The sequence below is a fragment of the Ascaphus truei genome, chromosome 4, assembly GCF_040206685.1.
Source record: "Ascaphus truei isolate aAscTru1 chromosome 4, aAscTru1.hap1, whole genome shotgun sequence".
In the NCBI taxonomy this organism is placed as follows: Eukaryota; Metazoa; Chordata; class Amphibia; order Anura; family Ascaphidae; genus Ascaphus; species Ascaphus truei.
Window position 1 is genome coordinate 351,395,439 of NC_134486.1, and position 72,089 is coordinate 351,467,527.

General features: G+C 44.5%; 2 long non-coding RNA genes across 2 annotated transcripts; both read right to left on the reverse strand.

The window, feature by feature from the left end:
• Positions 1–26,779: 26,779 nt before the first annotated feature.
• LOC142492149 (uncharacterized) lies at positions 26,780–33,051 on the reverse strand. The gene is made up of 4 exons (XR_012800778.1): positions 32,974–33,051; positions 30,499–30,551; positions 28,804–28,871; positions 26,780–27,095 (listed from the first exon to the last, which is right to left on the reverse strand). It is a non-coding gene; the product is annotated as an uncharacterized LOC142492149 (long non-coding RNA).
• Positions 33,052–39,081: 6,030 nt separating this feature from the next.
• On the reverse strand, positions 39,082–58,946 carry LOC142492150 (uncharacterized). Its single transcript, XR_012800779.1, has 4 exons — positions 58,876–58,946; positions 53,349–53,376; positions 45,053–45,327; positions 39,082–39,173 (listed from the first exon to the last, which is right to left on the reverse strand). It is a non-coding gene; the product is annotated as an uncharacterized LOC142492150 (long non-coding RNA).
• Positions 58,947–72,089: the final 13,143 nt, after the last annotated feature.

The following is a 72,089-nucleotide window of genomic DNA, read 5'->3' on the forward strand; positions in this document are numbered from 1 at the left end:
GATCAAAGAAAGATGGGGAATAGAGCCAAGAATAGGTTGCCAAACAATTCACCAATGTTTATTTCTCAATTCAATAGACAAAGTAATAGTGTCAAATCGATTATAAAGAAACATTGGGGGATTCTAGAGATGGACCCAATTTTAAGTAAACATATTGAATATAGTCCACAGTTTGTCTTTAGACGGGCAAAAACAATTGGCTCATATGTATCTCCCAGTGACATTACTATTCCTGACATTAGACATGAGTCCTTTATTACTAAGGGTTCTTTTCGATGCGGAGCCTGCACCACTTGCAGATATATGAGACCTTCTACATTTTTTCTCCCAAGTTTACATCAGATTGGTAATAACAATAATAATAAAAAATATCAAATCAATAGTTTTATAAATTGTAATAGCCATTATGTATTGTATTTGATAACTTGCAGATGTCATAAAAGGTATGTAGGGAGAACGACTAGGGCACTTAAGATTAGAATTCAGGAGCACCTTAGACTTATCAGAAAAAAAAGATTTTAATCACCCAGTGTCTAGACACTTTACAGAATGTGGCAAAAGATTTCCCAAAACAAACTGTTTTTAAACACTGACAGGACTGTAACAATGGTATTTGGGACCAAGACTAACTTTTTAAAGCTTCCAGTGACTGAGCTCCAGATCAGAACCAACGCTAACACCACCCTAACTCCTGTTACTAGTTTTAAATACCTGGGCATATGGTTTGACTCCCACTTAAAATTCGGAATGCACATTGATACCCTGACATCCAAAACCTATGCCAAACTAGGTGTACTTTACAGGAACAAATCCTCCCTAAGCCTGCTGGCCAGAAAGCGTATTGCACAGCAGATGCTAATGCCAATTATCGACTATGGAGACATAGTATATGGCTCGGCACCCCAAACCCACCTTGGCAAACTTGACACCCTCTACAATTCAATTTGTCGTTTCGTTCTCCAATGCAACTACAACACACATCACTGCGAAATGCTCAAAGAACTAGATTGGTCATCATTCGAGTCTAGGCGCAAAGTTCACCTTTCCTGTCTTGCCTTCAAATACTTTCTGGGCAAGCTACCCACCAATCTGAACAAGCTCCTCACCCCTACCACATGCAGCACTTATCATCTGAGATCTGACTCCAAAAGACTGTTCATGGTCCCAAGGCTCAACAAAGTATCCGGCCGCTCCTCCTTCTCTTACCGTGCACCCCAAAACTGGAACAACCTACCAGAGACTTTCACATCCACCACCAGTTTAAGTTCTTTCAAAACTAAGGCTGTCTCACATTTTAATCTAGTCTGTAACTGTTACATAAACCTATAATATACATCTTCTCTAACTGTGCATGCAATGTATTGTATATAATGTATACCCTGTTCATTTATGTAACTGTATTTGTAACCATTATTATTTGTCATATTAACTATGCCCTGGACATACTTAAAAACGAGGGGTAACTCTCAATGTATTACTTTCTGGTAAAACATTTTATAAATAAATAAAATAAATAAAGGTGGAGCTTGGAATTTTTCTTTTTTGGGAATTGAATTAGTACATCAACATAAAAGAGGAGGTGATCATGTGAATCTGCTGGACCGGAGGGAAGCGTATTGGATCTTCATGCTCCAAACGCGCTTCCTTCTAGTTATTAATGTAGATTGGAGCTTGAGTCATTTTTTGAAAAAGAAATATGTATATACACATTGAATGAAATATCTTTCTTTCTCTTTTGTATTTTATATTTGATTCCCTTACAGATATTCCTATACAGTCTTTCATGATATTTCTTACAGCTTTTCATGATTTGCTTGAAGTCTCCTTTCATTATTGTTTTGGAGCCCAAGGAACTGTGTATGTAATGTTGTTAGGTTCTGTTTGTCTTTAGTATTTTGATAGATTTCCTGTAACCAGGGTCACGAATGATGTATGCATAGTTCCAGTAAGCTTAACTCATGCCTTCCCTCTTCCAAGCACAACAAGTCCTTTTGTCTTTCTTAATTTTATTGAGGAAAAATCACAGGAAGAAAGGTACTTGTAGATGTAGTGTGGGTAGAGAGTGCTTCTCTGTCTGAAGTGCAATGTATCAAGGATGAGGCAGTGTAAAACAAAAAGGCCTTGCTGGGGTAAATAGTAGGCAGTTACTCACGCAGAGTCCAGGGTGAAAAGGAAGTGAGGAGCAAGGGTCACACTAGAAGGGAAGTGAGACTATACTAACTGTCAGCAAGGACAGGGGGGTAGGAATAGCCCACTCTCAGCTAGGAGAATAGGAGATGAAGGCAACCAACACAGGCTGTGTAAACAACATGTAACAATAATGTTGCCTTTTCACATGCAGCTAGCTGCTGGGACAGGGAAAATAACAGGCAGCTGAACTAGGGAGAATGAATCCCATGAGCTGCAAAGGGAGACAGAGAATATGGAATCTGGTTCCAGGACACTCCCCGTCTGGTATCTGGAGATACCACTATATACCTGGAATATGTGGAACATATGTGCAGTACAACAAACATAACAATGCAAAGTTCGTGTCAACATAGCGATGTGACACCGGCCGGTATCACTGGTTTCAAAGTCCCTTGGCCAAGGTTCTTTAGCAAAGGATGTCAAGCGGATGCACCGGTCCAGGTTAGCAGGGTGCACCACAATGTCTTTTGCAAAAGTCTCTGGTCCTGTTTCTTTTCAAACTTATGGAAGAACAGTCCTTTTGTCTCTGTAGTTTCACATACAGAGTGCATCCCCTTGTAGGTATGCCAGTCGTGGTAGCCTGTCGCTCTATCACCTTGCGGAAATGGATCAACACTTCTGGAAGACTGGTTGTCAAGTCTGGTCAAGTGAAGAGGGCGTCGTTCAGGGAGACTCCCTGGTGCTGAGCGCTGGAGCTGAACACTACCCGGATTTGATCGGGTTCCTGATGGTGGTAGACCCCAGATGATTGGAGGTACCAGCATTCTTCACCTTCCTTCAGTGGAGGTGCTGGCTTTGCGTGGCCGCTAAGGAATGTCTTCTGGATGAAGGCCACAAAATTATGTTTGGTCTCCGGTTTCCTTTGTAGGTCGCAGCAGAGCGAAGTGAGCCTAGAGGTGGCATGTTCTTTGTTGTTTGGAAGGCGTCTTCTTGGTGAATGGAATGGTAGCGGGGTCACCCAACTGCCCGATCTGTCCTTGAAGAGCTCCTTATCCATTAACTTCCGGAATTCTCCATCTTCCATCGACGGTACTGGTTTGCTACCGTCCCTTGTTGTCTGGAACGCTGTGTACCCTAAGTCATCGGTGCATTCCTCTTGCACGAGAACGTCTCCACGTATTTTGGTGATACGCCTTTGTGTCTCTTTGTTAACTGCCGTCAGGAGGCTGTTTTCTCCCTGGACATGACGAGGAACAGTCTCTTTTGTCCTTGTAAATCCCTTTGTGAAATATCTCTGCGACTGTCTCTTTTTTGACGTGTGAGAGGACAGCCTTTTTGTTATTGTGACTTCACCTGCAGGGCACAACCTTTTGCGGCTATGCTAGCCGTGGCAGCTAGCTACTTTGCCACTTGGTATTCTGCGGAGAGGAACAACTGAACGTCTTAGCCGTGCCATTACTCGTGGGAGGACCGTCTGATCGTTTATTGTCTTTTGGACGATCCCTTTGTTGGTCACCTTTGGGAGGTTACTTTCTTCCTTCAGTGGAGTTGACTCGTCATCCCTGGTTGTCTGAACCACTAAACATCCTAGGCCATTGTCACATCCCCCTGATGTGAGGATGTTTTTGTTGATCTCAGGGGTATGACCTTGTCTCTTCTCTTCACTTGGCCCTCTTGTTACTTGGAGATGGCCAAGACATGGTTCAGAGAGGGATGTGTGTCCACATTCTGTTATCACCGTTCTGCGGGCGTCAACATATTCTGGTCCGTGCCCTTTGTCGGTGCACACGTTGCCCACTATCACCCATCCTAGGTCAAGTCCTTGGGCATATGGTGCGTTGTGGGGTCCGTTACGCTGTTAACAGACTTTGTGCACCCTCAAGATGTCCCTAATGAGCAGCAGCAAGATCTTGGTACCTTGTTCTACCAGCGGGATGTAGCCACGATGTGCCCCATCTGGTGTGGGAATCTCGGCCCTGTTTGCAGCCATGTGGTTGCACTCGATGAGTGTGGGGAGAGCTATCTTCACTCTGTTATCCACTGAACGTATGACGTAGCCGCTTGCTCTTCTCACTGTTGTCTCTGTTGACGCTGCACAGGTTCTGAGGTTGTAGGGTGAGGCATTGTCTTGTGAGTTGAATAAGTTGAAGAATTCCGTCTTTGCCAATGATCTGTTACTTTGATTGTCGAGGATTGCATACATCCGGATAGCCTTCTCAGGTTGTCCCTGGGGGTGCACTGCGACAAGGCATATTTTGGAGCAGGATATTTTGTCACTTCCTTTTCTGCAAACCTCAGTGCACTGAGACATGACAGATATTGGCTCTCCTTCTCCTTCCTCCCCGCCATGCTCCGCTACGGAGGAAGGGTTGTTGAGTTGGTGGAGTGTCATTGCCTCTGGATGTATCTTGTCACTTTTGCACACTACACACTTGATGTCTTCTTTACAGTCTCTGGCTAGGTGAGTCGTGGAACTGCAGCACCTGAAGCAAACACCGAATTCTCTGAGTAACTTCTTGCATTCCTCTAGGGACTTCATCCTGAACCCAAAGCACCTGTTAAGTGGGTGTGGCTTCTTGTGTATGGGACATTTCCTGTTTGGGTCCCTTGGTTCCTCGTCTCCGGCGACTGACTGATTGGGAGTAGTTTGGGTCGTGGGGGACACGTCCGTCCTGTGGACCGAGATGGGTGTTTGAGTGTTACCGTATCTCGCCACTGGTCTCTCATTCCTCAGGCTGCTTGCACTGTGTGTGGTTTGCGCACCCAAGATGAAACTGGGATCGTTCCTTGTCCTTGCCGCTTCACGGATGAAGCTCAAGAAGAATGAGAATGGGGGGAAGGCGACTTGCTTCTCCCTTTTGTATTTGGAGCCTTGTGAAATCCATCTTTCTTGGAGGTTGTAAGGTAGCTTCTCCAAGATGGGTCTCACTCCGCGAGCCGAGTCTAGGACGTTGCGACCTGTCAAGGAATGGTCTGTTCTCGCAGACTGCAGCTCCTGTAGCAGGTCCCAGAGTTCTAGTAACTTCGAGTAGTCTTTAGCTGTGATCTTGGGAAAGCTGTCGACTCTTTTGAAGAGTGTATTTTCGATTGCTTCGGGGCTGCCGTAACACTCTTCTAGCCTTTCCCATACTAGGTCAAGACCTACCTGGGGGGGTTCGCATTTGCTGCCCCGAGTCTCTTCGCGTGTTCCATGGATTCTATTCCCAGCCATTTGGCTAGAAGTCTGAGTTCTTCCCTTTCTGAGACGCCCAGGCTCTTGATTGCGTCCTTGAACACGAACTTCCACATACGGTAGTTCTCGGGACGGTCGTCAAAGTTGGTAAGTCCTGTTTGCATCAGGTCGCGCCGGATCATGTACTTGGCCATGTCTGTCAGGCCTGAGACATCGGCGTGTTGGTCACGTTCTGAGGTAGTTGCTGGGAGGGTCCATGCGGTTGCCTCTTTCTTGGCGTGGACATGTGATGACTGCTGGTCAGTGTGAGGGGCTGTGTTTTCCCGTGTGGGTGTACCTGGATTGCGAGCCTGTTGTAGTGCATCCGTGTGCGCGCTGGTGTGTGGATCACTGTTGCGGCTGTGGCGGTCCCAGATAGCGTGTGCCCTTAAAGGAACAGCGTCTTCTCCACGTGGACCTAGCAAGTCTTCGGTGTCTGTGAAGTCACTCCCTTCGTGTTGAGATGGTGCTCAGGTGTTTACACTGAAGAGGCTCCTTACGTAGTCTTCAGTGCGTTGGATTGGATCCTCTGAAGCTATCCGTCTATACGGTTGCTCCCCGCCGTCCTGTCTCGCAGCTTCTTCTAAGACTTCGGCTTGGGCTATGGCGGCAGCAGCTTCCATTTCTTGATTTAGGGCCTCTAGGTTAACGTCCACCTCTGTCTTTTTCCGTGCAGTGGTGGCAGTGGCTGCAGCGGCAGCTGTCTGCTCCTCCTCTTCTATGCGGGCCCTTTCTAGTTGCCTCTTTCTGAGCATGCGCTGCTCTGGCACGTGCGACCTCTGCGGTGGCTTGCGCCTTGGTAGCGCTGGCGCTTTCGCTGGACACGATAGATTGCGCTGATCTTGCTGACCTTGATGAATGCCTGGATGTGCTGGAGCGCTGTGATGCAGTTTCCAGCAAAAGGTCTTTTCTCTGGTCTTCGGCCTCAGTGATAGAGGTCTGCATGAAGCCGTCGCGCTCCAGGTCAGTTGCCTCCTGCTGGTCACGTTCGCTGAGGCTTTCTTCCTTGTTGATTCTTTACAGGTAGGCGAGATATGTTTGTGACAGCATTTTGTACTGTTTGTGACTTGATCTCAATTGTGCTATCGCTTGCCTAATCTGTTTCTCCTGATCGCTAGTACTTGCAATGTTACATATTTCACGACCAGTGTCCTCCCAGGCCTTCTCTAACTTTTTGCGGTGTGTGTCAATGTCAGCCTCATATTTTTCGCGGGCCTTTTGTGTCAGTGTGACTGTCCGTTTAGGCCTTGCGTCTGCCTGTGCCTGTTGCAGTTGCGCAGCGGTCTCTGTGTCTGACTGGTCACTGTCCTGCGTGATGTCTGGTGACGCTCTGAGTACTGCCATGCTGTAAGTGTGTGTAGGCCTTTAGCCAGTACATGTGGCGTGCGGTCTGTTACCTGCGTCAGTGATGGCCGATTGTCTCAGATGATGCCGAGCGGTGTCCTGCAGCGTTCAGCGTAGGGGTAGCTGTACTCACAGGTGTCCGGTGGCTCTGACCCGTGTCCTGGCGGGTGTCCGGTGGCGTGGCCCTTGGTGGCGCTAGCCATGGGGACGTGCACAGGGGTAGGTGAGATGGTAGCTCCTCGCTATGGAGCTGTGCAGAGGTGAACTCAAACAGAAAAGGGCGATCAAAGTTCTGTGTAAGATGCACTGTCTGACTGCAGCGCTGCTGCTTTGTGTGAAGTTGCAGGCTCTGTGAGCAGTGTAAATCTGCTTGCTTGTTTGTAAGACTGCAGGCTGTGTGCAGTTTGCTGTATAAAGCCTGCTGCCCTTTCTGGCAGTGTAAAGCTGCTTGCTTGTGTAACGGGTTTCCCCCCCCCAATCTCACATTGGCCCGGGTAGTCTAACCAACCCCCATTACGTGTTCGTGTTTGGTGGTGCACCTGTAGGCAACAGGGCTCCTGAGTCTCCCGCTTGATGGTATTAGGGGATGTCATCCAGACAGGCAGCTGAGGTAGTGTGTGCGAGTCCTACCTATATCCAGTGCAGCGCCTCCACCTCATCAGGATCTGTGCTTCCGCAGGGAGATGGTCCTGGTGAGGAACTCCTTCTTGGTGGTGCCATCCACTGCTGAGTAACTTCACACTCACACAGTGGAGGTATATTCGAACAGGGCATCTTTATTGATGGTGGTATGGGCAAGCTGCCCCTCACAGCTAACAGCTCAGCCACTCATCTCCTTGTAGCACTCCCTTAGGAAGGTCCCTTCTCTAATAGAGCTGCTTTCCACCTATCCTCTCAGAGAGATTCCCCAGCTTATCTGGCTGCTGTAAGCTCCTCTCTTGAGCTGCTTTGTCTCTCTCAGCTCCTCTAACTCTGCTCCGTCTGCTCACTGACTCACAGCTAGCAGGAGAGACTGCAACATTGTTGCAGACCTTCACGTGCCTCTCAGTGAATAGAGGCAGCCCAACAACAGGAAACTGAACTCCTAACTTTAGGCAGTGCTGTGTCTTATATCACCCCCCAGAGAACAAACATGCTCTGTATCACTAAGTGGGAACACACTGCATGTTGTCACTTCCTTTGGGGACATATGACACCTCACCAGGGTGTGAGGGCAAACCTCATTGATTGTTGCTGGCAATCCTGCATACTTACCAGGTTTACTGCCAGCATGAGAAAGAGATATGTACACCAATCTTAGACTTGGCTACATTCTCCCCCTGGTGGAATCCCAACGCCCTCGCTTGGGACCTAAATTTGCGGAACCTTCCTTCAGGTAGCACTGCAAAACATAACAACACATTATTACAGTACATATCTTTTCTTATAACCATAATAACAGACACATCCTAACGTAGATGTGTAACAACCAGAATTACCTCCTGCTGTAGTATCCATTACTGGTACCCCTATATCCTCTTAAGGTGGCTTACGTACAGCATGGTCCACTGGGCTTAGAGCATCAATGCTGTAACACTCTAGGTGACATACTGGACACCCACAATCAGCCCAAAATTCTGGCATGGATGCTAATGGACCGAAAGGATCATGCCCATACATCTCCCTAAGGCATCTCCTGGAGATGTAGCATATCCCCTCTTGACTACACCACGTCTCATCTAACCCGCCAGGATCCCAATTTTCTGCATCAAGGGAACCCATCTCGAATGTAAGTTCGCCCTCCCAGGAATGGTGAAAATTACGTACCCAATTTTGGCGATCCCTAATAACTTTCTGACAGTGAGGGCACATAGGCTGCTCCCCGGGCAATAGGCAACATATGAGCAACATTACCCAAATCCCCAGATGAAACTCCCAAAGTTCCTGGAGACCCAAAATTTGACCCAATGCTCTTAGAATCACATCCCACCCTAACAGTATGATTGTCATCATTAGGGCTGTATAACATTCTTGGCATAGCCATTTCCCTCCCCGATCCCTCATCGGAATCAATACAGTCACCCCAGTCCAGATTTCCCCCAGTCCATTCTTCAGAAGTGGCTCGGGACTCCCCAGACAACCCTTGGCTAGAATGGGACCCATAGGAAAAAGTGACAGGGGCAGGGGTTTTAACTATGGCCGGGGGTTGGGCATAGAGAAACACTGCTGGCATACGCAGGGCTACGACCCGCAACTTCTCGCTACCTTGCCCGGTACCATCGGACTGGCACTCCGGTTCACTCGCCTCCTTACTCCCAGGCGTCCGCAGGGCCTGCTGGCTCTTCTCGGACCCAGGCAACCTGGTACAGCTGCTTGGCCGAGAGGACACGGCCATCTCGCTGGACTCGCCGCCATCTTGCGTTGGGTTCCCAACCGGAACCTCTTCCTCCAGAACGACATCCGCCACCGGAAGTGATGGTTCTGCTCTCCGCTCCGTTTGGGCCCGGACTAGGCCTTTCTCCGCCGTTGCCACCGCCGGAGCCTGTGGAGGGTACGGATGTATCTCACCGCTCCGTCGGCTCGGGATGGGTTCCTCTCCACCGTCTGTTCCGCCAGTCACCACGGCCGTGGGACTCCGCCTCTCAGGTTGTTTCTGCACCGGCGACACGAGACTCCACTCCGCCGCTACACAGGTAAGTGCCGGTTCTTTTCCAACACCGCTGTAGTGGTCTGGCGGCAGGCGCATCACCACCGATGGGACTTTAACCTCTGCCTCGGAGGATATCACGATCGGATCCTCCGCAAGGTAGTCACCGGGTTCTTCTGTGATACAACCAGTGGATATAGGTACGAAGCTGGCGTGCACCGATACCTCCACTACGGTTGCGCTCTTCTCCTCCGATGGTTCGCTTGGTTCCATAGATAGCGGGGCAGGTGATTTCTGCTCGGGACCGGGGCTAAAATGTTCACTTGGGCACACGGGCCCTCCACAACCTCCACAGCTGAGGTAGGTGATTCTTTATCTCCAGCTTCACTGGTGTGGTCCGCCGGCTGGGGCATTACCACAGCTGGGTGTTGGGCCCGGGAGGCACTAGGTAACTTCCCCCTGAAGACAGCCTGAACTTCAGCAAAGCTCATAGTGATATAGAGTCCCGACTCCTCCTCCTGGTGAACAGAAATGGCTGATGACTGCTCAAAACTCTCGCTCCCCCTGGTGGAATTTAAAGAAGGGGCGGCACACTCTTTCACGTTATGGCCCCTAATTGGCTCTGAGTCCGTCACAGTCTCTGAGGGCGCGGCTACAGCTTTCGCGCCATACCTCCCCGCAGGGTGTGGTTTTCCTTGTGGCGCCAATCCCGGCCAACTTTCTGCAATTTTAGCATTTGCAGAATTTTCGGCAACTGGCCCACGCGGTCTCCCAGGGAGGCGGGAACCGCCATTTTGGATCGATCTGCCACCCCTATTAGCAGCAGGGGTAACTTCATATTTCTGTATCTCATCCCTTAGCTTCGCCCAGGAAAGGGGTTCACCCCGCATCCAGGAGCACCTCATCCTGACTACAATAGGATGGTCAGGTATCGCTCCTCTCAGAAATTGATAACAACAGCACACATTCATCTCGGTGTCCGTAATACAATCCCTTTTCCGCATCAACCATAAGACTCCTCTAATGCGCAGGAGAAAATCAGATAGCTCCTCTCCGTCTTTCTGACGAAGACTGTAGTACCACTTCACCAATTGTCCTATGTCCTCTTCACACGCAACGGACGGAGTGAGCATTACTACTGACTCCAACGCCGTCGCCATTTTGGTTGCGGTGTTTGTTCTGATTGTATATGGAGCTCCTCTCTGCGGGGCAGACGCCATACCGATACAACAAACATGCCTGGTGCACCACCTTGTGTACCTAATGTAGATCTGACTCGTGTTTGCACTACCTTAGGCTAGGCTCACTCTTGCTGTGTCTGCTGTATCTCCTTCCTCCCAGTCTGTGCTCCCTTCGGTAAGTGGTATGGAATGGGCTAGAGTACTCTGGGGCTTCCATGCAGTACTTGGGCGTCTTCCTCTCTTGGTCAGCCTAGCGCAGACCCTCTCCAGGATTCCTGACCACGTTAACAGGCTATCCCTTCAGGCATCCTACCCCTAGCGCTACCTCAAGGTGACTCGGACAGCTATAGCCGCTCTCCAGAACCACTAACTCCTCTCAGGTTCCCAGGTCTTCCCTGCGGTTCCATCCCAACACAGCACAAAGTGGCAGCATACACTTTCCCTGTTTCCTAGCGTGTGCCTAGCAAAAGCCTGTCCTGTTGACTGGTCTATCTCAGCAGCGCCTCCAATTGTAACGGGTTTCCCCCCCAATCTCACATTGGCCCGGGTAGTCTAACCAACCCCCATTACGTGTTCGTGTTTGGTGGTGCACCTGTAGGCAACAGGGCTCCTGAGTCTCCCGCTTGATGGTATTAGGGGATGTCACCCAGACAGGCAGCTGAGGTAGTGTGTGCGAGTCCTACCTATATCCAGTGCAGCGCCTCCACCTCATCAGGATCTGTGCTTCCGCAGGGAGATGGTCCTGGTGAGGAACTCCTTCTTGGTGCTGCCATCCACTGCTGAGTAACTTCACACTCACACAGTGGAGGTATATTCGAACAGGGCATCTTTATTGATGGTAGTATGGGCAAGCTGCCCCTCACAGCTAACAGCTCAGCCACTCATCTCTTTGTAGCACTCCCTTAGGAAGGTCCCTTCTCTAATAGAGCTGCTTTCCACCTATCCTCTCTGAAAAATTCCCCAGCTTCTCTGGCTGCTGTAAGCTCCTCTCTTGAGCTGCTTTGTCTCTCTCAGCTCCTCTAACTCTGATCTGTCTGCTCACTGACTCACAGCTAGCAGGAGAGACTGCAACATTGTTGTAGACCTTCACGTGCTTCTCAGTGAACAGAGGCAGCCCAACAACAGGAAACTGAACTCCTAACTTTAGGCAGTGCTGTGTCTTATATCACCCCCAAAGAACAAACATGCTCTGTATCACTAAGTGGGAACACACTTCATGTTGTCACTTCCTTTGGGGACATATGACACCTCACCAGGGTGTGAGGGCAAACCTCATTGATTGTTGCTGGCAATCCTGCATACTTACCAGGTTACTGCCAGCATGAGAAAGAGATATGTACACCAATCTTAGACATGGCTACATTTGTCCTGGGGTGCAGAGACTATTCTGTATTAGCATAAAGTCTTTGAGTAGCAGCTCCTGCGTGTGTTTTCCCCAACACAGTCTTTGTTTTACTTTCCTGGAACCAGGGTCACGAATGATGTATGAATAGTTCCAGTAAGCTTAACTCATGCATTCCCTCTTCCAAGCACAACAAGTCCTTTTGTCTTTCTTAATTTTATTGAGGAAAAATCACAGGAAGAAAGGTACTTGTAGATGTAGTGTGGGTAGAGAGTGCTTCTCTATCTGAAGTGCAGTGTATCAAGGATGAGGCAGTGTAAAACAAAAAGGCCTTGCTGGGGTAAATAGTAGGCAGTTACTCACTCAGAGTCCAGGGTGAAAAGGAGTGAGGAGCAAGGGTCACACTAGAAGGGAAGTAAGACTATTCTAACTGTCAGCAAGGACAGGGGGGTAGGAATAGCCCACTCTCAGCTAGGAGAATAGGAGATGAAGGCAACCAACACAGGCTGTGTAAACAACATGTAACAATAATGTTGCCTTTTCACATGCAGCTAGCTGCTGGGACAGGGAAAATAACAGGCAGCTGAACTAGGGAGAATGAATCCCATGAGCTGCAAAGGGAGACAGAGAATATGGAATCTGGTTCCAGGACAATAGATCTGTCATGTTTCTGGTGAATTAACTCACCCAAGAGTCTTTTCAAGTTGCTTTTGAATGACTTTGGTAATTTTTTTGTATATGCATAATTATTATTATTTTTGTTTATTCATTTATATTTATAATTATCATGATTTTATTGTATTTTCATTATGAAAGTGAATCACCAATATCAGCATACGGTTTTATTTTAACTACACATTTTCTATGATATTATTCTCTTTATTGTAATGTTTGTGCATATTTTTGTTTTTAATCACATCTCATTCATTACCCTTATGGGTTAATGTGTTATTTGCAGATACACTCTTTTTGTCTCTTTATTATGATTGACTAATGTTTAGTCAGTTTTTTTTTTTCACTTGGGATACATTATTTCGAGCACTAGACTTGCTGATCCCAGATGATGCCTCTTATTAATTTATTCTGCCTATTTTGCAGATAGGGGTGTTTCAATACATTATCGGGGACTATGCAAGGTATGTGTCTCTTTTAACTTTTGCTCCTTTTTGTCCCATATAGCGATCCATAGCCGCTTCGCCCAGGGATCTGCAGTGACTCTGAGTATACCTCTACATGATGCGCTTGCGCCGGGAGGTTGCACGATGACGTCACAACGTAATCTGGCGCGAAACGGAGGCGGATCAGCTGAGTATTTAAAATAGTGTATCTGCATTAGTTTTTCACTTTTTGATAAAGAACAACACGTTCGAAACGCATAGGAGGTTTTTCCCTGTGCTGTTTTTACTCCATTAAAGATTTTTTGGTTACTTGGATCCTCTCCTGACTCCAGTTTCTGACGGTGCTCTACTCTTCTCACATCTACCTTGGACTTACCAGCAGAAGCACGTCATCCACCTTTAAGACCCACCTTAAGACACATCTGCTTAAAGAAGCATATGAGTAGCACTGGATAATCATGGACACATGACACAAAGCTTGGCCCCCTGCAGACGCACTTACTAGTATTCCCTCCTACTGTCTCTGTACGTTCTCCCTACCTATCAATTAGATTGTAAGCTCCTCGGAGCAGGGACTCCTTCCTTAATGTTACTTTTACAGTATGTCTGAAGCACTTATTCCCATGATCTGTTATTTATATTTGTTATTTATATGACATGTATTACTACTGTGAAGCGCTATGTACATTTTATGGCGCTATACAAATAAAGACATACATACATACATACATACAAGGAGGTGTCCGTAAGTCTATTGCTCTTATGCTTTATTATTGCCCCCAACGAAATTAATTGTGGTGAGTTTTCTCATACACTTTCGGTTTTCAGGGATCTATGGCTTTATTTTGCATCATGGACTACTGTAACTCACATTCATGCTATACACCTACCTGTGTTTTGGGACTGATTATTCAATCTACAGCTGGGTATTTGAGCATTCTGTCAACTCTCTCCATTCAAAGCATCAGCCTAGAAGGACTGGATATCCCAGTTTGCTATGTAAGTAGACTGGGTCCGGACCCCTTTGGTATATCAGCAGTGAACTTCCCTGGTTCTCACTCCTCCTTGTTCCATATTTTAGCATTTTTAGAATTTGTGTGCCTATTGTAATTTTACTTACCCCTCGGGGTTATTAAATATTGTGTCTCTCCGTGCGCAATTCTGCCTGTTGTTCTTTCTTGTCTGTGAGCTCCCTTCCAGGAGCCCACGTTTCCAGGGGGTGTGGAGACCCCATAGGCAGACGGCAGCAAGAGAGCCCCGACCCCCCTCCCCCAGTATCTTTCCAGACAGCACCAGCGCGGAGTGACTATCTTGCCTTCTTCATATATATATATATATATATATATATATATATATATATTTATATACCTTCCTTGACAAATGCGGTCGCCTGGTTGCCCGGGGTGACCACATTTTACCCCCTGGCGAGTTGTTTTGGCGGGGCGGCATTTTGGCATTCTCCTCCAACTGCACTTAAAATGGCCACGCGGCTAAAGCAGCACGCCACATGAGCAGTGTTAGCCCCCCCCCCTTAGCATCGTCCTATAGGAGCGTGGGAGGGGCAGGGCACCGTCAGACAGCAGCCACCAGGAGTGTTGCGGGGCCTGGGGGGAAATTGCTCCTGATGCCAACATGGCAGAGGCAGCAATGGACATGAGGCGGAGGCTCACCCTCTCTTTCTCTCTCTGTCGCTCACCCTCTCTTTCTCTCTCTCTGTCGCAGCATAAACGAAGTCCAAAGCCAAAGGTCAAAATCCAGGGAGGTCAGCAGTATATCCAGGGACAGGAACAGGAACTGAAAGAGAGAAGGGGCCAGGCAACAGCAGACAGCACCAAGGTACAGAAGCTATGCAGAGCAAGGAGGAAATGGTGAGGGGAGATTAAATAGGGGTCGGGGACCTATCAGAGGAAGGGGAGGGATGGAGGAGCGGCCCGAGGGAGGACCTGATAGGGGAGAAGTGCCTGGGAAGCTGTGGCCTGTCAGAGCAAGGGGAGGAGCAGTGGAGCAGCCCGGGGAAGGATCTGATAGGGGAGAAGGGCCTGGAGGGCGGACCTGATGGAGCAGGGGCAGGGAAGCGCGAGATGCGTGCGCCGCGTCAGAGGAGGCGGAGTCAGGTGCCAGGCGCCAGCAAATGGAGGCCTGGGTCCGCGCACCCGTAAGGGTGACGCGCGTGACCCGGAAGTGCGGGGGCAGCCGCGGAGGGGGACGGAAGGAGCGAGGGATGCCGCCGGGGAGCCCGGGCGGCACGGGGCAAAGGTAAGGAGGCGCTGGAAGTAGGTGAACCTGCAGCGCGAATCCTTACACCTCTCTCTCTCTCTGTCTATCACCCACACTCTCTCTCACACACTCTGGATCTGAAATACAAGAGAGAAGGGGGAGCACAGGTTGAGGGATGAATCGGGGTAACAAATTTAAAATAATTAGGTTCAGATGTGTTAATCCTTGATTCAATTAATGTGGGGATAGTGAAGTGTATAATAACATAAACACTTACACGCCTTGTGCAAATGCTGTCGCATCAAGGTTTCTTTTGGTCTTCTTTGTTCTTCTGATATTGTGTTCCTTCTCTCCTGGTCCGTGTTGTTCCACTTGTAGCTCTTTATTGCGGTATCCAGCTCGGAATAAATGAATGTTAGGGGGTCATTGGAGGTGCAGGGGGGGTCATTGGAGGTGCAGGGGAGGGTGATTGGAGGTGCAGGGGAGGGTGATTGGAGGTGCAGGGGAGGGTGATTGGAGGTGCAGGGGAGGGTGATTGTAGGTGCAGGGGAGGGTGATTGGAGGTGCAGGGGAGGCTGATTGAAGGTGCAGAGGGGGTGATTGAAGGTTCAGAGGGGGTGATTGGAGGTGCAGGGGAGGCTGATTGAAGGTGCAGAGGGGGTGATTGAAGGTTCAGAGGAGGTGATTGGAGGTGCAGGGGAGGGTCATTGGAGGTGCAGGGGGGGTGATTGGAGGTGCAGGGGAGGGTGATTGGAGGTGCATGGGAGAGAGATGTGTGATGCAAGGGGGGAGAGATGTGAGGTGCAGTGGGGGAGAATGATGTGAGGTGCAGGGGGGAGAATGATGTGAGGTGCAGGGGGGGAGAGTGATGTGAGGTGCAGGGGGGGAGAGTGATGTGAGGTGCAGGGGGGAGAGTGATGGTAGGTGCAGGAGGGAGAGTGATGGGAGGTGCAGGGGGAGAGGGATGTGAGGTGCAGGGGGAGAATTATGTGAGGTGCAGGGGGGGAGAATGATGTGAGGTGCAGAGGGGAGAAGGATGTGAGGTGCAGGGGGGGTTGGATGTGTGTAGTGTGCAGGGGGGTGTTGTGTGTTTGATGTGGAAGGGGAGTATTATGTGTGTGGGTGAGAGGGAGAGATGGGGGTATGAGAGATAGGTGGGGAGTTACTCAAATGTTGATAGTGAGGGGTTCTGGGGGAGATATGAGGAGGATGATGATGATGAAGGGTGCTGGGGGAGATATGAGGATGATGATGAGGGGTGCTGGGGGAGATATATGAGGATGATGATGATGATGATGAGAGTGCTGGAGGAGAGATGATGATGATGATGATGATGATGATGATGATGATGATGATGATGATGATGATGATGATGATGATGATGATGATGATGATGATGATGATGATGATGATGATGATGATGATGATGATGATGATGATGATGGTGATGATGATGGTGATTTTACCCGTGCGGCCCAAATCTTTTTTCCTTGGAGCAGTTCGGCCCTTCTCACTTTACGAGTTGTGCAGGCCTGGGGTATTGGGTCAAGTAAGGAAGACACACCAGGATTCCCATAGGAGCCCAGAGTAATTGAATCACGAAAAACTCCCACTGACTTCAATGGAAGTTCCTGTGTTATACAGCAGCGGCAGCTTTTATTCGAGTAAAAGCCGCCGGCTGCATGTGTCTGGGAAGCGGGGAGCCGCGGCGCGTGGCGGCGCACTGTGACGTCACAGTCACATGCGCGCCCGGCTTCCCCGTCTTCCCCGACACCCCTGGAGATCAAATTAAGGTAAGCGGGGGTGCGGGGAAGCAGAGGGGCAGAGCAGAAGCCGGGTTCGGGTTCCGGAAGGGGGGGTAAATTGCGCGCGAAGTGGAGGGGGGGTGCGTGGGGGAAACGCGGCGGCGCGCGGTTATTACTGGCGGCAGCTGGGGTAGATCCCGGCATGCCGCCGGCATTTAGTGCAATAAAAGATATCGCTACTGTAGGATACTGATTGGCACTATTGCAGTTTAATTAATAGCCCTATAAATCAATGAAGAGATAATGGGCCATATTTACATTACTAAGCAGTCGTAGACACCTTACCGTTCATTTATTTAAATGACTTAAATACACATTTATGAGTACAAAACTGTTGCAATTTTCATCCACAATTACAGTATGTTGTAATATTTTGCATGAAGGAGAACAAAAACGAGGACAACCAATTACTGTAAGTCACACACCTGCAAGGCTATTAATATCTGTATTTTAAGCAAAAGCACATTCTATGCTACTGTGTTAACACAGGGATGTGATAGTTGCTACTTAAAATCTTTTACTGTATATGTGAAATTGCATTTTCCTTTTAGAACATAATAAGAGCAATCTGCCCTAGCATTCTATAATCTGTCAATTTGCTATGTCTAGCAATGTAATTGCATAATTTGTTTACATTTTTTAGCATGCAGTTTATCCTGATATATTCCTATCTGTGCTTATTGCCAGTATTTTTCTTCTATAGTGTTTTAGAAAAGGCATTTTTGTCAGATCCAGTCATTTTCACAATAGTGCATGTTGTTTTTAAATTCGATTTGTTTCATTTTACCACTTAATCTGTCAAATTTTATCTTTAAATGTGAACTTGAAGTCATTCATATTATCCCTCATCTTCATGTAAGTGTAAAAAAGTGACTAAAAAATATGCTATAAAATATGAACGGGACTGCTTTAACCAGTTGAGTGCACATATGACAATCACTGAGCACCAAAAAAGCTGTCACTCTTGAGGCCCTTTTGACATTCAGTGAGTGTGATGCATCTTTTACTTATTTTCTAGAGGTGATCATGTTCATGAGTACTGTAAGTTGTGCTCTCAATTGTACTTTGTGAAACAAGCTTATCTGGGTTTTTTCCAACCTGCAGGTGCCCAGGCTAATCAACAGTGTACACTGGTCTCTTCCTCCATTGCCACTCTTGGTTGATTAGTCCTGCAGTATGCCAAAGCAGCATTCCTGTGGAGAAATGGTCTCGACTGGGTGACGTCAGTATCGGTCAGAGAATTGGCCTACTAGAGCAAGAGTGGCCAACCCCCTGCTTCAGCACAGGTGGCTCAATCAGTGACTGAGTAAATTACTGAACCAAGGATTGAACCACCTCTGCTGAGGCATGGATATTTTTAAATCTGACCTGTTGGTGGCCCTTGAGGACTGGAGGTGGCCACCCCTGCACTAGAGCTTCTACTGCCCTAGGCATTTCACAAGACCATCTAGTTTCCTCAGGGGTGCCCAGCAAGTAGCAGGATAATAACCTTCATAACTGCAGTAGTGAAGAAAGGAGTGCTGTTCGAGATGAAAAAGCTGGCAGCATTGCATAATCAGTGGTGACATTAAAAGTGCAAGACTAATGTACACTAATCTACAATAAAAACCTTTACAGTAGTAAAATAACTTTCTTTTACTTTTTTATGCACATTAGTACAAATGTATAAAAATTAAATGATTAAAAGAAGCATTCTGCTACTTTTTCTGTTTACATCTGTTCTATACTGAAGTAAAAGCAAGTTCACTAGAATGTGTGTGTGTGTGTGTGGATATATATGTAACGGGTATTCCACCCCACCCAATCGCAGATATAGTGTGGGTGCGGAGAACATACAGTGTTACCAGGTGTGGTGCGTTACCTGTTGGCTCACAGGAGGGCTGAGCTTCCGCCACGGGGAACCTGGGGCAATTATAGTATGAATAACCCTATACTCGGTGCAGCACCTCCACCTGCGATGGTTCCTAGCAGAGCAGGAATAGTTCCTCGCAGGACACATTCAAATAATCACACACCATAGGTATGATAACTAATACCTTTACTTGGGAACATAACTCAAAATTACCATCAACATAGAATAACGGGTGTCCCTCTCTAGAGGCGACATTGACTACGGCATCACGCAGGACGCTTCCCCAACACCGGGTGATCCCACCCCGTGTCCATATGATCCCCACCCAATGTCCTGCACTCTTGCAGAGAGAGGATATGGGTGACTGCGCAGTCACTATTAAGCTAATGGGCCCGTTGGTGCACTTGTAGATTTAGAGTACCTGCCCGAGCACTCCCGTGCTCGGATCTGCAACTGGCTTCGCAAAGGATCCGGCAAACGAAGAACACTGGAACCACCTCCAGGACGATCCCACCCGGAAAACTGCTGCAGCCGCAACGAAGAACTGCGCCCACCTCGCGGCACGGAGGCGCCGCGTCCGCTGAGTCCCTTACTGACTCTTTTGAACTACGGGGACACTCACTGTACTATAGGCCATCCCTACAGCACAGCAACCTTGATGGCTTGAGGGAAAAACTCCTAGGGGCCTACAGGGTTAAAGGCCTGCTCCAATCCCCTAGCCCTTCCCAGTCTTGACTCTAACTAATCAGTACTCCCAGCGCCTGCAGCAACACACTGCAACCAGCTGGGTGCGTACAGCAAACGTGCTGCACAACACTGTGCCTTCTTGTCAGACCTCACAGCACTGACAGCCATGACTCTGACAAGACAGCACCACACTATCACTAAGGGCAGCGTCCCTAACCTAGGGCCGTCCCTTATCAGTTACCCACTAACCTGGTGGGGAGTTGGGGCCTACCTGGGATATGGGGGACCTTACGCGGTGCAGGAGCTTCACTCGCTCCCTGCACCCTTCCTTCCCCTTCAGCTCCCCAGCTCCAACTGCCGTTCTGCAGCGCGCGAAATGTATCCAGTAAGCCTCTCTGCAGGGAGATCCTAAGCCCTATTGGCTCCCCGGCGTCACGTGGGGTGTGCAGAGGCTTATGGGACTCGTAGTCCCTGCTCAGAGCCTTCCCTGGTAGGCTAGGGTTTCGCGGGCTCCTGTCTGCGCATGCGCGAGCTGTTTGGGGTTTTACCTTCGCCTGGCTCTTACTGCGCATGCGCGAGCTGTTGCTCAATGGCGGCGCCCTGTACTGCGAGCCGCCGGGACCTCGGCAACGCGATCGCAGCCCTAACAACGGGCCATTCGTGTCCCCGGCAACCGGCCGCATCAGGGAACAGCGCGCGGCTCTCAGCTCCGGCCCCCACCCTTGGAAACAGCCGTCGGGCCCGGCGCTGGCTCCGGCGGCACCCGCGACCGTGCTGCTCCAAAGGAGGGGGGTGTCTGGGAGCTGCTGGAGACCAGGCCTACATATATATACAGTATATATATTGTAGCTCTGATTATTTTTTGGGCTACAGGTCTGCTCTCCTCCTGGCCTAGTAAGGGTAGATTGCCAGGAGAAATCATGGGTTTTCCCCACTCATAGCAGTGCATTGAGTTAGGGAAGGTAGAGTAATCAGGCCTTGTGTCCAATCAGAGGCACAGGGGTGGTTCCTACTGGACTTGTACTTAAGGCACTGCACTTCCTGTATTTAGCAGTCTGCCTCTACCGTGATAGAGGCTGGTTTACCCAAACCAAGTTGTCAGGGCAGTTTGAGGCCCTCCCTTAGGGGAGTGGAGGGAAACCGTTTCTTCTTATCCCACCAGGGGATAAGGGAAAATCTGGGACCGCTCCTGGTGCCTTTGGCTGGGAGTGAGTCCAGGACATCCTGAGGGTGGACACCCTCCAAACTACTATCAACTAGGCTGGGAGCTAACAGGCAGCCGGTGCTGGGACACGAACAGGATAGGATTTATGTGCAGGGGTCTGTGACTCTCTGCACTAGGCCAGATACCCCAAGGTCCCAGCTAGACTCCAACTCATACCATAAGATGGTGGCTGCTACAGGGACAGGCCCTTAGGTAGAGACCCTGCCCCATTAGCTACTTTCTAGTTAGGGACACAGCTGCAAGCTGCACGGCCCTGACTATAGGGATCTGGGACGAGATTACTTCGCAAGGATTAAAGACTGTCTTCGTGTGGGACACTCCAGCGGGATACCACCCCACGCGGAGGCGGACTCAGCGCGGATGACATCGCTGGATCGGCAGATCCTCTCTGTCACCAAATCTGTGCACCTGGGTGCTGGAGCACCCGGAAGGTACCCATATCTTTAAAGTGCACCAGCCATGTACACACACCATAGTGGCAGCGCTGACCACATATAAGGGGTGGGGTTGCATACTTGTGGATACCACGGGTGGTTGGGTGCCTGAGGGCCCCTTCAGGTACTGTGGACACGGTGTGGGTTACACGGTGGTGGGATAAGGCTCTGCGTGGTGAAGGTATAGCTGTAACCAGTAGCGTTAGTTTTTTCATTATTTGCTGCATATCCATATATTCATAGTAAAGGTTATCGTTATATGCTGTGTATTATAATTGTGTGTTCCTGTGCGGGGCTATCCCATCTAGGTAGGATCCTGCGCAGGTGGAAGCTCTGACACCTAGTGAACCAGGTACGCCCCAGGCTCCCATCGGCGGAGGCTCAGGCCTCCTCTGAGCCATAGATAGAGCACCACCTACAACGTAGACACCTTATCTCCCAGTAGGTGGGGGAAAAGAGGGATATATATATACATATATAGTCAGATAAGGCAGTTGGCACTCCAATAGGTGCTGGTAAGCCACAGGTGCACGTCCCATATAGAGAATGTAGTTATACGTTACCGTTCCAAGGATTGGTAAACAAGAGACAGCACTCAAAGTTGAAAATCAAAGTGTATTAGTGAAAGCAAAAATACATCCAGAAACCCAACGTTTCGGTCCTACAGAATGGGACCTTCCTCAGGGGGAAGGTCCCATTCTGTAGGACCGAAACGTTGGGTTTCTGGATGTATTTTTGCTTTCACTAATACACTTTGATTTTCAACTTTGAGTGCTGTCTCTTGTTTACCAATCCTTGGAACGGTAACGTATAACTATATACATATATATATATATATATACAGTGTTCGACAAATCACCCAAAAATCTACTCGCCGCACAAAAAATCTACTCGCCACCTAGCCCCGCCCCCAGTCCCGCCCCCAGACCCGCCCCCTGAACACTCTCCATCCATTTGGCATTAATCAGGAGTGGGAACTTAACCACTTCCTGGTTGGTTAACCTTTTTGTGTGGGGTGTGTTCAGGGTGTGTAATATCTAATGGTTACATTACAGTATTAATGTTTGCCATATGTCATTATGTGTTATATTTTGTATATTCTTTTATATACAATAACTTTTCATTTCTATTATTTGATATAGATTTTTTGCTTTTGGTTTATATACCAACTCATTTTTAATATATTGTCTACTATGTTATTATTTCTTCAGATGGTTCATTACTCCTTACCTATTAATTATTATTTGTAATTATATATAATTTTTGTTTAATTATTTGTGTTTATTTATTTTTTCCACATCTATTACATCACCATTTTTAGTTTATTATTTATGTGAATATTCAGCTATTCTTTGTTTTTAACCCCTATGTTTTTACTCCCTTTTCTTTTTTCTTTTCTTCTTATATATAATATGTTCATGTATTGTTATTATGGGTTTGTGCATGTACCGTTCCCTATGTAAATTTGGTGACATGGAATAGTCAAGAATTAACTAATAGCTCGCAGATAAGGGGGGAGGTCCATCCCTGTGATATTCTAATTAATTGAACCACATCATCACCTATATAGGGATCGCTATAATGCAGGGGTGATCACTCTTTGATAAAGTCCGCCATTGGATGAAACGCGTCAGAGTGAATTGCTGCTGATGTTCACTGTTTGAATTCAATAAAGTTTTTTACTTTTTCAATGCGTTGGCTGGTTCGAGGAGCTGTGATCGCTGTTACCTGTTTCTTCTTCCCTTGTCGTCATTTCCGGCTGGAGCACGCCGACACCACGAGCAGCCGGGACAGAGGCTGCTCACACATCAGCGCTACAGGCAGACCACTACATTTTCTGTGAGTACTGACCAGCTGAATTGTGACATCGTTGGACACAGGGTGGAGGTGAGGCCGACGGACACCGGACACATTGACTTACCTTTAGGCACCTCCCTGGAGGTGCCTTTCTGTACTTCTACCGGAGTATACTTCCCAGCCCACCACCCTGAATTAGTCCGGATACTTATGAAGCTTATATAGCTCTAATAACATTATCCTAAGAAGAGTGGTGTCTTCCTCCCTGATTTATGGACTGGTATAATTATAGCCTGGGTAGTAGCCTCGGTATACCTTGGGGGTCATTCCCCATATTCTCTATTGACACAGGGAGAGGGTGACACAGGGAAAGGGTGACACAGGGAGAGGGTGACACAGGGAGAGGGCAACAGTGAAAGGGTGAGGGTGACACAGGGAGAGGGTGACACAGGGAGAGGGTGAGGGTGACACAGGGAGAGGGTGAGGGTGACACAGGGAGAGGGTGAGGGTGACACAGGGAGAAGGTGAGGGTGACACAGGGAGAGGGAGAGGGTGACACGGAGAGGGAGAGGGTGACACAGGGAGAAGGTGACACAGGGAGAGGGTGACACAGGGAGAGGGTGGTACAGGGAATACCCGGGCGCTACCCCACACTTCAATAAATAGGGAAAATATGTATTTGTTCTATATTGGAACAACACAACCTTAAGAATCCTATACGGTTCTCGTCTTCTTCTCGGTCTCTTCCTTTGGCTCTAAAACCCCCAAAAGGATCTATCCAGGATCCTTAAAAATACGGAGAGAAAGGAGAAAAAAGGGGGAGCACAGGTAGAGGCACACTAATTGACAGATATTAACAACTCTGGGATGTAGCTCCCCAAAATTCCTAAATGGGCTGATAATGAAGTGTATAATATCAAAAACACTTACACGGCCTTGTGTAAGTGCTAACACATCGAGGTTTCTTTTCTTTATCTTCTACCTTCTATATCTTCTGTAAACCAGGTTTCTTTACTTCTTCTTTAGTCTTGATGGTGGGGTCTTCAGGGATCCGGCTGCCGTTACAAGCGAAGGTCCCCTCAGAATGAATTGATAACACAAAATGTTTAAGAGACAATACAATTTCAGAGTTAATTCAAAGGGATAACTGGGATATAAATATGCAGAAATAAAATACTGCAAACACTCACACGGGCAAATGTGAGTGCAGTCTTGAGGAGGGTATCTCTATCCTCTCAACATCCAAAAGAAATGCAGGGGATATTCCTATAAAAATATAGGAGATAGGGGTTAAGGGAATGGAAAAATAAAAATAATATCCTACTCACATGGCCACGTGTGAGCCCCCACGTGGAATGGTATCTTTTCTTTCTGTCCCAATGCTGCAGTGTAGCAAATCCTCCAGGTGAAAGAAAGACTTTAAAACAAAGTCCAAGTAGCAGGTAAACTTTATTAAAACGTATAAAACTAATAAAAACAGGAAAAAAAGCCCTTAGGTCTAACACCAAGGGGGCTGAAATTAAAACGCCAACCAGTCCTCAGGAGGTTGGTTTCCAAGGCGCGTGGTGCGCAGATACACTCAACCCGCGTCCGGGTATGGTCCTTTGCTCCTCTGCCCTGCTCCAAGACGGTGGCCTCACTAGTCCAAAATAGCTCAGAGGTTTGAAGAACGCGTTTTGCCCTATCTTGGGCATGCTCAGGTTCCGTAGCTACACTTCATTATCAGCCCATTTAGGAACTTTGGGGAGCTACATCCCAGAGTTGTTAATATCTGTCAATTAGTGTGCCTCTACCTGTGCTCCCCCTTTTTTCTCCTTTCTCACAGGGAGAGGGTGGCACAGGGAGAAGATGACAAAGGGAGAGGGTGACACAGGGAGAGGGAGAGGGTGACACAGGGATAGGGTGACACAGGGAGAGGGTGACACAAGGAGAGGGTGACACAGGGAGAGTGTGACACAGGCAGAGGGAGAGGGTGACACAGGGAGAGGGTGACACAGGGAGAGTGTGACACAGGGAGAGGGAGAGGGTGACATAGGGAGAGGGAGAGGGTGACACAGGGAGAGGGGGAGGGTGACACAGAGAGAGGGAGAGGGTGTCACAGGGAGAGGGAGAGGGTGACACAGTGAGAGGGAGAGAGGGTGACACACTCACAGACACACACACTCACTCACAGACACACACACCTCACACACACTCACAGACACACACACAGACACACTCACACTCACAGACACACACACACTCACAGACAGACAGACAGACACACACAGTCACTCAGTCTGTCACTCACACACACACACTCACCCACAAGGCAGGGGGTCGCATATGGCAGCAGTGGGGCCTCCGCACGGCAGTGAGCCCTCCACACGGCAGGAGGGCCTCTGCAATGGGCCGCCCCCCCTCCAGAGGCAGACACCGACGCCGCAGCACGCCCCTCCCGAAGCGGAAGCGCACCCCCTTCAAGGGCGGACACCCCTGGGCAGCAAGCGGGGATCCGGGGCAGGGGGGGGAGGAGATCAGGGGCAGGAGGGGGAGATCAGGGGCAGGAGGGGGAGGGGATCGGGGGAAGGGGCTAACCTGTGTGTGTGTGTGTGTGTGTGTGTGTGTGTGTGTGTGTGTGTGTGTGTGTGTGTGTCTGTGTGTGTGTCTGTGTGTGTGTCTGTGTGTGTGTCTGTGTGTGTCATTTCCCAGAATCCCTTGCTGCAGTGGAAGTGCCGTGTGCTCGGTGATAATGGTGAAAGGCGGGGTTGCAGACCTGCCTAAGATATATATATATATATATATATATATATATATATATATATATATATATATATACTGCTGCGGCCGAGTTTATTTGAGCATTTGCCTGTTCTCGGCCGCAGCAGTAACCTGGCGCGCGCCGGAGGGTGCCGGGCGCGCGCCGAAGCCGCGGAGGAACACCCTCCGATCGGGGCTTTCTCCCTCCCGCTGCCGGGTCCGCCGGGTCCCCTGGAACCCCCTTCCGCCGTCCCCCACATCGCGGGACACCAGGGCTCCCTCGGGGAGCCCTGGACACGCGTGCAGGGGGCGCAGGCCCCCGATGACGCGTGACCGCGCGTCGATGACGCGCGGCACGCCGAGGGAGTGCGGCTAGCATGCCGGGGCATCCCCCGGCTTGCGGAGCTAGCCGCACTCAAATAAAATGTGCCGCCTCTATATATACATACATACATACATACATACATACATACATACATACATATATATATATATATATATATATATATATATACCAGCACTCCTGGATCATTGTACAAAAATGAAAAATAGTTTATTAATCAGAAATCAGATCAATGTCTAAGTTATCTCGGGGACTTTTTCAAGATAAAGGTCTCTGAGAGGTCTGAAACATTGATCTGATTTTTATTAATAAACTATTTTTCACTTTGGAACAGACATAGCAGTGCTGTATCATATACTGTTGGGAAATTGTTCGCTGCAGCCCCCAGGCAATTATTTTCGTTTACGTGAGTGTTCTCTTCCACAAAACTATTTGTGTGTGTGTGTATATATATATATATAAAACGAATTGGAATAGAAAATCAGCGCTCGTGCTACAGATGTCTTTTGCTGGAGGCACTGATCCCTTTGCAGCATTGATGTGGAGCGTCTCCCCAACTTACTCCTAAAACAAGGTGACCCCTATACAGGGGACACCTTGAGAAACAACAAGAAAAAATGAACACAATGCGTACCAGGGATTAGATGTAATACACAGAATATTTATTAAAACAAGGGTAATTACCCAAAAATAAAAGAAGGCATAAACCGAGAGGATCCAACCCCACCTCAGTACATATGCACTCACTAAGGGGTTTAACAGCAATGACTAGGCCAGAGAACCCCATAGGCCTGAGATAGGCACTGAGCCACCCTAGCTGAGTACTGTAGGGATGACCATACATCAGGGACATTCCTGGTAGCATATTATCAGCGGAGCAGGATGAATCACGAGGAGGATTCCCCAGGCTGCCTTCACATAAATTTGCGGTTGCCTTGCTGGACACCTTGCTCTGCTGAGGTGTCTAAGGGAATGGGTATTTGAGTATAGCATGGTCTGTGTATACTGTTCCTATTGTTTTGCTGTATGTGTATCAGGAGGAACCTGTTGGTAAAAAGAAAGATAACGTAATCTTTTTTCACATTAAAAAAATAATTTGGTTTATTGGACATTATAGGCTAAAGCAGTAAAATTCCGGGCATTACTGAAATCCCTGCCCTCTGATTGGATAAAGTACTCTGTGTACGAAACGCGTAAGTGCGTTCATCTAGTCCGTTTTCACTGTATGTCTAGCTTGCAATATATTACCCCTTTGTTAGCTTTGGAGTGGCCTGGCCTTTTTTCCTTCTCTGGATACCGGAAGCAGGATGTCCTCGGCTGTGCTCTATCTACACCTACTATCTCACCTCTCTCTTAACCCTCACCTCTCTCCCTCCCCCCCACTACTTATCTCTTCCCCCCCCCCCTTCACCTCTCTCCCACCCCCCTCCTTCACCTCTCTCCCCCTTACACCTCTCTTTCCCCCCTAAACCTATCTCTCCGGCCCCTCAGCCTTCTCATCTTCTACTTTACTTCTTTTTCCTACACATGTATATACACTGATAAAAATCAATGTCTACAAAAATTTATCTTTTTTATGAAAATTTAAAAAAAGCTTACATTTAGCCTATAATAGTAATAATCCCCTCAGAACAGGGCATTACTGGCCAATAATGCCCTGGCTAGGTTAAAGTGCCTCGGCTTCACCTCGGGCCTTCAACTCTTCCAGCCAGGGCATTATTGGCCAGTAATGCCCTGTTCTGAGGGGATTAATACTTAATTAAAGTTGAAAATTTTAAATTATATATATCTACAAATGTTCAGAAATGTAAAAGTTCATAGATTCTCATTTTATGAATGTACTCCTTACTCCATTACTTACTGGACCACGGCTCACTTTTTTCTGATTTCTGGGTGCTCTCCCCAGCAGTCGCTGAAGCTGCTATAATAACCAGTGTACTGTATATTGGATGCAGCATACCAGGTTTAGATTTGAATAAAACAGTTTGTTTATACAAAGTTGTGAAAGAACACAAACACATTGGGGGCTATTCAATAAGCTCCGTTAAGTCACTTTTAGACCGCAAAGTGCTCTTCGAACGTGATTTTTTGCTCAACCCAATGCACTAAGCAACGCAAACAGGCACTTTGCGATCTAAAAATGACTTTTTTCAGGAATTTTTTCTATGTCCAACTTTGGTCAATTGCAACCCTGTTTGCATTAAATTCTGCCCTTAAGCGGGATGCACTAAGCAACGCAACGTTAGCAAACGCAAAAGTTGCGTTGATCAGAACACGCCAGGTCAGAGTAGACACAAAGAAATCTGGACTTAGAAAAAATTCTTGCTTTTTATTTTTGCATGCGCAAAACCCATACAAGCAGCCCGGCGGGTGTCACCGACTGACCCCGCGGGGGTCCCCGAGGGAGCCGAGGGGTCGCATGGGTGTCCCCGGCTGACCCCGCGGGTGTCCGGGGGTGTCCGGCTCACCAAGCGGGGGTCCCCGTGGGAGTGCGGGGTTCCCTGCGGGAGTCCGGGGGTCCCCGCGGCCATCCCGGGGTCCCCGCGGGAGTCCCGGGGTACCCGTGGGCCTGCGGTACCAATGTTGCACCTCCAAAAATAATAAACAAGAATTATAACTAAATACACCACCCTAACACATACAATACAGTAATGGCCAAAATTACTATTATCCAAATATGGATAATAATGCATTTGGCCATTTTAAATACATATAACATACAATAAATACAGTCAAAACATACTACACTTACCTTTTACAGGGACCCACGATGAAGGCCGTCTTCATCCTCATCTTCATTCTGCCCATGCCCCTCTGGTGCTGCAAAACATGCACAACAATCACAATAGCCAATGTAATGTCCCCTAACCCCTTAATCACCATAGTGGTTATTAACCGCTACAGTCATTAAGGGGTTAACCCACATTCACCCACCACTCGGGAGGCCTACATACCCTCCCCCACTAACCCCCCACCCCGTGAGGCCTAACCACACTCACCCACTACCCACAAGGGAGGCCTACCCACATACCCTTTGGGCCAATACCCCCTCCCCCCACCCCCAGTACCCACAATAAAAACAACACACTGCCCCACAATAAACATCATTCTATTTATTAAATACATAACCCACCCCCAGTGCCCCCCCCCCATAAATAGATGATTTATCCTTTTACATACAGGGTTCATACTCCAGCCCCACGCAAGTCCCCGGCGGGCCTGGAAGGTCACCGTGACCTTGTTTCACACAGGTTCTGGAGGCCTGTTGGTGGGTCCCGCCAAGCGCCATGGCCCCCAGGTGGTCTCCTTGGTCACCGTGGGCCACAATTGGGTCCCCACGGTAGGCCCGCGGATGTCTAGGAGCCCCGGGTCAGACCCACAGGTGTCTGCGGGGCCTCGGGTGGTTCTCACCGGGGTCTGGGGACTCACGAGTGCTCACTACGGATCCGCGGTACCCCCACGGATGTGGGACCACTGGTTCTTCCCCGCACACTACGGGTCCACGGTGCCCCCACGGATGTGAGGCCATCGGTTCTTCCCCGCAGGTGTCAGCCGTGGAACCACCAGCCTGATACCCGTGAGATACCCGAGGATACCGCAGGTGGTCTCCAGAGGTCTCACGCAGAACCAAGGAACCAACCCTGAATGTAAAATAAATAAACCAGACCTATACATTCAATACATACATCCCCCCCAACACCTACAGTACAATAATGTGCCAAATAACTATTATCCAGATATGGATAATAGATTATTTGCCCATTATTAAACACATAAAACATGCATAAATCAAAACATGCATTTTTAATCTTAAAATCACCACATTGCATGTTAAAATAAATCCAGCAGCCATTGTAAATATAAAAAAAAAACTGTAGCTACACAAATGTCTATGAATTGTCACACAATTGCATTGAGTGTGTACATGATGCAACTAATCTGTGCATCATGTAACACTATGCAAAATATATGTAACAATAAAATACAATATGAACAATGTTCCCTAACCACCAATGCCATCATGAAAATCAATTATAAACTAAGCAACACGCTCTGATTGGCTTCCGTACCATGTGAGACCGGCCATGTTTCTTTTAATGATGTCATCTTAAAGGCAATTGAAGCAAAGCCATTCTGATTGGCTGTGCTTTCATTGCCTTTAAATGACGTCATCATTTTTTTTTTGCTCGGCTAAATCACATGTTTTTCACGGCCCAATCAGGACCGTGTGAAACATTTGACCAAAATGTGATGTCATAGGCCTATAAAAGCCTATGTCGCCTCATTTTGAAGCTAGTCGCCGAGGAGGGAACATCTCCCCTCCTAAGAAGAGAAGAAGGGCGTGGCGTGAGAAGACGGAAGAAGACGGAAGAAGAACCCAGAAGAACCCAAAGAAGAAAGAATTCACAGACGTGGATTTATTATGTTTTTTTATTTTATGGTTTACCTGTGGATTGGTTCCTGTGCTTCCGGGTCGCTTGGATTTCGTTGAGTGGACATCTAATGGTGAGTAAACAAAAGAAAAGTATATTATTTTTACTTTTACAGGTTTTTATGATTTTTGATTCATGTCTTTTATTTTTTCAGTCTCATTTAATGCCTATGAATGTATCTATTTATATACATACATTCACAGACACTGAATGGGTGTATTGTATGTGAATTTTGTATGTAAATGCTTTGTATTTCATGCTCTATTATTGCCCATGTATGTTATGTTTATCTATCTGTATGGATAGACATACAGGGATAATTATTGATTGTTTGGCTCATGTTTAGGTTCTTTTCATGTATGGATAATGTATTTAGCATCTTTATTTTGTCATTGTTGTGAATAATGTAATTTGTATTTAGGTAATGGCTTCTTTATGGTAGTTAGATTAGTATGATGGTGGTTACATTAAAATAGAATTGTTTTGGCAATGGTTTGGCTTTAGTAATTGAATAGGGAATTGTATAATTGGTTTGTATTGTATTTTAATTGTTTGAGGAAATGGATTAATTGATTGATGCTAATTGTATTGATGTTGGTTAGTTTCTAATTGATTTTCATGATGGCATTGGTGATTAAGGGACATTGTTCATAGTGTATTTGATTGTTACATATATTTTGCATAGTGTTACATGATGCACAGATTAATTGCATCATGTACACACTCAATGCAAGTGTGTGACATTTCATATACATTTGTAGAGCTGCTGATTTGTTGGCTTATATTTGCAATAGATGCTGGATTTATTGTAACATGCAATGTGGTGATTTTAAGATTAAAAATTCATGTTTTGATTTATGCATGTTTTATGTGTTTAATAATGGGCAAATAATATATTATCCATATCTGGATAATAGTTATTTTGCACATTTTTGTACTGTATGTGTTGGGTGGGGGGAGGTGTATTGGCCCCAAGGGTATGTGGGTAAACCTCCCTTGTGGGTAGTGAGTGAGGGTGGTTAGGCCTCACGGGTGGGGGGTTAGTGTGGGAGGGTATGTAGGCCTCCCGAGTGGTGGGTGAGGGTGGGTTAACCCCTTAATGACTGTAGCGGTTAATAACCGCTATGGTGATTAAGGGATTAGGGGACATTACATTGGCTATTGTGATTGTTGTGCATGTTTTGCAGCACCAGAGGGGCATGGGCAGAATGAAGATGAGGATGAAGATGGCCTTCATCGTGGGTGCCTGTAAAACGTAAGTGTAAAATGTTTTGTCTGTATTTATTGTAATTTATATGTATTTAAAATGGGCAAATGCATTATTATCCATATGTGGATAATAGTAATTTTGCAAATTACAGTACTGTATGTGTTAGGGGGCGGGGGGGATGTGTGTTGTTTATTGGGGGCAATTGTCCCCAATAAACATGCTAATGTGCCTTAACCCCTTCATTGCCTTAGCGGCTATCCGCTAAGGTAATGAAGCTGCATTCATGTATTTTTATTAATAGTGTGCGGGAGCAGGGGGTCGCATCTTGGACGCTATAAAGATGGCGGTGGCACTGGCACCCGATGCCCCATACCGGTGCCTGTAACTCGGGAAGCAGGGGGTCTCTGAGGCAGAAATCAATGCGGTTCAGCTCAGGGGACCCCCTGCTCCCGCACACTATTATTAAAAATACATTAATGCTGCTTCATTACCATAGCGTATAGCCGCTACGGTATTGAATTATTGTTTATTGTTATGTGTGTTTTAATACTAGTATAGATGTGCAGGGGGTCTCCTGAGCTGAACCGCATTGGTTTTAGGTCCGAGGACCCCCTACTTCAGGAAATATAGGGTACCGGTATCCCCTGCAGAATGTAAATAACCCGGTCACGTGACGCGGGAGCTTTAAACTGCAGGGGATACCGGCACCCCATAATGGGGCCTATATCTCCTGAAGTAGGGGGTCCTGGGACCTGAAACCAATGCGGTTCAGTTCCGGAGACCCCCTGCTCATGTACACTATTATTAAAATGTATTTATTTAGTGTACGATCGCCTGTAACAGTCTTGCATGGAGATGGCAAATCTCCATGCAGATGTTACATGCTGCTTTTTTTTCTATCAGCTAGCGAACGGAAAGGTTCAGAATGCTAGCAAGGGGGGGAAAAAGCATCACGTACGCTGTGGCTGTTCTGAGCTATTTTGAGCAAGTACGTTAAAAAATGGCCTCAAGGCCTTAGTGCATCGCGTCCCCGGCTTCACTTTTTAACGAGCCTGTTTTATGGCCTAATCAGAACGCAAAGCCATTGAGCTTAGTGCATAGCCCCCATTGATTTTTAAATAAAATGTTTTTTTAAATCATTTTTGTAGCTATAAAGGAATTAAAATGCAACCATTTTCCAGCAAAATACTTACAGTAAGTTATTATCTAATTACTGTATAAACATGCTGGGACATATTTACTAAGTGGTGCTATGACAACTTGTGGTACCGGAACACACCTTACTTAACAGGTCTTCAAACGCTGGAAGGTGTCTTATGACATACTGTAGCTTAGGTGCGGACCACTGTCTTCTTTATAGAATTTTTTAAAGACAAATTAAAAATGTATGTTACTTCAGAGATAAAAGGAGAAAGGACATGAATAACTATATTTCAGGAGGAATGGATGAAACTTCACCAATTGGTTATCTCAAATCTACAATTCAAGATTTGCAATAGAAGGTATTGGACACCACAGAAAAAAACTTTTGTCATAGTTTTAGACTGTCATAAATATGTTTCCAAATTTGTTTTATCTCATTTATGTACATTATCACCAATCCTCTGAACATTTTTTTAAACACAAAATGAATTAGGAAAAAAAGATATATACTGGAATAGGTTTTTAAACACATAAAAAAAATATTGGGTTGCCTATCAATAGAGGTGTGTCAAGCTTTCCACAAAAAATGTTTTTAATCCACTCCTTACAAACTAGTTTGCAAAACGTTTAACTGCCAAATATTTCCCAGAATTCACAGATTTCAGGCATCAATTAAGCTGCTTCTTCAATGTATCACAACTCGCTAGTGATTCCACCAGCATGTTATTCTTACTCACAAACAGCATACAGTATGTCCGGCTCTGGGAGTTATTTATGATTGTACAGTACTGTGACTCACCTCTGACTAATTTACAAACGTTTTTACTGAATTTTTTTTTTTTTTTTTAAAAGGCCAATTTTGCATGGTTCGTGAACACGTAGGAAATCTCTACTTAAAAACTGATTGGGAGGACCTACAGCATTTACAAGTTACTAAAATTGTAAATACAAATGTAGTACGAATAACTGTGTCCAGCAAGCTGCCTGACCTTGACCACAATTGCCCCAGATTATCACTGTGGGAGGTTAGATCGGGAAGCATAATACCCCCCGCCCCCATCCCCTCAACCCGACGCAGATATGTATCAGCAGGCTCCACTTACTGCCTCATGAGCCACTGCTGAAAAGGCAAAAAGCCGCTGCTGCAGAGACCTTGAGAAGTGCTACATCTATACAGGCATACCCCGCATTAACGTACGCAATGGGACCGGAGCATGTATGTAAAGCGAAAATGTACTTAAAGTGAAGCACTACCTTTTTCCCACTTATCGATGCATGTACTGTACTGCAATCGTCATATACGTGCATAACTGATGTAAATAACACATTTGTAACAGGCTCTATAGTCTCCCCGCTTGCGCACAGCTTCGGTACAGGTAGGGAGCCGGTATTGCTGTTCAGGACGTGCTGACAGGCGCATGCGTGAACTGCCGTTTTCCTATTGAGCGATATGTACTTACTCGCGAGTGTACTTAAAGTGAGTGTCCTTAAACCGGGGTATGCCTGTACAACTTCAATAAACATTTTTTTAAATTGTTTTTAATATTTTTTTTATTTTATACAACTCCTATTTATTAGAAATGAAAAATCATGGCATAATCAGTCACGGATTAAGTAACACATTTGCAAGTTCTATAAATATACGGAAAATTGCATGCACAGACAGTAGGAATCAGCTTAGCTAGAACATGCATGTATCACATTTTCAATTCACTTCAGAAGAAAACTGAATTTAAAAAAAGTTTGTTAGCAAAATTACTTGAATGATTTATATGAACATATCATGCAATTTTAACCAATTCTTTCTTAGGCTCTATTAATTTTGTCATATCCTTAAAATAGCCATAGGACATGTTAAATGTTTTAAATATAATAGAACAAATTAAAGATTAGAACTTGCAAATATGTTTACGAGACTGTCTTATATTTCGTTTTAATAAAAACTTTTACATTGTTAAAGTTAGCTTTAAATCTTAAGATTGTAGTGCATTATATTGTTCAAACAAAACAATGTTATACTGTAACTCAGAATATAACAGAGTTTATATAGGTTTTAATGGTAGTGTTGGTGAAGACTATCACAAAGTATCCCCAGGGAACAATAAAACCTGATACATTTTTATTAAAAGTGGAATACTTTTTTATGGATATATTTGTATACCGTTATTAGCTGTAATTATATGGTGCTTATGAACTTATCTTTTACATCAGAATTTAACATCCTTCACCTCCTTCCCATAACTTTTCTTCTGCACCTATACAGAATTTAATAATATAAACATCAGTGATAATAACTTTCTGCCATTCTGGTCCTAGTGTTTTTGCTTTCTGTTAGGCAATATCCAACATTCTCTGAAGCAGGATTCTTTTTTTTAATTTTTGTTCAAGGACAACAATCCCTAAAAAAATCTTCGGCCTTAAAAAGCTCTAATTAAAAAAGTATTTCTTTATCTGTGTCTTTGAAATCCCCTCAAAATAAATAATGAAATAAATGAAAACCATCGCAAAGCCTCCCCAAAATAGTGAATTCCAAAACTCTGGCCCTAAAGGCTCTCTACATCCAGGAGCCATAGTTTCCCTGGAATAATCATCAATGTTGCTTGCATGTAGACTCCTTTCATGTCTTCTTTTATTTTCATTTATCTTCTTTCTTCATAAGGGATGATGCCTCTGTCCTTTTTTCAGCTGAAGGGCTATACTATGGGGCATGGCATTTTTAGAGGCCTTTTGTTCCACGGCACATAACATGTGTTTGTACCATATTATTTAGCAACTGATTCAATTTAATAATAGTAGATGGCAGTACTTGGCCGCAACGGTTGGTAGGAGCGACTGTGGGGGTGGGACAGTAGCCATGAGTCCAGCCGATTGAAATTATTCAGGTAAAATGTGAGTTTTAAGGTTTGTTTTAAAGGTGGTGAGAGAGGGTGCTTGGCAAATACCAAGTGTGAGGGAGTTCCACAGGTAAGGTGCAGTGAGGGAAAAGGGTTTAAGGTGAGAGAGTGGTAGAGGCAAAAGGGGTGAATAGGAGACAGTTATGGGTAGAGCCTAGGAGACGAGTTGGGACATAATGAGAGATAAAAGATGATATAGTATGTAGAAAGAAGTAGATAAGTGTCGAGCCTTAAAGGTAAGGAGGAGAACTTTGCAAGTGCTCCGAAATGTTATAGAAAACCAGAAAATGGATATAAGGAGGAAATGTGCAGATACTGTTTTGTGAGAAAGCGAAATTATTTTGGATAACTTTCAAAGAGAAAGTTGTGAGACAGGGAAGCCTATTAGTAGTACGTTACAATAATCCAGATGGGAGAGGAAAGGGGCATTCATTAGAGTTTTAGCAATCGATTGACCTGGATCTGAGGAACCCTGTTTCAAGAAACTTTGTCATTGCTTACATGGCAATTTATCATGTCTTCGCTCCCATTTGGGGCGGTGACAGGCCAAACACAATAAATAAAAGGTAGATTATTTCAATATACAAACTTGACACTCTGGCTCCCTCAGGTTTGAACACTAATTGGAAGTTCCATCATTTTTTGTGAACTCTCTGATTTCCTTTATCCTTTTAATAAGCTATTTTTTCAATTATATAAATGTATTGCCCATTAATTAATATTTTTGATCTTTGACATCATTACTATTATTATTCACCTCTCTAAATGTATAGAATTCAAAGATTCCATATTAAGGTGGTGCACATATCTACCACTTAGACAAGGTTCTACAGAATAATTACTGATATATATGGTATCATCACAAATTTCATAGATATAATTAATTTGGTTTGTGATTGACTTTTTTTCCGTATCCCAGGGTCTCCGCAGCCCTGCCCAGCACCATTAGTGTGCCTTTCAGACACCTATGTGACCCCTCAATTGCCTTACATATTACCAGACTGGTTACAAGAGACAGAATCAGTTGCTGTTGAATAAGGCGGCTTTTCTTTTTCTTTTACATGAACTTATATATATTTTCTGTACCATTGTATACACATTGGATTGCAATGCCGTGGATCTTATTGGCACCAACAGAGGACATGTTCCATTTGACACCATGTTAAGAGTATACTGTATGCTTTGTACCAGACTTTTCCCATGATTGTATTATTGCATTATTGTTTTATGCTGACAAGCTATGCAAAATGTAGGTTAAAATCAGTAGCTAGGAATTAATACAGTATATGAATCCTATTTGATTATACTGTAGATGCGTCAGAACAAAAGAGAAATACATCGCCCAAGACTGTTCTTCATGGTTAACCTGTCCTTGCCTAAATTTCCCTGAAGTTTATTGTAACTGAATAATGAATCAATCATTTGGAACTGCAAGAAACTTGTGTCAGATCATTGGGACAAACAATCTGTATTTTCACACACTTGGAACATTTATTTTCCACCCACCTCCCCCGCATCCCCCCCTCCCCAGTATTAATCCTCCAGTGCCATGACCACGGGTGTCAGTGGAGCCGGAGACATTATGGTTAGATACATCTGTATATCCTTAAGCAATTGTTTGTTTACTTGTAGCTCAATGCCTACTGTACATGTGCAAACCAATTAGTAAATGTGTGATTGAGCTCTCATGTGGTCTGGGAGAAACCAAACCATTATACAGTATAAAATATCAGGCCCCTATTTAAGGCAGGCAATCCAAAAGATGCGCTTTAGGAATGGGACCATGGCTACAGACGTTTAGTAAGATCTTACATTAAAATGAGCTAATTTAAATATGACCAGATTGGAAAAGTTTTAGGGTGCTGCACTTCATCAACTTATCTATTTTTAAATTTGGCGGTAGCTGGAAGGCGCCTTATGGCATGGTCCGGACTGCACCACCATTTGGTAAATCTCCCCCTTTATATCTCCAAATAGAAAACCTTGACCTCTTATACTAAATTTGAATTTTCTTGCCCGTGTCTTTTACTACTGATAATAAATGATGATAATTTTAAATATAATTAATTCTGTTTCTGACACAGTTCTAACTTTAGTACTGATTTTGTAGTATGACAAATTGCCACCGGTGTAAAAAGTTCGATATGAAATCATGTGGTCGTTGTGGAAAATAAATAAATGAAAAAACAAATTAAATAAACAATAAATATACTTATTGAGCATTCAACATAATGTAATATACCTATCACATAGTAGAGTTCAATTGCAGCTTCTAATTGTTCCAGTGATATTAACATATGGCAAATAATTTTGTAGATGCCTCAGCTTTTTAAATAAATCAAAAAGCAATGACAATGTTTAAGCAAAGTAATACCTGTATTGTAAGCAAATCTGTCTACAGGTAAACAAAGAATCAGTACCGTAAGTACTGTATATTAGATCAGAAAGTGTATCAATAAAAAGGTTGACAAGTGTGAGCATTTATTTAGCACCCATTAATATGACTTTTGAGTTGGTCATGACAACCTCAGTTCTAGTACAAAAAAAAACATCCTATATGACTGTAATATCTTTATGTATTCTAAAATTGTGTAAAGAAAGCTATAGCCATCTGACGATGATGTAATGCCTATCTAAAGATCCAACTGAATTTTTAAATGCTATAGAAAGTAATTAAATAGAATGTTGTTATCTGTGTTGATATATAAGTATGCCCAATAATGAAAGTAGAGTTGAACAGACAACAGACAACTTAATACTATATTACAGTGTTTTTTTGGTTAAGTAACCCTATAATTATATTGTGAAATTATGAGGAACCCCAACCCACTCTAATAGCTGTCTGAGATCAGATGCATTGTAAATTCTTCTGTACTTGGTACAATTTTCAAATAAACTGAAAATCGCAGAGAACAATTTAATGTCCAGGGAACCAAAGTGTTTCTACAGATGTAGTAATACTTACACTTCCCATGACTGTGAGAAGATAGTTGTAAATCCCTGGCAATGATTTATGTTTTGCATGTTGTATGCCGGTACTGCGAGTTACCACATGTGTGCTGCAACCGGGAAAAAAATACGTTTTAGCGTTGCCAGACTAATTTCCCATAAGGATTAATACAGCAAGGGTTCCTGCTTCTGAATGGAACTCCCGCTGCATTAATTCTACCAGGACAGCACCAGTCTGGAAGAGCTGCGCAGTGAGAGCAGACATAATCGATCCTTCTCCTTGCATAGCTCTAACAGGCGATCATGCTATTTAAATTTTATTTTAATTAACACAGTACTGGACCAGTTAAAGATATGAAAGAAGATAAGAAGAAAATAAAAGAAGATTTACTTACCGGGAACTTCTCTTCATGCAACTGAGGATCGTGGACTTCTCCGCATCATGCTGTTCTTCAAGATGAAGATAATTTCTTCATGGGTCAAGTTGTTGGTGCTGCAGTTGGATAAGGGGAATGAGCCTTCGTCCCAGCAAGGGTAAGAAACATATTTATTTGATATGATTTAATTGTGATTTATTTTATGGTGCCCATTAATTGACAATGTGGTTATCTGTGATCCCGTTGAGGTTCTAGTTAACCACTTCCGGTTGACAACTGCTGCACTGCAGCCAGATCAAAGTTCATGAGGACAGGCTTTCTGAGCCCTGCAAAACCTGTCCAATAGCAGATGCACAAGTCTCACAGTCTCATATGAAGTGTCTGTGGAGTTAAAATTGGAGTTAAATTGGAGCTGAGGTACAGTATACAGTACAAGAGGACTCTGCACTTTGTTAACAACCCTGCAACTATGAGAACTTGACTTTCTAAAGGTTCTGACAATTGTTATATGTCTAAAGACTAACTTTCTAAGCTGCAGTTTAACCTTCAATGCTACACTGCCTTTCTAGGCCTGATTTATACACCTTCCCTTTCCACTCCTACTCCTCATATCCTTCAATGCCTGGGAACATTTTTCTTTCTGCATCTCATTATGCCCTCCCTATTGCTTTTCCTCTGCTCTTTCCTCACCCCCTTGTGAACTTTTCTATTCTCTCCAATTTTCCCACTCTCCTCCATCTACTGTATCCATATTTCTTAATCTCTCCTTCCCTTCACCCATGCTTGTGCCCAAACACCGCACCACTAATTACACACCTCTTTCTCAACAACTTCTACACCCCTCAATAAAATGCACCCCCCACAAATCCTCTTTTCACCTCCTCTCTCTATGCCTTCTTCTTGCTGGGGATTTCTCTCCAAATCCTGGACCCAGCCATATACAGATTTGCCCTTGTCAATGAATCTTGCTCTCACCCACGCCTCCCTGCCTCCTCCTCCCTCTCTGGAAATTATTTAAACTATCTAATTTTATACCGACAACCCTTAAAACTCACTTCTAAAAGGAAACACCCTTATAACCTGGATTCTTGGCTACTGTCCCACAATCACTCCTACCAGACACTGTGGCCAAGCACTGCCATCTACCTTACTTTTTCCCTCACCTGTTGTGTCTGTAAGTCTCCCAACATACCACTTAGATTGTAAGCATTTCGGGCAGGGATTTCATTTCTTATTGTCTGTCTTTACTGCACTTATTATATTTTTGTATAATTCCCTGTACTGAATTGTCTATGTACAGCACTGAGGACACTGTTGGAGCTATATAAAAAAAGATATAAATACATATATACATGTCAGGTAGAGATACCCCCTTATCTGTACTGTCTTGAATGACAGAATATGTCATATACAGGCATACCCCACATTAACGTACGCAATGGGACCGGAACATGTATGTAAAGCGAAAATGTATTTAAAGTGAAGCACTCCCTTTTTCACACTTATCGATGCATGTACTGTACTGCAATCGTCATATACGTGCATAACAGATATAAATAACACATTTGTAATAGGCTCTATTGTCTCCCCGCCTGCGCACTGCTTCGGTACAGGTAGGGAGCCAGTATTGCTGTTCAGGACATACTGACAGGCGCATGCGTGAGCTGCCATTTACCTATTGGGCGTGAGTGTACTTAAAGTGAGTGTCCTTAAACCGGGGTATGCCTGTAAGCATAACTGCAGGCAGGTTTGGTCTCGCATATAGTAAGTTCCATTGTTCCATGCCATGAACAAACGGACTGAGGCAAATTTGCTTAACGCATAGTGGTTTGAGACTACAGTAGTGTGAACCTGCTACAGTACTTCTGATGAAAAGTACAAGGTCATTAAACAAAGAAAGGCAGTGTTTAAAGTGAGGCATTTCTACATTGTATCTTGTATTGAAACATGTGTGAAGTTGTTTCTGGCATGCAAGGACAGGATACAGGTGTATGGTGTGCAATGCGCAATCTGCCACATGCAGTAAATTAACAAAAACTATCAGGTTTAAGTACAGTAATATATATGTAGCAAGACTTAGGCCTGGGACATAGCAGGTTCAGCCGCGCTGAGCCGCGCTCCTGCTCTGCCTCGCCTGCTCAAAATTGAGTTTTTTCCTGTCCTTGCAGGCGAGGCAGTGAGCGCGCTTTGGGGGCGGGGCGGAGGCGGGGCAGAGGCGGAGCGGAGGCGTGCCAGGAAGCGGAGCGGGAGGCGGGGCTAGTCCCTCGCTCCCATTGGATGTGAGCGGCAAATTTGAAACTTGCCTGTCTCTGCAAAGTTTCAGAGCCTCTGCACGCATCAGCACGCATGCGGAGGTGGAAACTATAGCCGCGCTGATGACAGATGCAGGGGGTTAGTGCATCTGCTCAGCGCGGCTCAGCCCGGCTCAGCGAGGCTGAAGCTACTATGTCCCAGGCCTTACTATTCCCAATGTCGTAAAACCTCAACTATAAATCTCTGGCATTTATTTGCAATCTGCGATTCCCCCGCGGCCACCTTACGGCTTCAGGATATCAAAGGTGAAGATATTCAGTGCACCATATACTGAACTGCACCAACATAATAATAATTATTACAGCTGACCGTAGCCGAGCTGCAGGTGAGCCTTGGCTCATCTGTGAAGGAGTAGCCTGGAATTGGCACCACCACTCAGGGCATAAACAGGTTTCTTTTGCAGCAACAAGCTGCTCGGTGCGAGTCTGGTCTGTTTAGGTCAGCCGTTAGCGGTCCTCACAAGCGGCCACTGGGGTTCTCGCGCGGTTGACTCCCGTCGGCGTCTGACGTCACTTCTGGATATAAAAAAGTTCCTCCTCCTCATCCACTCAACGCGTTTCGCAAGATCAACAATCACTTGCTACGCTGCAGTCTGTCAAGACCAGAACCTGCTGCCTGCGAGTACATCTGTCAGTGACACACTTCCTCACCCCTTGCGCATCTGTACCCTTGGAAGAAATTGGCCTTTCTCCTGCATGAGGTTGAGTGGTCTCCTGACTTTTTCATTCAGTTATTTATATAAATTGATTTAAAACCAGAGACAGAACATGAAACACAGACAGAGCTCAGTGCACATCCAGTGAAACTTATACACGGTACAGTGCCTAAATATATATATATATGTATAGATATTTATAAAATGGTCTTTTAGTTTAATATTTTGGCCAAAGTGTTGTAAGCCCTTGAGCCACTACACGGCAGACCACATCTCAAGGGTACCTAACACTAATATAAATTCTTAATAACCTGTGCATTACCAGGAAGAATGATTTATAATAAATCTGTCAAAATTAGTTGCATAGTTCTGTCTGATTGAAGCTTTTATTAACCTGTACATTACCAGGAAAAGCACTCTGTATTAGATTTGTCACAATCATACTGCAAGCAAGCAAGTTCCCCTGAGAGTGGGAGATGCTATGGAGTGAGCTTTTAACCATTTAAATGTGGGAGGGGGAGCTTAAACTAGGTAGGAGGAGCCACCCTCCAATCAGCTAAGACCAGCTGAACAAGAATTGTAAAACATACAGGACACCTACAAGCTCATATTGAAACCCCAGAATAACCACAACATACATATAAGCATATAAGTGTCACAGAGGAGTGCTTCTGAGCATGGCAATATATATTTAAAACCAGAGACAGAACATGAAACACAGACAGAGCTCAGTGCACATCCAGTGAAACTTATACACGGTACAGTGCCTAAATATATATCAGTGTTAGGTACCCTTGAGATGTGGTAACAGGTAAAAGATAAGGCAGTGCCAAAAGGAATAGAAGGAGGCTCACGGCATGCAGCATCAAAAAGGGTTTATTCCATGTTAAGTGGATCAAAGGTCCCCCCTTAGGCCACAACACGGGTCCACCAACGCGTTTCGGGAAGTATGCCCTTTCTCAAGGTGTACACAATACTATTTGAAGCTTAAATTTATATCCTAGCGCCGATCGCGCTATCGCGTGACGTCACGGACAGTGCAACCAATAGGATTGCATCTCCCCTTAGGCGCGTCCCGATTGGCTGCTGGGATCGCGTGATATCAACAAACTTTACTAAACATCACATATGTCTCCCTACAATGTAAGGGCTATGGGATAAAGGGTGGTGCTTTCCGATTGGTCCACTAGACCATACAACAAGTACAACTTTATTAAATTTGACAATTAAACATAAAAACGTCCATGAGTTCAAAACAAAGCTTCAAAACCCAGGTGCAAAAGAAAAAGAAAAAAAAAGGAAAATATAACACAAATAAACGTTTTTCAAAGACAAAAAATACTACTAATGTTTAAAAGATCTTTTTTCTTAATGAGCCTCACATGCTCCATAATACGTATTTTGAGGCTCTGTGTGGTCCAGGCCACATACTTTCAATTGATATGAAAATTTCATTAATGTGTTGTGTTGTGCAAATGTGCTATTTTCCAAAAGTTATACTCTTTAGGGTATAGTTAATTCTTTATCATAAGAGTTAATATATATATATTTCTCTATTACCATTTGAATTAATAGCACTTTTTTTAAATTCTAATTTTTAAATTTTATGTTTAGCTTTAAACATTATTTTTCTTTGTTTGTTTATGATTCAATCACTTTTTATTTTTACTTTCATTATTTTTATTATTTCATTTTTAAACATTAGTAGTATTTTTTGTCTTTGAAAAACGTTTATTTATGTTATATTTTCCTTTTTTTTCTTTTTCTTTTGCACCTGGGTTTCAAGGTTTGTTTTGAAGTCATGGACGTTTTTATGTTTAATTGTCAAATTTAATAAAGTTGTACTTGTTGTATGGTCTAGTGGACCAATCGGAAAGCACCACCCTTTATCCCATAGCCCTTACATTGTAGGGAGAGATATGTGATGTTTAATAAAGTTTGTTGATATGACGCGATCCCAGCAGCCAATTAGGATGCGCCTAAGGGGAGATGCCATCCGATTGGTTGCACTCACCGTGACATCACGCGATAGCGCGATCGGCGCTAGGATATAAATTTAAGCTTCAAATAGTATTGTGTACACCTTGAGAAAGGGCATACTGCCCGAAACGCGTTCGTGGACCCCTGTTGTGACCTAGGGGGGGACCTTTGATCCACTTAACATGGAATAAATACCTTTTTGATGCTGCATGCCGTGAGCCTCCTTCTATTCCTTTTGGCAGTGCATTGCCTTACCTTTTACCTGTTCCTGCTACTACCTGGGAGATTGCATGCCTAGAACATACCTGTGGTTGGACACTCCAGGAGAATATAAGTGAGTGATACTTATGGGTCGCCGTACCCTTCATTTCTCCTTTATATGGGACTCTGGTCTGTACTATTCATATATGGTGCCGCTGGCATTAGGTACTAGTCCCCTAACGCTATTAGGGCTATGCTATGATACATGCTTATATGGAAGGAGTTTATACCAACTGCAGTTCTTTATTACAAAACAGGACTTGTTTTTTCTGATGCGCTGGTTTTCTATATACCCTTGAGATGTGGTCTGCCGTGTAGTGGCTCAAGGGCTTACAACACTTTGGCCAAAATGTTAAACTGAAAGACCATTTTATTTAATAGATATCTATACATATATATATTTAGGCACTGTAACGTGTATAAGTTTCACTGGATGTAGCACTGAGCTCTGTCTGTGTTTCATGTTCTGTCTCTGGTTTTAAATATATATTGCCATGCTCAGTAGCACTCCTCTGTGACACTTATATGCTTATATATATGTTGTGGTTATTCTGGGGGTTCAATATGAGCTTGTAGGTGTCCTGTATGATTGATATAAATTACACTTATTTTCAGTGTTATAGATACCATTGAGGTTTATTATTACCTCGTATGTGATTTACTGGTTCTCTCACCACTAGGTGATGCTATAGTACCCCATCAGGGAGAGCCGTCCAGTCTGTTTTGTTTTCACCTGTGAATGAGGCATGGACAACATATTATAGCAATAAAGTGAGGTATAAATACCTTTCAGGAATGTGGTAATCGTAGCCAGTTGCTAGTCCCGAAGAGATTGACGCTGTTCATGATCCGTTACAATCTTGCCTTGAGTGGAAATAGTCTGCCATGCCTCAGCAGGGTACATTTCCTGAGCAAAATGTGATGATACTCTTCTCTAACCATGAGCTGAGACAGGATATGAGAACTGACCACAGACCTTGGGACTGAGTCCTGATTGGGATAATATCTGGATCACAGGCCGAGGCCAAGATGGGGTGCGGCAGTTTAGTCGAGTCACAATTCTAAGTTCGGGACAGGAGAGAGGCAAACAAAATCCAAGGGTAAGCCAAGGTACAGGACAGGCAAAGCATAGCCAGGATACTGGGCGATTATTCATTTGGATGTTTTTATTGTTTATCATACATGTTTTCTTAGACCGTCTGCATTATTGTTTGGTTTCTTTGTTCTTTTGAGATTGGTAAATACCACTTAGACCAGTGAGCAAGCTAAATTGGAAATTGATGAATTCTAGCACTGATGCACATTCCCACCACATCCTTCTGCAGAAACTACCATTGTTAATACTTGCTGGTTTTCCTTTTCGGAAATGTGAGTTGAGTTTTTCATACTCTCCACACACTGACCCCTGTGGGAATGGATCATGCAAGGTGGCAACTCCCCTCATCTTGGAAGACATCCTGCACTGGGAAGAGCTTTGGAAACGGTTCTTCATAGGGTTTTGAACGGCATCAAGTGCTATTTTTCACAATATTTTAGACACTATTCATTTTGTATCACGATTATTTGTAATTTCACTATTCACTCATTTACGTGTCTTTTTAATTAGGATTGGATTTGTACTCACATGTAGTGACTCATTAGGAGGTTTATGCTTACTGTATGTCACGAAAAATATACATATTCACAGTGTAGATTGCTAAAGACGTAAAATAAGATTAGTACTTTAATACTAGTGCCCTTTAAAACTGTTGTTTTTTTGTTATCTTTAGAAAAAGAATGACTATTGTTATTAAGTACTGAGTAGACCGACTCAATAAGGGGATCTTATTAAATGGGAGTTATTTGCAAAGCCTAAAGTTGTAGTAATAATGTTTTTATATAGATCCCATGGTATACTGCATTTTTGGGGGGACGTTGTCAAAGGGATACATTTTGTCTAGGAAAAAGAAGTCATGAACACTTATAATTTTGTTTCCTTTCCATGTCTTAACCAAACTGTGTTCTGACTTGGGAGAAAATACAGGGTTACCAAATAGAGGTTTCTACTTGCACCCACCGTTTGTGTTTAATATTTCATTTCCAGTGAAAGATTGCAGTCATGTAGTGCATGATAGTATTTGTGTAATTAAGCGAGACAAAACCTCTTACTATCATTAAGCTGATAGAACGCATCAGTCCTTGTTCTGGCTAGTTTTTTTTTTTTCTCCAGACAAAATAGTTTAATAGCCTCTGTATTTAAATACAGTATGGTATGGTACTAATTTACCATATAAATTAGTATGGTACTAATTTACCATATAAATTAGTAAGGATTATTATTGGTAAAATTTAAAAAAAAGTTAGATATTGTTTGGGAGTACTGTATATTCATTTTATGCAATCAAAGTCAACCACCTGAAGTCATACTGCTGAGAAAATAAATGCTGCTTAGGAAACAGCCCACAAAAGAATCTGCTATAAACTCAATTAGGAAATATCACCAATTTGATAATTTTTATAACAATTTTGTTATGTTATATATTATATTATTTTTATTAATGTAACATTGCTGAGGTTTACTGATTTTATGTGAACATTTTCATGATAGCTAGTCACAATAAGGGTGCCTCTTGGAGTGGGTAAAAATATCTAATGAATATTAATAAATATTAATAGTAGCTCAATACTAACCAAAAGGCAATTTGCTATGTTAAACTCATTGTGTGCCAAGGGTCTAGCTAGATATTAATTGCCAACACCGCTTTACTGTTTATCTTTGTGTATTTCCTCTATGCCCTCCTCTGCTTTAAGGGCTTGGTATGCATTGCATTTCACTATGGGACCAACCTTGGGCCCCTTTTGTGTGGGCGTTATGTGAAAAGCAATACAAGGGATACATCAATCACCATAGTCAGTATCTTTGATTTTCTCCCTATCACATGACATTAATTATGCTAATATGTTTTGTATGCTTAAGTCTTTTGCATGGTGATACATTAGGAATAATATTGTTCCTGTATTGTCATAATCAGTTTTATGACCCATTGTTTCTTATAGCTAAAGAACCACAAGGGAATGTATACAGCAGCATTTTAAGGCTTTATCTGACACTAGCTGAGAGATCCGGCGCTGCCCGGGACCAAAACCTCCCGCTCCTTCCTCTCGCCACCCCCCCCCCACTCCCCCTGTTCCCCTCGTCTCTCTCCGCCTCCCCCCACCCATGCGCAGTTCCGGTCCTCCCCCCCCTGCGCTGCTCCGGTCTTCCCCCCCCCCCGCGCAGCACACAGTGCCACACACACCGTGAGATACACACACACAAACTCAGTGAGACACACAGACACAGTGTCAGACACATACACACACACACACACACACACACACACACACACACACACACACACACACACACACACACACACACACAGTGTCACACACACCGTGAGACACACACACACAAACCCAGTGAGACACACACACACACAGTGTCAGACACATGCACACACACACACACACACACACACACACACAGTGTCACACACCGTGAGACACACACACAAACCCAGTGAGACACACACACACAGTGTCAGACACATGCACACACACACACACACACACACACACACACAGTGTCACACACACCGTGAGACACACACACACAAACCCAGTGAGACACACACACACACAGTGTCAGACACATGCACACACACACACACACACACACACAGTGTCACACACCGTGAGACACACACACAAACCCAGTGAGACACACACACACAGTGTCAGACACATGCACACACACACACACACACACACACACACACACACACACACACACACACACACACACACACACACACACACACACACACACACACACACACACACACACACACACACACACACATACAGTGTCACACACACAGTGTCACACACACACAGTGTCACACACACACAGTGTCACACACACACAGTGTCACACACACACAGTGTCACACACACACACACACACATACATGTCCTCGGGCACCCACAACAACTGCAGTGAGGACCCACCCATTCCCCCCACCGGCGGACACCAGCCACCTCCGTCCAGTCTCCGCTCTCCCACCGGTCCAGAAGGCGCCTCTCTCCTGTCCGGGCGCCCTGACCGGTCGGTCCCGGGTGGGGGGCGGAGCATGCAGCAGAGGCCACCGAGCGCACGGCGCGAGCCGGCGTCGGGAGGAGGCTGAAGTGCCCGATGAGCGGGAGCAGCCGCAGGCTGGAGCCGCAGTGTGCGCAGGCCACTGGAGCACACGTGCAACGCGCATGTGACAGGGGGGTACCGGGGAAAGGGGGGGGCAGGGTCCGGGGTGGACTGACACAGGGGGCAGTGGGGGGGGGGGGTGACACCTGGGAGGCGTGGGGGTGTGCTACCCAGGGGGGGCAGGTGGAGGTGATACCCGGGGGCAGGGGGCCTCAGCGGGAGACAGGGACACAGAGTGGTGTGACCGGGGGGAGGGGGGTTGGTGGTGGGGGAGAGGTGAGGCCGGCGGTGGTTGGTAGTGGTGTGGATGGTCCTGCTAAATGAGATTACTAATCCAAGTGAGGGCAAAAGGTGCAATGTGAGGGGTGGTGTGAGGGGGGCGGGGGGTGCGTCTGTGGCCAATGACACAGGGGGAACACAGGGCCAATCACACAGGGGGAAGACATACACACACAAAAATTATTTGAGACTTATAGATATAAGATGTAAAGAAGCCTGACATTTTTTTCCCCATTTTTTTACTAAACCTTGTTTCAAAAGTACAAATTCTGGAAAATTGCCCTACACAGGTAAGGTTTACAATCCAGTGTTCTGTCAAATTTTATAAACTCTTAGGCCTCGGTCCCGCTGCGCTCGTTGGCGCGGGCGGCCACACGCGAGTTCCCCACCAGCAGGGGAATCCTCCCGAGCTGGTCCCGGTCCCCCCTGGCAGCACAGCGCACTACACGCTGTGGCGCGTCAGTCGCTATGGGACACAAGAAAATGGTGATCCCTAGCGTTGACGCGTCACATGGTGTGGCTGTGAGCCAATGGGGAGGGGAGGCTTCGGGAGGAGGAGAGGCTTCGGGGAGCGGGGAGGAGTGTGGAGTGAAAGCAGGTGAGTGCCTGTCTGTGTGTGTGTCTGAGTGCGTGCGTGCCTGTCTGTGTGTGTGTATGTGTCTGAGTGCGTGAGTGCCTGCCTCTGTCTGTGTGTGTGTGTGTGTGTGTATGAGTGTGTGAGTGCCTGCCTGTGTGTGTGTATGAGTGTGTGTATGAGTGTGTGTGTGTGTGTGTTTTACTTACCATCAGCAGCTCCAGCCCGAGTCCGTGGAGGGAGGGGGGGGGAGAGTAGCGGGTCCCTCCGCTCAAGCCACGCCCCCCCTCCCTGTCAAACCTCCCACTCCCGCCCACCTCCAGCCCCGGCTCCCGCTCCCTACAGACCGCATATCGCGGTCTGTGTATGTCAGCGCCCCGCCTGTCTGCAGTGTGGGCGCGCTGACTCTGGGAGCGGGGCCTTAGCCTTACGTGGCCTTTCTTGCTTTTAGGTTTGAATATTAGGCAGTGTTTAACTCTCCATTATTGGAGTAGAGCTCTTTGTTACTAACGCTTCTATTCAACATACTGTTCATCTGCTACTGCATGTCGGAAAGCCTCTGAGCGCTATTCATTTGAATTGACCTCAGAGTCTTCCCTGACACGGGAAAGCTGTGTTACGGGATATAAATAAAAAAATATATATTTTCAAAGAAGGAAAAAGGCTTTATATTGTAAAGACTTTCCCCCGCAAGAAGCACATTAACGGTGCACACCTAGGCTGTTAAAACTTAACATTTAATATGCTTAGGTTAAAATAATGGTACACATATATATATTAAACCTTATATCCAAAATTAAACAGTGTGTATCGTGTTATTTAAAAAAAACTTATTCCATGAGGAGTGCAAATATAAGATTCTGTTTAATAATCTAAACCCATCATTATGTAATCATAGGATATTTATAGTATAATAATCCTCCAATGATGGATAAGTGTATACTCCTGGGTGCAGTTATAGTAGCAATGCTGACATCAATGTTCCAACAAATATATACATATATCCCTACCACAGGTAAAGAAATCACTTTTTATTGGGATATTGACACACCAGTGGTCCTGACTAGATATGACTTGTTGCTATATAAAAGGTAAGGGTCAGAGATACAGCTTACCTAATCACTCACCATAGACAGTGCTAGTTGTGCATATACACCTTGGTGAACTGCTGATGTAAACAAATATATTCCTCCCTCACTATATATAAACGTCATAAACTTTATGACACAGTTCCAACATCACTGTATAATTTTACCCTTAACTAATTGTAATACAAAGATTACACAATAATATTAGTAGGAGTGAACTGTGCCCTAAGGTAAAGTGCAATGCGCTGCACAATGAATGGTGAGAGGTAAGTGGATTAATTCCGTTTCAGTGACCCCTTCAATACACAATTTTACCAACATTGAAAAGTAATTTGTTACTCTGATGATTGTGATACAATATCCCTTAATGCAGACATAAATGCCAGTGATACAGATTAATATTAAGCTAGCACACGGCGGTGCCTTCTATCAGCATGATACAACCTTGCAAGCTGAAAACTGCCACAGTGTCGATACACGGAGTCTGGCACTCCTCCTACGATGATGTCACCACGTCCCACGTTCAATGACGTCCCCACGTGTGCTGCCTAACGCGTTTCCCTCCCACCTGGGAGCTTCGTCAGAGGCTGGTAACTGCAGGGATATCGGGAGCCTCTTTTAAATAGCGTGCTCGGTTGGTATGACAACCATAGACCAATAGCGCTATAGTGTAACTCAAGAAGGGAGATCTCGCACTATAACTAGAAAGAGAGGGTACTCGACACATCCTGCATTACTACTAATACACATTATAAAATTAAAACAAAGCATACCACCATATTAATGACTAAAATGAAATTCTAAATCGTTAATGTTTTATTACCAATGCTGTGGCCACGAGATTTGATAGCAGGGGGGGGGCTATGAGTCATAAGAATAATGCAGTAATTCAGCAACTATGTCAGCTATTCACTGAGAGAAATTGGGGTGATAGATTCCTTGTCTGATTATACATACCAGGGCAGTCTTGTTTGGGGACACTGATTGCGTAAGATGACATAGTAAAGGCATACATGGAGGTGTGTAGTTATTGACATAGAGATAATGTTTACAGAGACTAAATGAAGGGTGTATAGGTAAAACCCTCATTTAAACCAGAAGCGCTGAGTGTTTTTAATCTGTATATCCATTCTGATTCTCTCTTAAGTAACTTATTATCTGTGTCACCCCCTCTCATGTTACCTTTGATATTATCGATTCCTATGAATTTAATATACTAAGTGTCCCCTTGATGCATGTTGTTAACATGATGGGCAACCAGTGTGTCCAATTCATTTTTAATTGAATTGACATGTTCCAGTACCCGTCTGTGGAATTCCCTTATTGTTTTGCCCACATATAGCAATCCACAATCACACACAATAAGGTACACAACATTGCAAGTTTTGCAATGTATATACTGTCGTATCACATATTCTTTAGTGTTGTTGGTGTCGCAGAATACTTTTGTGAGTTTTATGAATTCGCATGCTTTACATGATATGCACTGGTATGTACCCTTTAGAGATGTTGTTTGCCATGTTTTTTTAGGTTGGCGTTGAAAGTGACTATGAACGAATGCATCCCGTAAGTTACGTGATCGTCGGCTTGTGATACTTGGGGTATCTTTTAACACTTTCGTGAGGTCCTCATCAGATTTTAAAATATGCCAATGTTTGGCAAAAACGGCTAACACGATACACTGTTTAATTTTGGATATAAGGTTTAATATATATGTGTACCATTATTTTAACCTAAGCATATTAAATGTTAAGTTTTAACAGCCTAGGTGTGCCCCGTTAATGTGCTTCTTGCTGGGGAAAGTCTTTACAATATAAAGCCTTTTTCCTTCTTTGAAAATACATTTCATATTAGCACACAGGTAGCACCCGGTATCTAACTTGATATCTTAGGCTACAATCATATTATACAAAATTCAAATTACACACATCAGTGAGCGATATACTCTATATGGTTTTTGTAAAACAATATATAGCTCTATTCCAACCATAGAAAATAAATACTTAAACTCCATAATAAATAAAGCATTATAAGAACAGGGGAAAACTTGGGAAGCATTTTAAAAATAAACAATGTGCTGGCCTCTTTGACAACTTTAGTTGACCTTTTGTTAAGTCTTCATTTTAGTAATATTGTAGTTTACTGGGGAACCCATTTTTGTAGCCATGCTTGCTTCAAAATAAGAAGAATCATACAGAAATATACAGTAAAATATGTACTTTCTTTTTTTAGTTGGGAACAGCATACAAAATCTTGGACTGGTGTAGACATAGCGTTTGCAGCATGTTTAGGGTTTATACTACAGTAGATGTACTTAAATTAAATATACAGTATTCTGAAATTCTGCTATTGTCATTATGCAAAACACAAAACCCCAGCAAGCTCTTTTTGGGAACCCCTGAGCCCCCACAATATATATATATATATATATATATATATATATATATTGTGTATAATATAATGACCCTTTTTCAAGAGAATATATAAGTATTTTACTTTGCATTTTTGTCATGTTGGATGTAGCATTGGGCTTCTCTGTCGTATGTTATATACATATGCCACACTCAATAGCACTCCTTTTTGACACATATACATATATATATATATATATATATATATATATATATATATATATATATTGTGGGGGCTCAGGGGTTCCCAAAAAGAGCTTGCTGGGGTTTTGTGTTTTGTTAACCTATTCTCAGCTGTTTCAGCTGTTGGAGGTTAGTGGCTCCTCCTTCCCAGGTTTTGTCTGCCCCTCCTCACTTCCCAAGTTAGTAGGTCCTTTCATTCTACTGGATGTAGCATTGGGCTTCTCTGTCGTCTATTGTCATTATGCATACAGTATGCCCATATGCATAAACAAATAAAAAATCAACATACAGTAGGTTATTAATCCATATAATATTACATACTTACAACTGCAGTATTCCAGATTCAGTATGACCTATAAGTGGCAATGAGAGGATACTTAGTTCAGTTAGCAATAAAGAAGAAAGGCATGATTAAATACATTAATATTGGGTAGAAAGTAAAACGTAGTTATTACAGCTTTCTTTACGTTGCAACATAAATTGATGCATAAGAATGAAAGACAGAATAGCAATTAAACTCTTGAAGACATACTATGATTTACTAGTAATGACGTATCATAACATGTAAAATGCAAAACATTACATCCAATATTGCCATTTTGTCCAAGAGGCTCCTGAAATTTTTACAATGAATTCACATAGTTAGTGGCGGATATTTCCAATGAAGTACTGTAGTAAGAACTTTAATTAGCAGCAGCTGCAGTACTTTGTTTTAGGGGAAAAAATAATATTGTTTACGTTGTTAGCTGTGGGTGGCATAAGCATAGCAAGGCAGCCTTACTTTCTTTAGAAAAGCCAATAAAGATATTGTAGATAACTAAGAGAAACAAAGAGAAAATTCAAAAGAGGAAAAAAGGGAGAATGGCTACATGGCAACTTTACAGAGATACAACATAGGGAAGAACTGGATGCTGCATGGATTTACTGGAAGGGAGATCGTGTCAAACAAACCCCACAGATTTCTTTGACTGGGTGACTGGTAATAGATCAGGTGTGGAGCAGTAGATGTACAGTAGCTTATCTAGATTTTAGTAAGACCTTTGACACTCTACCACATAGAAGAGTGATAAACAAGTGGCAACAAATGCTGTTAGATTCTAAGGTGGTAAAATGCATAAGACAGAGGCCCGGATATGTCAAATATGGTATTAACGCCAAAAAAGTGCCTTATTTTAATTGTGCAATACGTCAATGTTGCACCGCCTAAAATAAAGCACTTTTTATTGAACCCTTTAAAAGTGTTGAATCTGATGAAAATAAAAGAGGCCTAATACCACGTTTAGGTTAGAAAGCTCATACATCAAGTTATGATATTTTTTGGAACGGGATTAATGCAAGAAATCTCGCAAATAATTTATCACCTAGTCCAGACTGGTGTTAGCCCTGTCTTTCTTATGTCAATATACCGGCCATTATACACATAGGCCATATAAGCTAAACAACCTAAAATAGATGATAAAATAGATATTCAAATACATTACAGTACATATTAACCCCTTAGTAGCCCACGGGTCAACTAGACTTTTCCATAACTAGCTGAAAAAGAGCTACAAAGGGGTTAATATAAACATAAAACTTTACAACCTGCCCCCCCCCCCCCCATGCTCATTCTCCCAGGAGTCCTAAGCACCCACCTGGGGCAACTACCCCTTACACCCACATTCCAACAAACCTACCTCGCTCCCTCCCCCCCACTTGACTAATGCCCAAGATCCCTATTAGCCTATTAGCTAAATGTGGCTAAGTGTGGTTTTGTGAATTAAGAAAAAATATATACACTTTAAAAACAAACAACAATTAAAAAATACATTTAAATATAAAGTCATTGATTGTCAGTGTGGATACCTAGTCCCTCTCAATGGGGGGCCCACATACAGTAGTCACATTTGCAATTAATGGTAAGTAATAATAATAATAATAATAATGATAAAAAAAGAAAAATATTAAAAGACATTAATTACCTAGTTTCTTTACCTTAGTGGCTAACAGCTAAGGTAATGAAGGTGTTAATCCCTCCCGGCACATACACACACACACACACACACACACACACACACGCCCCCCAGAGTCCTAACCAGCCACACCGGGCTAATAGAGTGGGGATAGAGGTTAGTTGACTTGGGATGTGGTTAGGTTAGGGGGTGGGAGGGATTAACCCCTTAATTAGCCATTAAGGTAAGGGAGGGGGGTTATTAATGTATTTTAATATTGTTAATTAACTTTATGTTAAATTATATTATACCATATATTAGCAATGTGGAGATTACCTCTCCCCCCCCCCCCCCTATTGAGATGGCCTAAATATCCAAAGTGACAATCAACGTTTTAAGTTTAAAATGTACTTTTAAATGTTCTTGTTGTTTATTTTATATAGGTGTATTTTATTTTGGCTAACATCCAAAAACACTATTAGCCACATTTGTCTAAAAAGTAGTAAGTTAGGCATTAGTCTAGAGGGGGTAGTTATAGGCCAGACTGCCCCCCCCCCCCCCCCCACGTGTCACCTCATTCAGGACACTTGACCTAGCTCCTCCCCTATGTCCTAGCACAAACCCCTGATGTATTTCTTACAGACTAAGCTTTGGTGACAGAGGCATGGAGATCTAATGTGACGTCCAAAGGTCACAAAAAGCTAATGCTGGGATTTTAACCCAATTCACCTGTTGCAAAAGCAGATATGTTACTTTTGGCCATTTTTTCTTTCAATATTTTTATAGTAGTTATATATGTATCATTTGAATGTGTCTGAGAGTGTAATCATTTAAAATGACTATTAAAGTATAACTCTGCTATATGGATGTTTTGTTTTATTAAGCAACATTGTATTTGAAACCACAGAGCATAAATAATATGTCCAACAGAAATGTTACTTTTCTAAAGTGTATTTTTTATATATATAAAAATAAATAAAATATGGATAGTAGGAAAGTAAAATCTTTTGTTGTTTTTAACTAAAAAGGAGAAATTAATGTTATACTGTATGTTGATTACTTTTTTTCAATGACTCCAAAATGAAGCATGATTTCAAAGAGTTCTAAATTTGTTGTTTTGCTTTACAGATTTTTTACATTTTGCCAAAAAATAATGTAACAGTAAATTTACATTTTCAATTATACTACTGTATAAACATAGGCACTAATTGTAATGATCTCAAGCTGCATCATGTAGTACACGTATTCCCACATCATGTCATTTTCCCCGTGGTTTGACTTACAAATTGGAAAGCTTTCAATCTTTCACATTGTCTAAAAGCTTACAGTAACTGTTCAACAGTAAAGGAAACGGAAGATACATTACTGTCTGTGGCCGAACATTAAAAACAGCAGTGCTACATTCTTTGACAATCTCAAGTTAAGAACAAGTAATCAAATTGCAAGAGTTACATTCAATGGAGGTACATAATAGGCACTTTTATGGATCAATCTATAGCAGGCCTGCACAACTCCAGTCCTCGAGGGCCGCAAACAGGGCAGGTTTTCAGGATATCCCTACTTCAGCACAGCTGGCTCAATTAGTGGCTAAGTATGACTGAGCCACTAATTGAGCCAGCTGTGCTGAAGTAGGGATATCCTGAAAACCTGGCCTGTTTGCGGCCCTCGAGGACTGGAGTTGTGCAAGCCTGATCTATAGTAACAGTAAAAGGAGGTAAAATATACTTCAAGTTCTATTGCTTAAAAAAAGAAGACTTTTTATTTAACAAATCATTGACACTCTTTCATTCTGTTGCACTCCAAAGATACAGTATCTGGTTATATTCTGTACATTTTGGGGAGTATAGTATAGTATAGTATAGTATAGTATAGTATAGTATAGTATAGTATAGTATAGTGGTTGAGTTCTGAATTTGTTTGAGTACTTAATTGTTGAAGTGTTTTCCAAAACTTTTCACGAATTTCACCTTTAAAATACAGATGTTGCAAGGCTTAGTGCACTTGCACATAATACAGAATATTGCATTAAAATGCATAATATTTAATATTTAAATAGAATTATATGAACTCAGAATATTACAGAATATACCACTATAACATGCCAGTGGGTGCATAACAATGAAAAGGAAAATGCAAATTGGGTTACTTAATCTTCATATTATTGTTTATAAAACATTTCTCTTATGTATTATATATATATATATATAGATATGGTGGGTGAAAAAGACAACAAAATACCTCCACCGTTAGCATATAGCCAATAAAGAATATCACTTGTGAGCACATTCCCATTTAAATGGGCTCCATGTGAATGGATATTCCAAGCAAAAGGTGACACATTGTGCGCTCATTTGCATGACATTTGCCAGAATCCCTTGCTGCAGTGGGAGCACTGTATGCTAGGTGATAATGGTTGAAAGGCAAGGTTGCAGACCTGTCTAAGACGTGTGAATGTGCTCACAAGTGATATTCTTTTTTGGCTATATATATATATATATCATAATTCTGGGGTTTGATGGATGCGTACAGGTGGTTTCTTGTAATGTTTTTCTCTTTACTTCTCGAAACTTTGTCCTTACACTTGAAAGAAAATAAGATGTATGCCAAGGACCAAGAGTTTCAAGCTGACACCAGCTTCTGACTCCTCCCATCAATAAAGAGCAGGTCCAGTGAAAGACAAGAAGGAAATGATTTCTTGTGTGATTGATAACCTTGCACTCTGCAGTTTTGTAAGTATTTTGTCAAAGATCTAAGCCATCAATTTGCTCACTCTAGTTAAGTCAACATTTCTGTAGTTCAGCAGAATCTGCCCAGAATTGAGTCAGTAATGAAACCAGCAAACACATCGCAATATTAAATGTCAGGAGCAGAACTATATGTTTTGTCTTGTACAATGTGATAGGCTGCACTGTATTCGATGGTTTGAACATGAAGTATTTTATATGTATTCAATAAATAAAAAAATTACATAAAAAACACATCAAAGCACAACAGATGGGTTTCCGATGTAATTACATAAGGATTTCAATAAACTACGCAAACATTCGCCAAGCATTGACTCAATAGGTATTGCAAATTAATTTGAATGTCTCAAATTTGTCTAGTGCAGAGTAAATGAGTACTTCACAAGTAGGTGTTAACTTTTTTTTTTTTTAAATAACAATTTATATTATATTGATCGTCATATTCCTCATGTCAGCAATACCGATCAGCAAAGATTCCATGAAAAAAATGATAACAATCTAAGGAACAAACACACATGGCAAAACCAAATCCTCAACGGAATGTTTAAAAGCACCCAAGAACGCAAAACATTTGAACTCAAAATAATAATGCTCTTTGACACTAGAACAATAGGACTTAATACTGATATGGGGTTTCTAACACACTATCATATTTTTTTGCAATGTTTCTTCTTGCCTTTATGTTAATTTTATAAGCAAAGCACGGCCATCACATGGTACTGGACCACATGGTCTATCTCACAATCCGATTGGTTCCCGTACCATGTGATGGCAGTCAATTTTTTTTAAAGGATTTTACATCATCCCTTAAAGATGATGTCACATCCTTAGAAAAAATGGAACATGTCACATGGTACTTCAACCAATTGGATTGTGGACAATCCAATTCGTTGTAGTACCATGTGATGGCAGCCATTGTGTTTTAAGGATGTGACTTACCTCCCTTGAAGATGACGTCACATCTTTAAAAAAAATAGAAGCCTGTCACATGGTACAGCATCCAATCGAATTGGAGCTGTACCATCTGACACTAAAATGTGATGTCACAGGTCTTATATAAGGCCTGTCCCATCTCATTTTAGCTTAAGAAGACCACGAGACAACACCTCTCTATGGATTTAATGGATTACAAGTACAGAAGATTGAAAATTGAAGAAAGATGAAAAGAAGAATTTACCAGAAGATGAGGATCATTGCATCACGGATCGAGAGCTTCCTGATACATCAGAAATCGGAGGGTGAAGACATCTAAAGGTAAGAAAAACATTGAATGTATGTAATTTTTGTTTTTCAGGTTTATTTATTGTATTTTTTAATTTTTTTGCGTGCCCATTGACTGCCAATGTATTTATCTATGCCTTCTTAGGGCTATAGATAAATACAATGAAAAGCAATGCATTTTTTGGCAAACACTTGTTTTTATTTCATTGATATGTATTTTTGTTGATTGCTATTTGTATTCTTGTTTATTTTGTGTGATAGTTGTTTTTATTCTGTCTTATTTTTATTGATTGCTTTGTTTTATTATTTTTTTAGTGTTTGCTTAGTTTAATATTTTTTTGGGTGTTTATTTAGTTTAAATCTAGTTTATTTTTATTCATTGCTTTGTGTAATTCTTTTTTTTTTGTTGATTGATTTGTTTAATTCTTGGTTTATTTTTGGTGATTGATTTTTTTATTGTGGTTTATTTTTGGTGATTGATTTTTTTTAGGTTGCCTATTGACTGCCATAGTGGCTTATCATGCCCATATTGTATGGGCATGATGTACTACTGTGCCAATCAAGGGGTAGAGAGTGGGGTAGTTGCCCTAGGGAAGGTGGTTAGGCCTCCCGGGTGGGTAGTGGGGGAGGGGTTTAACCCCTTAATTATTTAACGGTTACGAATCGCTAAGGTGATTAAGGGATTAGGGGCCATTAGTTTGTATTTTTATTGTACTGTACCTGCCCATGGAGGACATGGGTGCAGAGGATGGTGATGAGGACAGCCTTCATCCTGGCAGGGGTAAATAGAAGTTTTATTTACTTTATGCTGGCTGGATAATGTTTTATTTGGAATTGTCAAATGAGCTATTATCCATATCTGGATAATAGTAATTTTGCCCATTACTGTACTGTATGTGCCAAGTGGCGTTGTTGGGGGTAGAAGAGGTGAGTATTAGGGTTGTCGTGTTGTTTTTTAATGTTTGTTGGGGGTAGAGGGATTGGGTGAAGGGGGTAGTTGCCCCAAGGGTTGGGTAGTTAGGCCTCTCGGGTGGGTAGCGGGAGTGGTTAACCCCTTCATTAACATAGCAGTTCCAACCACTATGGTAGTGAAGGGGTTAACTCCTCCCGCTACCCTCCCAGCAGGCCTAACCACCCACCCTGGGGCAATTACCCACTCATCCACCCCCTCTGCCCCCAATTAACAGGCTATTTAGATTTAAACCCCTTCATTGCCTTAGCGACTAGCCTCTAAGGCAGGCCTGCCCAACTTGTATAGTGAGAAGGGCCGAACTGCTCCAAGGAAAAAAAATTTGGGCCGCACGGGTTAAATCATAATCATCATCATCATCTCTCCTCCAGCACCTCTCATCATCATCATCATCCTCATCTCCCCAGAACCCCTCACTATCATCCTTTACGATACTCCCCATCTATCTCTGATACCCCCATCTCTCCCCCTCACCCACACAATACCCCCCTCCACATCAAACACACAATACTCCCCTCCACATCAAACACACAATACCCCCTCCACATCCCCCCAGCCCATTCCATGTCAGCAGCCCCTTCCAAGTCAGCATCCCATGTCAGCATCCCCCCCACAAGTCAGCATCCCCCCATGTCTCTCTTCCCTCAATATGACACTCTCTGCCCCTTCCCTAAATGACACTCTCTCCCCCTCCTCTCAATTTGACTCTCTCCTCGTCCCCTCAATATGACACACTCTCCCCCTCCCCTCAATATGACACACTTCCCCCCTCCCCTCAATATGACACGCTCCCTCCCCTCAATGACACTCTCTCCCCCTCCCCTCAATATGACACTTTCTCCCCCTCCCCTCAATATGACATTCTTTCCCCCTCCCCTCAATATGACACTCTCTCTCCCCCTGCAACTCACATCACACCCTCCCCCTGCAACTCACATCACTCTCTCCCCCCCTGCACTTCACATCACTTCTCCCCCCTGCACCTCACATGTCAGCAGCCCCCCCCCCTCACATGTCAGCAGCCCACCCCCCCCCCCTCACATGTCAGCAGAATGCACCAGCCTGTTTTTACAACCCACAACCCCCCCACCAGTCCGTTTTTCACACACACCCCCACCAGCCCGTTTTTCACACCCACAATCCCCCCCCCCCACCAGACCGTTTTTCACACCCACAACCACCCCTACCAGCCCGTTTTTCACACCCACAACCCCCCATCAGCCCATTTTAAACACACACACACACACACACACACACACACACACACACACACACACACACACACACACACACACACACACACACACACACACACACACACACACACACACACACACCTCTTAGATCAGCACATCCTCTCTCCCCGGTACTAAGCCCCGCCCCCGGCATCCTGCTATTGAAAAAAAAATTCTCACGGCTGCCGCATCCTCCTCATGCTGCTGCTGCCCGCAAAACCCTCGCGCACCGCAAAACCCTGAAGGGGGGAGGGAGGGGAGGTGGAGGGGGAATGAAGAATCGCCGCCATTTTTTTAAACTTTTTTTTAAACTTTTTTTTTTATTATTTATTTAATTAACTGGCGCCCGGCCGGAGTCATCGCGGGCCGCACAGAGAGGCCAGGCGGGCCGTATGTTGTGCAGGCCTGCTCTAAGGTAATGAAGCTGTTTTTGAAGTGAAACTTCCTTAGTGGCACCTCATTCGTGATGGGGCAAAAATGAATTGTGGAGACAGAAATGAAACGGATGTGACGTCAGTGCTGGCAGTTGAGGCCGGGCTGTGTTCTGGCTCAGCCCGACCCCAACACTGACATCACACCCGCTCCACAAATCAGATGCGGCGCCGCTCCTAATCACCCCCCCACCTTCCCCCCCCAGCCCCACACCCCCCACACACCGTGACATATGCGGCGGCGATAGCCGCCGCTCCTAACGGCCGCTGCCATGCCGCGCAGCCTCTGTCCTCCCTACCTCCGCTTTCCTGCGTCCCGCTGACTGAGCGCCGCCGGGGTCGAGGAGAGGAGCCCAGGGATCATGGAGGGTATCCGCCGCCGCAGCTCCTAACGAGCTCTGCTCCCCCCACCCGCTGACATGCGGCGGCGGCAGCCCTCAAAATTTAATTGCCGCCACTCCTGCTGACCTCCCCCGGCCGAGGCATGGAACGGGGGGGGGGGGGTAGAGTGAGCTGCGTTCCCCACAGCACCATCAGAAGGGGATCGCTGCAGCGCTCCCCTCGAAGCCAGCTCCCGCTGACGATGACGCGCTGCCCCCCTTCCCCGCCGACACTGCCTCTGCCCACGCAGCACTTCCGAAGGGGGGGTCCTTTATTAGGTATCTGCCCGGTGCCCGGTGCGGCCGCGTCTCGCCGGGGGGTGGGGGGGGGCGAGGAGAGACTCAGGCAGAGCCGCCGCGGGTCCGCAGCTCTGCCTGTCTGTGAGGGGGGGGGGAGGAGAGTCTCAGGCAGAGCCGCCGCGGGTCCGCAGCTCTGCCTGTCTGTGAGGGGGGGGAAGGAGAGTCTCAGGCAGAGCCGCCGCGGGTCCGCAGCTCTGCCTGGCTGTGAGGGGGGGGGGAGGAGAGTCTCAGGCAGAGCCGCCGCGGGTCCGCAGCTCTGCCTGTCTGTGAGGGGGGGGGGGGGGTGTGAGGGGAGGAGGAGAGTCTCAGGCAGAGCCGCCGCGGGTCCGCAGCTCTGCCTGCCTTTGAGGGGGGGGGGGGAGTCAGGAGAAAGGGGGCAGGACACAGAAAGAGAGACACACATACAGTGACAGACACACACACATACATATATACACACACACACACACACTGACTGACACACATACACACACACACACTGACTGACACACATACACACACACACTGACTGACACACATGCACACACACTGACACATACACACACACTGACTGACACACACACACACACACACACACTGACTGACACATACACACACACACTGACTGTGAATAGGTTAGGGGGATGTGTGAGGTGCAGGGGGGCTGCGCATACGTCACATGGTCACACGCACGCACACGGTCACACACACACGCACATGGTCACGCACACACGCACAGTCACACGCACACACACAGTCACACGCACACACACACAGTCACACGCACACACACACAGTCACACGCACACACACACAGTCACACGCACACACACAGTCAGTCGCGCACACAGTCAGTCGTGCACACAGTCAGTCGCGCACACAGTCAGTCGCGCACACAGTCAGTCGCGCACACGCACTGTCACGTGCACCGTGCACTGTCACGCGTACACGCACTGTTACGCGCACAGTCACACACAGTCACACAGTAACATGCACAGTCACACGCACAGTCAGACAGTCACACGCACAGTCACACAGTCACACGCACAGTCACACAGTCACACGCACAGTCACACAGTCACACGCACACACACACAGTCACGCACACACACACACACACACACGAGGAATTCACGCTTAGTGCAAATACAAGGGATGTGTACGCATGTTCTAAGTCAAATTTATTTGCGTTTTGTCAATGAAATTGTATTTTGATTTTTAATTAAAACATCACCAATACAAATACAATTTCTGTGACAAAAGTCAAAGAAGTTTCACTTACTATGCGCGTGCACAGCACACACAGCTTTTTATTTTAATTTGAATACTAGTGTGCGTGAGCAGGGGTTCTCCGGAATGAACCACATTGATTTCAGGTCCGGAGATCCCCTGCTTCCTGAGTTACAGGCCCCATTATGGGGTGCTGGTGTCCCCATGCAATGTTTAAATTCCCCGCGTCACATGACTGGGACATTTAAATGCATAGCAGATACCGGCACCCCATACCGGGGCCTGTAGCTTGAGAAGCAAGGGGTCCCGGAACTGAAATTAATGCGGTTCAGCTCGGGAGACCCCTGCTCCCATACACTAGTATTCAAATTTAAATAAAAACACTGTGATTGCCTATGAGAGCTGTGCAGGGAGAGGTGGCTCACCCTGTGCAGCTTGGATTGCAAGATCGCTGGGGGAGAACTTTGAAAAAATCTGAGATCACTTGACTGAAAGGCCGAGCGGTATTGTCATTTTCCTGCCTCACGGTTTGAGATGTTTCAGATTATTTTTGAATTCCGTGAAAACACAAATGACAAACCGTTCGGTAGGAACATGCCACATCGTTCAAGATAGCAGCAAAGTTATCAAAGCTACTAGAATGAGGCCCTTTGTGTTCTTAATGTTTGTAAACCGCTGAGGTGTAGACAGAATCAAATGTTTTTTTCTTAATCTACGAATAATAAACTGACTGATATATCTGTAGCGCACCTTCCCCACCCCCTGAGAGATGTGTGGCTACGGTGTGTGTATATGGTGCAATACCTGTGGTGCACATGAGATCTGTGTCTCTGCTACTGGGAACCTGGGATATACCTGAGTCGATGTTCGGTTGGTAGCGCCTCCACCTGTTCAGGATTCTATGATGTAGAATAACCCCGCAACAGGACCCGCATACAATAAAACACACACTTATGAAAGATAACAGTTTTACTGAACATAAATAACCTAGGATATATATATATATACACCACCAACCAGGCCACGCACGGCCGTACCCTCCAATGCTACGCTCCCCCATACAAGGTGTGTGTGACAGCACTGCCCTACTATAGTGTTTGAGTTGGTGCACTGGTGCGTTGGGTATCTGCCGGGAGATGCCACACCCGGGCGCCACGATGCTGGGATCCACGGATTCAAAGCTGATACTGCGAAGCCTCTGCCTCTATGTTGGGTGTGTCCCTCGTGGATTGTGCCACCGTAAACAATGTCTTTATTAATGTAGGGCGATCTGTGTCCTGGACCACAGGCCACAGCCACCGTGCGGCATCTCCCTGTGTCCCTAACACAAATATTGCTAAGCAGGGTAGGGTCCCTATCTGAGGGGCAAGTCCCTATTGCAGCCAAAAGTTATGTGGGAGTCGGGGCCTCACTGGGCATCATAAAGGGTATCTGGCCTAGTGCAGATGCCATGGACATCTGCACATATAACTTACTCCTTCCTTGTCCCAGCTCCAACTGCCACTCTCCTGTCAGCTCAAATTTCAAGCACACCCAAAGTTCCAATCTCCCCTCAGGAGATTCTAGCAGCCCTATTGGCTGCACTGTGTCATGTGTTGTGCAGCCCCTGGGGCTGCTGGAACCTTTGCATGCGCAAACCTTTTCTGCACATGCGAGTGCACAAACAAAATAGTGGCGCCCTTACCGGCTACCCACCTGCAGCGGAGGTGAGGAGAGCTAAAGGGAGGACCGGACTACATATCATATTCATTAAATCAGAAAATCCCTTCTTGTACATCTTGGATGTGATAGTTCTCTGGGCTGGACAAAGTCCAAGATCTGTTGCAGCCAATTAGTGATCATCACGTACACACCTTCTAAATGTACTTGTGTGTGTTTGGAAGCGGTTAATAATAACTAGCCTTCCAGTTGTCTTACTCACATCCCTGCTGTGCACTATAAATGAGCACTCCCACCCCCAAAAACCATGACAGTATACTCCAATTACACTGCCCCCAACAGGATTAATTGAAGGGCTTCGACCCCAGGAGTCTTCGGGTCCCCCTATCTATAAGAAAAATATACAGATTAAACAAACGAATTTAAGTAAAACGTGTCCAAAAGTAAGAGCAGTCTCTTCAAAAGGTACTAGGTTCAATTTTGTTTTATTCCATAGCATTTATAATTCATAAGACATTAAACTGCTTCTTTACAGACAAAATCTGGACATTGCTAGTAGCTAGCTCTACAAATCAGACCTTACAGGTATATATGCAATACAGCACATATTACATTAAATGCAGAATTGCTACATTGCAACAAACTATCATTCATTTCGTAGTTACTTCAAATGTAAAAAGGATCTAAGGCAGCAGTAGTATCATAGTGATGATATTGAACTTCAGCTTTAGTTTCATAGTTAAATATAAAGAATCAATAAACTATTAGGTAGTTATTATTGTGCCACTCTTAACAGTCCCAGTATAAGCATACATTACACAATTAAGTAAGTACACAGTATTCCACCTTCACAATCCGTTTTAGTTCTACATTTCCAAATTAATATTGATTTGATCAATAAGCGATTGCAACCTGTAAAGGTGATAATACTAAAATATGTAATGTAGGCACTGTAACACTTTACATATATTGAAAGTACATTTTTAAATCATAATATATAACATCAACTAACTTGGCTTAATGTTGAGTAATGCAATTGTTTACCAATGTTATTCCAAATACAACATCACTCTGGCAACTGTGCACCGAAGCATAACAACTGCCAAATAGTCTTAATCACTACTTTATTATCAATTGTGTGTATTTTGTTTCCATAAAAAGCCTGATGTGATTATTTATGCCAAGCACACATTAAATCTAAGATATTGGCATATAGTAGCATTGTATGCGCCTTTAGACAAATGACTTTCACTAAAATAAAATCAATCACTAAACACCATACTATAAATCATAGGTGCTCAACGCCAGTCCTCAAGAACCCCCAAGCAGGTCAGCGTTTCAGGATATCCCGGCTTTAGCACAGGTGTCTTCGACTGAGCCTTTGATTGAGCCACCTGTGCTAAAGCAGGGATATCCTGAAAACCTGACCTGTTGGGCGGATTTGAGGACTGAAGTTGAGCACCCCTGCTATAAATAACCATTTGTAGGTGAAATAGTAGCAGGCTCTTAGGCAAATAACAAATATTCTCTTTTACATGTGAGAATTGAAAACGTTTTTCTTGTATTAGACAAAGACAATTTGCAAAACTAACCAGCCAATCACTTTTCAATCAAAGATGAGTAGAAGTGACATTTCTAAGTCGCCATAATCACAACCTACAGTACAGCGATAAATTACAGTACACCATACAAAAAGGTATTAGAAAAAAATCATGATGTTCCTACTATAGAGACCACATGTAAAGATTTCCAAGATCAATCCCCTCTTTTAATTCAGAGGTAGAAATCTGCAAACATGTTCGATCAAACCTGATGTCTCCAAAAAATATTTAATGACTAATTTTCTTAAAGAAGCAATAACCTGGGGGGCGTGGCCAGCAGCCGATCTGTGAAGAAGCTCACAGAGCTCCGTGCGACATTCACAGTAAGACGAACAAAACACCCCTAAAAACGCACCAAACAGCAGTGAAAAAGTGCCCCACGAGCGGGGGAGACTCACCTGCACCCCGTGTGGCCCCGAGGCGGTGAACCGAGTGGGCAGCAAGCGAGGGGGAGAGCCGGAGTCCCAGAGCCCCTCCGGCCGAAATATCCAAGATGGCCACCGGACGTAACTGAAGGAGACCCGAAGCGGCGGCACCCGACTTGAAATCCTGATCGGCGGGAGAGGAAGGAGACATAACGGGGGGGGGGACCCTGACTAACAGCAGCTAAAGCCAAGCCAGACAGCGCAAATAAGAGTGGGAGAGAGGGAGGGCAGCCACTACATAACTGCAGGGCTGGGGAAACGTGGAGCAGAGGCCACCCAGCCTGCACACTAAAGGAGAACTGACAGAAGAGAATCTGCCCCCCTCTGGCCCTCACACCAGACCCCTCCTAAGAGCAGCTCTGGCCAAGAGTGAAGATACCTGAGGGTTCCCCTCCCCCCCCCCCTTCCACCAAGGGTTCACAGCAAACAGACATTGAACCCTAAAACAAAGAATTAAAAAAAATATACACGGCACACCTAAGATGGCCGCCGGTGATCTGTGACTGAGGGGAGAGAGGATAATCCAGAGAGGTCTGCAAGAGGACCTACCGAACATTAAACTGCACACCACGGGCACTATCTGATCTGAACATCAAAACCTGAAAACAAGCGCTGAGCAGCCGTGCACATGCACGCCCCCTCCCCCCTCCCAACCCCTGACAAAACTCTAAAGAACCAGGGTCTATGCACTTAGCTCCATGCACTAGCAAAATGTCCAAGTGAGGGGATGCAACTGTGGTACAGAGATAAGCCCAGAAAAAGAACAAGATTTACTCTGAATTCCCATAATTTAACACAGCCAAACAAAGCATAAAAAGAAAGACTGAGGACTGACATACCCGCACACCCTCCAGCTGAGCGCCGGCGACATGGCTCCCCCCAGAGAGTCAGGGAAACCAGAAGCCTCCACGTTCTTCACGAAAAGAACCGCTATGCCTTCACTAACAGGCAATGGAAAAGCAGCACAAGACCCAGAGGAAACGGACTCGGGCTCGGACACAGACCAAAACCCAGATATCAGAAACGAGCTAAAAGCCTGGGTTAAAGAAATAAAGCAGACGTTCCACGAGGAGCTGCAAAGCGCAATGCAGAGCCTCCACACCAGGGTCGTGGAGGTGGAAGAACGGACAACAGGGCCGGAGGTAGCCGTGGAGGTGGTCACCGAAAGGCAAGTGGAGACGGACGGAGAAATATCCCAAATAAATGCACAGATTGCCCGACTCCAAGATGCCCAAGAAGAGGCAGAGAATAGATCGCGGAGGGACCATCTCAGAATCCGTAACATCCCAGAGTCAGTCCCCAATGAAGAAATCAAGTCCTACCTCAACAAGCTATTCCAGAGTATCCTCCCTGAAGCTACCAACGCTAAGCTGGAATTGGACAGAGCCCACAGAATATACAGACCGAAAGAATTTGAAAACAGGGGGCCCAGAGATATTATTACAAGGCTCCACTATTACACCACCAAATAGGAAATATTCAACAAGGTCAGAAACCTAGACAAGATCCCTTTTGAAGATGCAGAACTACAGATCTTCTCAGACCTCGTACCAACAACAATCGCCAAAAGACGCGAACTCAAAGAAATTACAAGCTACCTGAGAAGTAAGGACGTCAGATACAGATGGGGCTTCCCATTCCACCTCCAAGCTTCTCACAAGGGAAAACAAGCCATCTTAAGAACCCCAGAGGAAGGACCGTAATTCATTTCTGCGCTGGGCCTAGAGATTCCAGAGGAATTGAAGAGCGACACAGCAAGGACACGCCCACAGCCGAGACGAGAAAGGCAGTCCAGAGTGCCAAAGAATCCAAGATAACTAACCACAACCCAAACACTGAGGCTTGAAAACCTGAACTTGGCAAAGCTCTGAGAGCATAGGAGGGACAAGCTCACCCCACCTGGTGCCCCCACCCCGGACCTTTTATGCCGATCCTAATAGAAGGTTGCGAACAACGGGGGGCACAAGGAAGAGAAAAAGAGTGCAGAATAACTAAACAATTGATATAAGAAGGAATAAGCCATTATTATTCCTCTAAAGTCTTTGTTTAGCTTAACTAACAATGTAACCGTGTTCCACTTTACGTTATGATTGTTCCAAAAGCTTGACTGTTGTGTTTTATCTCCCTATATATGTGTTCTAGTTCCAGTCTGCTTCACTAGAAAAGAAGGTTACCCAGCAAACTGGACCACCGACGCGGGTCCAAGCAGGGACACTGACTGTATACGTTCACAACCTTTCAGACTGCAAGTACCACATTGCACCCCACACATACCCTTCACTTTTTCTTGACTCTGCAAAGCAACAAAGGGCCCTACCCCATACCATGTTAAAACCCCCCAAGGTTACTTTTGTTCTACCCCACACCCCCCCCTCCCATCCCACCCAAGCCGGTACACACCTATATGCACCCAAAAAGACACAATTAAAACACAAGCTAAGTTAAGATCTAGAAAACCGGAAAATCTCCACAGGACACCCAATAATAAAAAGGCGACCATAGCGATTACCTACACAAGATATCTTAAACAAGAACATGGCTAAATCACTAAAGGTAAATACCCAGAACATAAAGGGCCTGAATACCCCTATGAAAAGGAGACTACTGTTCAGGGATATCAAAGCCAGGCAAAGCGACATCCACATTATCCAAGAAACGCATCTAAATAGAGAAGACACAGTCAGGTTAAGAGACAGAAATTTCCACCAAATCTTCCACTGACCAGCGATAGATAAAAAAGCAGGAGTAGCCATCCTGATCAGAACCAGCATCCCCTTTGAAGTAGAAAAAATAAAAAGAGATAAGATCGGCCGAATGCTAATTGTATCAGGCAAACTGGGCACAACTGAACTAACACTAGTATGCCTATATGCCCCTAATACTGACCAGGAAAGCTTCATCAACGAGGCCTTCGATGTGATAAACCAAAACAAGAAGGGTTACTTAATAATTGGAGGTGATTTCAACACAGTAATAGACTGCACTAAAGACAAGGCGAGACTCACGAGTAAAGAGCACCACTCGAGATTGAAGAGCTCAATTGCCCTTAAACAAAGTATAAGAACGAGTGGGTTGGTCGACTCTTGGAGACTAATGAATCCCATAATCAAAGGATTCACCTTCTATTCAGCCCCGCATAGGCAGTACACCCGCATCGACTATATCCTTATATCTAGAGAACTGGCAGGCCGCATAACCAAAGCAGAAATAGACAATATAACATGGTCAGACCATGCCCTGGTATCACTAACCATAAGAGACATTCACCAGAGGCCGATAGGCACACTCTGGCGTATGAATGACCTTCTACTTAGGATACCAAAAACCAAAAAAGCCATAGAATCCGCCATACGGGATTACTTCTCACTAAACGATAACGGCCAAGTCAGCGACTGCACACTATGGGCAGCGCACAAAGCTACTCTTAGGGGGAAAATAATCAGTATTGCCTCTCATAGAAAAAGAGAGAAAAACAAGAGGATAAACAGCCTCAATAACAGTATTAGAAAAAATGAAGAGTCTTACCAACAAAACCCAACAAATACCGTTAGAGCCACAATCGATAAAGACAGATCAGAACTTAAAGGTATACTGATAGAAGACACCGAGAAAGCAATGAGGTGGACAAACCAGACCTATTATGAAAAAGGCAATAAAGTAGACAGACAGCTGGCTGCCAAACTCCACAATAAAACAGCGAGCCTTAATATATATAGCATTAAAACCAACCAAAATAATTTAACTTATAACTCAGCCGAAATCAACAAAGAGTTCGTCCAATACTACAGTGATTTATACAACCTAACAAACCCAGACCGAGATAACAGGGAGGTAGAAACAAAATTAGATGAAAACATAAAAGGATCAAAATTAACCAAATTGGATAAATCAGAATCTACCCATCTAGGAGCCCAAATAACATTTGAGGAGGTATCAGAAGCCATTAAATCCCTCAAGAACTCTAAAGCCCCAGGCCCAGATGGGTTCACTAACTTCTATTATAAGAAATTTGAACACATACTGAAACCATACCTAGTCCGATGGTTCAACAAGATTCTGGATGGTGAAGCCCCACCGAAAGAATCCCTAGAAGCCTCAATTATCGTCATACTAAAAGAAGGGAAATACCCTGCACTATGCTCTAGCTATAGGCCCATCTCTCTGATAAATACAGACAAAACTATTCGCCAAAATCTTAGAAACTAGATTGAACCGAGTACTAAACACCTTGATCCACCCGGACCAGGTGGGGTTTACCCCAGAACGACAACCTTCCGATAACATCCAGAGAATAATTAACATTATCTACAATAGTAATACGAACCAACGTCCCACCCTGGTCCTGGGGCTTGATGCCGAGAAGGCTTTTGACCGAGTGGACTGGTCCTTTATGTTCCGAGTGTTCAGAGAGATGGGCCTACATGAAAATTTTATTATGGGCATTAAAGCGCTATACTCCAACCCAATAGCTACAGTGCGTACCTCAGGCTATACTTCAGCACCATTTAAAGTCTCTAACGGAACTAGACAGGGATGCCCCCTCTCACCTATGCTGTTCGCCATGTGCATAGAAGTACTAGCCTCAAGGATTAGAGAGAATCAGGGGATAGAGGGAGTTCCTATAGGAAACAACATATACAAAGTGTCCTTATTCGCGGACGATGCTCTACTCTCCATGACTAACTGAAGAAACTTCACTAAAAAACCTATTCGACACATTAGATGAATTTGGCATACTATCAAATTTCAAAGTGAACCACACTAAATCAGAGGCTATAGGCCTACACATACCTAAAGAAACAGAAAACGCACTAAAGAAAACATTCCCAATAAAATGGACGCCAGACAAAATGAGATATTTGGGAGTGTACATTACAAGACTATATGATGACATCTATAGAGCAAACTACCCAAACCTTATCAAAAGCTTGAAAAAAGACTTAGAGGCCTGGTCAAGATA